The 72,089-nt window shown below is 44.5% G+C and overlaps 1 protein-coding gene across 4 annotated transcripts; it reads left to right on the top strand.

The window, feature by feature from the left end:
* The first annotated feature begins 22,050 nt into the window (after window positions 1-22,050).
* On the top strand, window positions 22,051-69,790 carry LOC140478772 (interleukin-1 receptor accessory protein-like). Of its 4 annotated transcripts, XM_072572130.1 has the most exons (12): window positions 22,054-22,885; window positions 33,363-33,553; window positions 37,252-37,334; window positions 44,850-45,135; window positions 46,596-46,827; window positions 50,985-51,153; window positions 51,263-51,334; window positions 51,831-51,957; window positions 58,607-58,755; window positions 59,887-60,030; window positions 63,343-63,486; window positions 66,425-69,790. In XM_072572130.1, the coding sequence occupies exons 3-12, from the start codon at window positions 37,253-37,255 to the stop codon at window positions 66,835-66,837; spliced, it is 1,818 nt and encodes a 605-aa protein (XP_072428231.1). In that variant the 5' UTR covers window positions 22,054-22,885; window positions 33,363-33,553; window position 37,252; the 3' UTR covers window positions 66,838-69,790. The 4 variants fall into 4 exon arrangements, with proteins under 4 accessions (XP_072428232.1, XP_072428231.1, XP_072428230.1 ...); XM_072572131.1 differs by lacking the exon at window positions 33,363-33,553 and having other exon boundaries at window positions 22,051-22,121; XM_072572129.1 differs by lacking the exon at window positions 33,363-33,553.
* The last annotated feature ends 2,299 nt before the right edge of the window (window positions 69,791-72,089 follow it).

Raw genomic sequence — 72,089 nt, 5'->3', positions numbered from 1 at the left:
CAACCTATCCTCGTACGACCTACTCTCCATTCCAGGCAACATCCTGGTAAATCTTCTCTGCACCCTCTCCAAAGCTTCCACATCTTTCCTAAAGTGAGGCGACCAGAACTGCACACAGTACTCCAAATGTGGCCTAACCAAAGTCCTGTACAGCTGCAACATCACTTCACGACTCTTGAATTCAATCCCTCTGCTAATGAACGATAATACTCCATAGGCCTTCTTACAAACTCTATCCACCTGAGTGGCAACCTTCAAAGATCTATGTACATAGACCCCAAGATCCCTCTGTTCCTCCACCTGACCAAGAACCCTACCATTAACCCTGTATTCCGCATTCTTATTTGTTCTTCCAAAATGGACAACCTCACACTTGGCAGGGTTGAACTCCATCTGCCACTCCTCAGCCCAGCTCTGCATCATATCTAAGTCCCTCTGCAGCCGACAACAGCCCTCCTCACTGTCCACAACTCCACCTATCTTTGTATCATCTGCAAATTTACTGACCCACCCTTCGACTCCCTCATCTAAGTCATTAATAAAAATTACAAACAGCAGAGGACCCAGAACTCTAACAAGAAAGAACATAACTATCATTTCTTGACATTCAAAGACATTACCATCATTGAATCTCCCACTATTAACATCATGAGGTGGGGTTAGCATTGATCAGACTCTGAAATGGACTAGCCAGATAAATAGTGTGGTTACAAGACCACATCAGAGTCTAGGAATCCTGCAACAAGTAACTCACCTTTATGTCCCCCAGGTCTTTTCACTAGCTACAAGGTATAAGTCAGGATTGTGATGGAACACTCCCCTCTTCTATACATAAAGAACAAAGAACGGAATAATACAGCAATGGGAACAGGATCCTTTCTAAATGAACACCCATTACTTCTACATGGTCTGTATCCCTCGAACCCTAACCCGATCCCTCATGTATCTCTCAAAATGCTTCTTTTTTTATAGATATTTATATTGAAAAGGAAATTTTTAAAGATTTTTTTACAAAATTACAAAAATAATACAAACTAGTGTATCTCACTTTACAATATGATAACAACACCAATATAAAATTAAATAACCTTTTTAAAAAAAAACACCAACTAACTACTAATCTATACAAACAGCCAAGACATAAAATAGGCTATCATATATTACTAACAGTAAACAGCAAAGTTATTAAATAACTAGATACATGATCAAAATAGATTTGCATCAAGTCATAGTAAAACCTGTATTTATACAGGATTCCTCCTCCCTGTGGTCTCTGAACCAGCCAGAACCATTACCACAGCTAGTCAAAAGCCATGGACAGTATGGATGAAATGTCTGTGTCGATGTAGTTCAAAAAGGGCTGCCATGTTTTATAAAATAATTCCATTTTTTGGTGCACCATATTTGTGAGAAAGTCAAGGGGGATATATTCCATGATTATCCTGCGCCAGTTTGAAAGTCCTGGGGGACCTTCGGATACCCAATTCACTAAAATATTTTTCCTCGCACAAAAGGAGAGTAAATAATTTCCTCCCATATACATCCAGGGAGGGAAAATTTGGAGAGCCCAAAAGTAGGGATGTTGGATCGGATCCAATCTCCATACCCAAAATCTTTGTCAAAGCATTCGCTCCTCTATCCCAATACCTACAGATTTTATGACATGTCCATAGACAATGCGTGAGAGTGCCAACTTCTATTTTACATTTAGGGCACATTGGGGATGCTCCTGCCTTGAACTTTGCGAGTCGTTCAGGTGCCACGTGAGCCCTGTGAAGTATTATTAATTGAGTAGCCTGAGTTCTGTTACAAATCGAGATCTTCCTGGCATTTTCCCAGATATCCTCCCAGATATTTCCCAGATATTCTAGAGAGGTTTCCAACCCTAATTCTTGATTCCAGGTTTTATATAATCGTTCCATGTCCTTCGAGACCTTATTGTCCAGTGAATGATAAAGAGTACTGACTGAGGGCGGCCCCATTGGCCATAGCACTCTCCTTTCCCTATCCGATTTGTAAGGATTGACTATCAGTGTGGTCTTCTTTTGTATAAAGTCCTCTATTTGAAAATACCAAAAGAGGCAGTCCAAACGTCTGGTGCAGCTGCTCAAAGGACATCATAACCTCCCCATCGAACAGGTCTCCCAAACAGGAGATACCTCTGGACTCCCAAGTTTTAAATGTAGCATCCGGCAGCCCTGGGTAAAATCCTATTGTTCCCACTATGTTGGTATAAGGGGAGGTTCCTTGCAGGTTACCCTCATCTTGTCACATTGTCCCCCAGGCTTTAATTGTATTTAGTACAATGGGCTTTTTACAATAGTCCATAATAACTCTCATCTTGTCTATAAATAATAGAATGATGAGAGGACATTTTGCTTGGGAGGTCTCAATATCAAACCAGATTGATTGTGGGTCACCCAATCAGCTACATAAGATAATAGGGAGCTCAGTTGGTACCTCCCGAAATCTGGAAACTCCAGTCCTCCCCTTGCTTGTGGAAACTGCAGCTTTTCTAATTTGATAAAGGGCCGTCTATGATTCCAAATAAAGGAGCCGAGCCAGCTGTAAAGCTTATGCAACATCTGTCTCGGCAGCATCAAGGGGAGCATTCTCATAGGATATAGAGGACGAGGTAGAATATTCATCTTAACTAAGGCTACTCTGCCTAACCAGGATATTGGGAGATCTCCCCAGCGTTGAAGGCCCTGCCTTATTTTCTCTAATAAGTGTACATCTTGGCTTTATATAGCTGACCAAATACTGGGGTGATAAAAATACCTCAGTACAGAAAACCTTCCAGTGACCACCGAGAGGGAAAACAGGATCCGTCCGGTAAATGGGATACACTGGCATGGCCTCCCAGTGGCATGGCCTCCACTTTCATAAAACTGATTTTCTAACCTGAGAACATTCTGAATAGATTGACCACTTGAATTAAGCAGGGCATGGATGTCAAAGGATCACTTAAGAAGAGGAGGACATCATCCTCATAGAGAGTAATTTTGTGTTTGCCCGAACCAATCCTCGGATCCGTTATGTTAGGGTCAATTTGTATAGCGTCTGCTAGTGGTTCAATCTCTAGCGTAAATAGTAATGGTGAGAGAGGACATCCTTGGCGACAGCTTCTGCCAACATTAAAGCTATCCGAACTTAGACCATTAGTGATCACCGTTGCTTTGGGATCATTATAGAGTACTGAAACCCATTTAGTAAAAACCTCTCCAACACAGAACCATTCCAGTGTATAAAAAAGATATGGCAATTCTACCCGATCAAATACCTTCTCTGGGCCTAGGGAGACAACTAATCCCGGTATTGTTCCCTGTTGGCAGGCTTATACCATACTTAAGACCCTTCCAATATTAATTGACCTGTGACCCTTTATAAACCCCGTCTGGTCCTCTTTTATAATGGATGGTAAAACCCTCTCCAGTTTTAATGTTAACATTTTTGAAAGAATTTTAAAATCCACATTTAACAAGGACATGGGTCTATATGAAGAGCAATCTTCTGAGGCCTTTCTCTCCTTAAGAATGAGAGAAATATTTGCTTCTCTCAACGAAGGCGGTAGGCAGCCCTGACTATGTGAGTAATTGTACATATTTATGAGTGGCCCGGCCAGTTCCCCTGTAAATTCTTTATAGAACTCAACCTGGAATCCGTCTGGCCCAGGTGCTTTGCCACTCTGAAGCTGCCTAACCACATTCTGTACTCCCTAGGTTGTCAACGGGGCTTTCAATGTCGACACCTCCTCCGAGGTTAGGCCTGGAAGGAACAAATCTTTAAAGAAAGACTCCATCTTCCCAGTTCTATCCTCAGTCCTGCGATTTATATAGTTCAAAATAGAACTTTCTCAAGGTTGTATTGATCTTTTTACAATCACAAGTCAGGGTACCAGCACTTTCTCTAATGGACGTAATGGCTTGAGGAGCCTTTTTCTTTCTAGCAAGGTACGCTAGGCATCTGCCAGGCATATCACCATATTCATGTAATCTCTGCTTTGCGAATAATATTTCCCTCTTTGCTGTTTGAGTAAGTGTGATATTCAAGGCTGCCCTAAGGGCTGTGATCCTTTGTAGCTTAGTAATGGAAGGCCTGTCAACATATGCTGTCCCAGCTACATTCAAGTGAGCCTCGAGCAGGCGCTGTTGCTCTCCTTTTGTCTTTATATGAGGTCGCAGAATATGAGATGATCAAGCCTCTCTCATAAGCTTTAGTAGTCTCCCACGTCATCGATGGGTTACTGGCCGTACCTGAGTTAATTTCCCAGAAGGTTTTGAATTCCTGCAAAAAATACTTTATGAATTTGGATCCCTTCTTATTGAAGGATAACATGCACCAATGTCGGGGGCCTATCCCATTGTCCCTAATCTTGACTTCCATATATACTGCGGCATAATCAGAAATAGCTATATTACCTATTCACAAGACAGTATGGAATTCAAAAGGGTCGAGGGGGCAAAAAACATATCAATTCTGGTATGACACTTGTGTGGGTTGGAATAGAAAGTAAAGTTTCTACCCTGAGGGTGAAGACACCTCCACACATTACTAGTCCTAGCTCCTTGTTCAGATCTGCTAGTTGCCTAGATCTCAGAGATATACCCGCAGTGCTCCTAGGTAACCTATCCGTCTCTGGGTCAATAATACAATTAAAATCTCCCCCTATAATTGTATGGCGGACCCTGAAAGCCATTGACTTAAAGAACGCTTCCATAACAAATGTTAAAGGGTGTGCCGGGGACAATAAAGATTCAAAATCCTGTATTCCTCTCCGTATATTAGGGCTTTAATCAATATATACCGTCCAGGCTCATCTTTTATCTGGCTTAACGTTTGGAAAGGAAGATTCTTCCGAATAGGAATGGCTACTCCCCTACTTTTTGAGCTGAAAGATGAAAAAAACACTTGGCCAAATCCACCCTGTTGTAGCTTCGAATGTTCCTTATCAAGTAGATGTGTCTCCTGTAAAAGAGCTACATCAACCTTTTTTTTTAGACTTGATAATATCTTTTTCCTTTTGATTGGTGAGTGGCACCCCTTGACATTCCATAGCTAGCCATGATCGTTCAGGTAGGCCCGAGACCCCCAGGAGGAGGAGCCCCACCCAAAAGACATTGACTAAAGACCATAGAAAATATAAAAAAACTCTTCAAAACAATTAAATCAACACAATTAAGAACTATTCCTAAGTAAAAATAACACAAAATGTATTTGAAAGGCGACTTTCCCCCTTGCTCCCAGGGGGCACTACTACCTACTAGTAACCCCACCATGACCTCTCCCAGCTAATTCCCTGCCCTCAGCCCAGGCATTACAAAATGGAGTAAATAAATTCAAGCGTTTTATAAAACAGGAGTTAAAAGTGAGTGACCCACCTCCCCCAACCCCACGCCATCACCTAGATACGTTTAATAAAACAATACAAAATAGACGTATATCAAGTCACAAAATTACAATCCCAGCAAGTATTAGGCAACTAAAAAAAACACTCAAAAAAACCTCCCCCACAAATCAGATATGCCGCACTAGCTATAAAAAGGAGACCAAAGAAAGAATAAAGCATCAAAGTTTTACCTGCACATCCACTAATATCATTTATTGTATCCGTTGCTCCCGATGTGGTCTCCTCTACATTGGGGAGACTGGACGCCTCCTAGCAGAGCACTTTAGGGAACATCTCTGGGACACCCGCACCAATCAAACACACTGCCCTGTGGCCCAACATTTCAACTCCCCCTCCCACTCTGCTGAGGACATGGAGGTCCTGGGCATCCTTCGCCGCTGCTCCCTCATCACCAGACACCTGGAGGAAGAACGCCTCATCTTCCGCCTCGGAACACTTCAACCCCAGGGCATCAATGTGGACTTCAACAGTTTCCTCATTTCCCCTTCCCCCATCTCACCCTAGTTCCTAACTTCCCGCTCAGCACTGTCCCCATGACTTGTCCTACCTGCCTATCTTCTTTTCCACCTATCCACTCCACCCTCCCCCACCCCCGGCCTATCACCTTCATCCCCACCCCCACTCACCTATTGTACTCTACAACACTTTCTCCCCACCCCCACCCTCCTCTCACTTATCTCTCCACACTTCAGGCTCTTTGCCTGTATTCCTGATGAAGGGCTTTTGCCCGAAACGTCTATTTTACTGCTCCTTGGATGCTGCCTGAACTGCTGTGCTCTTCCAGCACCACTAATCCAGAATCTGGTTTCCAGCATCTGCAGTCATGTTTTTACCTAGAATAAAGAACAAGCCCCACCCACCCCCCATCCCCAGGGAAAGATGGGTAAAAGAGAGATGGAGAAAGAAAGAAGGGTAAACAAAGGGGGCAAAATAAAGTCATTATCCATATAGTTCAAGTCCCGCAGTCTATTGGAGAGCATCCAAAAATTCTTTTACTTTCTCCAATGATCCAAAGTTATATATAGATCCTCCATGGCTGTAGCGCAGCGTTGCCGGATACCGTATAGAGTATTGAATATTTAAGTCTCTCAGGCGCTTCTTTGCGTCGTTGAATGCCCTCCTCTTATGGACTATGACTGGAGAGAAGTCCTGAAACAGCATTATCTTGGACCCATTGTACATCATGGCATGGGGATCTTTCCCTGGACTCTGGAGGCCTCTAGGAACGTTTGTTTTTCCTTATAACACTGAAGTCGGACTAAAACTGGGCGGGGACGCTCCATCCACACCTGGACTGGTCCCGACTCCAACTTTAATTTTTGTGGGAGCCATTGCTCCAAGAAATCCACAAGCTGGCCTTCCTCGTCCCATTCGAGAAGGCCCAGCAACCGAATATTTTTCCGACAACCTCTATTTTCATGTTTCCAGAGCCCAGACCTGACCTATGGATGACCCAGCAGCAGTGTCCGAGACTACAGCTCGTTGCTCCGCCCCTCCAAAATGCTGCCCGTGTTTTTCGATCTCTCGGTCATGCTTCTACAGCATGACTGAGATTGAATCCCACCTGGACAGGGCCTCCTTGATGGACGTGTCGATCTTCTCCTGGGGTTTGACGATCTCGGAGATCAGGCTCGCCTCTGCAGGTAGGTCCCCAGAGGCGGCCGTGGATGTCCCTGCTGCTGAGGGAGGGGGTGGGGGAGGAATCCCTGCCTGTTGCGAGCTGTGGGAATTTTTGCCCTTAGTATTTTTAAAAAAGCATCAAACTGTTAAAGCTTGATGCAAAATTACTAAGAGTGCTGGGCAAAAGCTACCTTGAATGATTTAACAGGTGAGGTGAAGGTGGGTGCCCCACTTTGCCTGAGTCTTAGGCAGAGCACTGCAGACTCAGACCTACTAGGTCACCACCATCTTGGATCTCGTCAAAATGCTTCTTAAGTATTGCTGTTACATCTGCTTCTGTCATCTCTGTTGACAGCACATTCTTACCATCCTCTGTGTTAAAAATTGACTTCCATATTTCCTTTAAACTTTCCCCCTTTTATCTTAAACCTATGTCTTCTATTAATCAACATATCTACTCTGGGTAAACGACTCCAGCTATCCATTCTATCAATGTCTCTCATAATTTTGCAAACTTCTATCAGGTTGCTCCTCAGCCTCTAATGTTCAAGTAGAAACAGACCAAGTTTGTCTAATCTCTCCTCGTAACTAATATCCTCCAAACCAAGCGACATTCTGGTAAACTGTTTCTGTACCCACTTCAAAGACTCCACATCCTTCTAGTAATGTGGCAACCAGAACTGTACACAATATTTCAAATGTGGCCTAACTAAAGTTCTATACAGCTGCAACATGACTTGTCAATTTTTATACTCTACACTCTGACAGATGAAGGCAAGCATGCTATATGCCCTCTTGAACACCTTATCCATTTGTGGAGCCACTTTCAGGGAACTGTGGAGATATAGGGATAGATCCTTGGGTATGTTCGTACTTCTAAGGTTCTGCCATTGATTGTATACTTCCCTATTAGACTTTCCAAGTGCATCATGTCACATTGTCCAGTTTGACTTCCATCTGTGGTATATATTACAAACAGTAGGGTCCTAGCACTAGTCCTTGTGGAACACCACTGGTCACAGGTCTCTCAGTCAGAAGGATACTCTACCACTGTTACTCTCTGTCTTCCATGACTAAGCCGGTTCTGTATCCATCTTACTAGCTCACCATGGATCCCATGTGACTTCAACTTTTGCAACAATCTGCCAAGAGGGTGCTGGTCAAAAGCCTTGCTAATGTCCATGTAGATAATATCCACCACCCTGCCCTCATTGATCATCTTTGTCATTACCTCAAAAAACTCAATCAAGTATGTGAGACATGACCTCCTCAGTATTAAAGCATGCTGCATGTTGCTGATAAGTCCATATTGTTACAAATGTGAGTAAATTCTGTCCTTAAGAAGCCTAAGAAATAGTGTTACTGGCTGGGTCAACACTTATTGCCCTTCCCTAATTGAGCCTGGGAAAGTTGATGGTAAGCTGCCTTCTTAAACTGTTGCAGTCCTTGCAGTGGAGATATAGCCATGGTGCTGTTAGACAGGAGGTTCCAGGATTTTGACCCAGCGATGCTGTAGGAACAACAATATATTTTCATGTGCTAAATCAGCCCGTGTCCTGACAAGGCCTGGGGTGTGGGGGTGTGTAAAAGACATGGAAGAAGTTGTTCAGGTTCTCATTCACCACTCCAATGTAGAGAGGACCACATTGGGAGCAGCCAATACTGTAGGCTAGCTAGAGTGAAGTGCAGGTAAATTACTGCTTCACCTGGAATGTGTGTTGAGGCCTTGGATAGTGAAGAGGAAGGAAGTAAACAGGCAGCTATTACACCTTCTGGGATTGCATGGGAAGGTGTTGGGAGTGGAGGAGTAGTAGACCAAGTTATCTCAGAGGTGAACCTTCTCTGCGGTATGCTGACAAGGGAGGGGAAGGGAATACATAGTTGGTGATAGCCAGTCTATTGTATTTGCTACTCACAGTGTGGACTCCTGTACACTAAGAAGAGAAAACACAGACTGGGAATCCATTTTGCAGAACACCTACCTTCTGTCCACAAAAAAGACCCTGGTTGTCTGCCACGGCAACACACCACCCTGTTCCCCGGGCATATCTCTGCCTCAGGTTTGCTGCAGTGCTCCAGTGAGGTTCAGCACAAGCTGGAAGAACAGCCCCTCATTTTCTGCTTGGGACACAATGTCGAGTTCAATAATCTGAATAATTCCTTGCTGAACTTCCCAACATTTCCTGTTTTTACATCCAGTTAAGAGCAAATTTTCCCGATGGCTTGCATGCTCAGTTAAATGAGACCCATGTGGAGAATTACTTTAAGGTTGATGTTAACAGTGGTACAGTTTGTTTTTACAGGTGTCTTCGTGCTGGCGGCAATGGTGGGGGTGGGGGGGGGGGGAGGGGAAGGGGCAGTGAGAGTTAAAATGGCAACAAAACACTCACTAGTAGACTCAATGCTCCCCGCTGGTATTCCCATTGGCTGTCAATGTGCCAACTAGGTTCTCACTCAGGTAGTTACATTTAAACAATCTCTAATAAGGTACATCTGGGACAGCTGGGCTTTGAACACAGACCTTCTAGTCTTGAGGTAAGGACTCGACCACTGCACCACAGGAGTCCAGTCCTTATTCAAGTAAACTGAGGGAGTCAGCATTTAAATAGTGGTAAAAACAATGACTGCAGATGCTGGAAGCCAGATTCTGGATTAGTGGTGCTGGAAGAGCACAGCAGTTCAGGCAGCATCCAAGTAGCTTCGAAATCGACGTTTCAGGCAAAAGCCCTTCATCAGGAATAAAGGCAGTGAGCCTGAAGCGTGGAGAGATAAGCGAGAGGAGGGTGGGGGTGGGGAGAAAGTAGCATAGAGTACAATGGGTGAGTGGGGAAGGGGGTGAAGGTGATAGGTCAAGGAGGAGAGGGTGGAGTGGATAGGATTGGAAAAGAAGATAGGCAGGTAGGACAAGTCTGGACAAGTTATGAGGACAGTTACTGAGCTGGAAGTTTAGAACTAGGGTGAGGTGGGGGAAGGGAAAATGAGGAAACTGTTGAAGTCCACATTGATGCCCTGGGGTTGAAGTATTCTGAGGCGGAAGATGAGGCGTTCTTCCTCCAGGCGTCTGGTGGTGAGGGAGCGACAGTGAAGGAGACCCAGGACCTCCATGTCCTCGGCAGAGTGGGAGGGGGAGTTGAAATGTTGGGCCACGGGGCGGTGTGGTTGATTGGTGTGGGTGTCCCGGAGATGTTCCCTAAAGCGCTCTGCTAGGAGGCGCCCAGTCTCCCCAATATAGAGGAGACCGCATCAGGAGCAACGGATACAATAAATGATATTAGTGGATGTGCAAATAAAACTTTGATGGATGTGGAAGGCTCCTTTAGGGCCTTGGATAGAGGTGAGGGAGGAGGTGTGGGCGCAGGTTTTACAGTTCCTGCGGTGGCAGGGGAAAGTGCCAGGATTGGAGGGTGGGTTTTAGGGGAGCGTGGACCTGACCAGGTAGTCACGGAGGGAACGGTTTTTGCGGAAGGTGGAAAGGGGTGGGGAGGGAAATATATCCCTGGTAGTGGGATCTGTTTGGAGGTGGTGGAAATGTCGGCGGATGATTTGGTTTATGCGAAGGTTGGTAGGGTGGAAGGTGACCACCAGGGGCGTTCTGTCCTTGTTACGGTTGGAGGGGTGGGGTCTGAGGGCGGAGGTGCGGGATGTAGACGAAATGCGTTGGAGGGCATCTTTAACCACGTGGGAAGGGAAATTGCGGTCTCTAAAGAAGGAGGCCATCTGGTGTGTTCTGTGGTGGAACTGGTCCTCCTAGAAGCAGATCCGGCGGAGGCGGAGGAATTGGGAATACGGGATGGCATTTTTGCAAGAGGTAGGGTGGGAAGAGGTGTAATCCAGGTAGCTATGGGAGTCGGTGGGTTTGTAAAAAATGTCAGTGTCAAGTCGGTCTCATTAATGGAGATGGAGAGGTCCAGGAAGGGGAGGGAGGTGTCAGAGATGGTCCAGGTAAATTTAAGGTCAGGGTGGAATGTGTTGGTGAAGTTGATGAATTGCTCAACCTCCTCGCGGGAGCACGAGGTGGCGCCAATGCAGTCATCAATGTAGCGGAGGAAGAGGTGGGGAGTGGTGCCGGTGTAATTACGGAGGATCGACTGCTCTATGTAGCCAACAAAAAGGCATAGCTGGGGCCCATACGTGTGCCCATGGCTACCCCTTTGGTCTGGAGGAAGTGGGAGGATTCAAAGGAGAAATTGTTAAGGGTGAGGACCAGTTCAGCCAAACGAATGAGACTGTGGTGTCTGCATTGCAAGTCAGTTAAACTGGTAAATGACACATAGTAGTCTGACTTGTCTTGTGCATCTCAAAATGGTGCTCCAGTATCACCCGTATATTCATTTCCAAATATCTATGTTTTATTTTCTAGTCTTACTTCTTGGTGCAATGGCATGCTTCCTACTTTGTACCAAGGAAGCTCTGGGCAGTTCCTGTTGTGACAGGGCTACCACAATTAATGTTCAACGGTTTACATGTGGGCTACTAGACACCTAACTCATCCCCATTCCTCACCACAAGAACACACATGACAAACCAACCCCTCTACAACCCCCTGTGCTGCCTAGTCTCCCACACCTACCAGCCTCTGCCCAATCTTTAACCCAGCAACAAGTAGCTATTCTATGGTGGAATAGGCCCGGATACCTGGATTCTCTAGAAGTGAGGAAACTGGACTTAGAATCGCTACATGTTGTTTCCACTACTATCGAGTATCTCCTGCCATCATCCATACACCTCGTTTATGACAGAGACTTCCTTCAAATAGTCTCATCTGCTGCCCATCTTTGTCAACGAGCCTCAATCTGAGAGTCAGAGGGCTGTTCATCTGAGGAAGGTATCAAGACAAGCCTGGTCCTGCAAACAGTTGCACACCCTGAGGAGATAAAGCTGGAACGCTGGCTGACCTTCCCCTCTCCTTGTGTCATTCAATGCACCATAACCTTGCTTCTGAGGTGGGAAGGGCATCAGTTCCAGCCCTCCTCTGGAGACTTCAATTTATCATCAAGATGCTGCACTGTTGGAGGATCCACCTTCCAAATGAAACAATAAGCCCCATCTGCTATTTGAGATGCATGTACCAGAAACCATAGGCCTCAGTTCTCCCTGATCTAGAACGATTTATCTCCCAAATAATATCACTGAAGTAGACTACCTGGCCATTATCTCATTGCTGTTGGGGGAGCCTACAAACTGGTTGTCATATTTCCTACATTGCAACACAATATTGGGGAAGACCAATGCCATTGTGTTCAGATCATACCCCAGCTCCATTTCTGAGCTTTTGACTCCATTATTCTCACTCACTGCCTGAACTATTTGCAACCTTGGCATCTCAACGTCGAAGATGTCCTCTACTCTGGAATCGCTCCCACAGCTGGTGAGACTCTTTTGAACTCCAAACAAGGATTCATTGAATCTGGACCTTATACATTTCTCTTTGATCAAAGGGTCCAACCAGAGTCCAAGGAGATGGTACTAACTTACCCCTTGTAACAACAGAACATTTTCCTCTTGTATCTGATATCACAAACTCTACCTCCCGTTGCTTCTATATTTTGGGTTTCACTAGTTCACGCTTACAAAATGCCTCCCTTGACTTTGTTTTCAGATGGCTGCAGACTTAGCACTCACCCTGATTGGGACACATCTTTCATTTCTTGACTTTATCGTAACCACTTCCTCTGCCTCTTGAAGCTCAAAAGCGTTTGCTGTTTAATCTCTCCCATCTTCAGCCCTTTCAATGAACTTATCTTTTATTCTTCCTTCCTCCTTTTACTTGTCCATATTTCTGTCTTGCTTCATCAAATGGAAATATTGGACTGGATTTTGTTCAAGTTGTCGGAGGTCTCACTTCCTGTCTGGAGAATGACTGGGACATGCTCCCATCACTAACCCCATTGGTTCAATGTGGGAAGTCTGACAGAATCAAGTGGCCCTTGAGGCTTTTCAATGGCCATCTTCAGGCCTCACCCTTAAGACTGTCAGGTAAAGGGACAGAACAAGGCCATTCAGTTCAGAAAGTCTGTTCCCCCACTTAAGAGAGATCTTCACTGATCAGACAACCCTCAGAAGGATGTTGGTAACTTCAAGCAACAGGAAAGCCAAATGGCTCCTGGTAAATCCCTGAGGTAGCACTAAATCTTACAAGAATAATTGTGGGGATGAGGAACTTCAGCTACATGGAAAGGTTAGAGTTTTCTCTTTGGAGAAGGGAAGGTTGAAGGGACATTTGATTGATGTGTCTGTACAAAGAAGATCAAGGGATACCGTTCCCCTTGGTTGGAAGGTTGAGAAGCAAGGGACAGTGATTTGCCATAAATACCAAAGGATCAAAGATGACATGAAGGAAAACATATTTTGCAGCAAATGATTAGGATCTGCAATGCACTGCCCAAGAGTGTGGTGAAGGCAGAGTCAGTCACAGCTTCTAAAAAGGAATTGGATTGTTACCTGAATGGACATTATTGCCATGGCTCGGAGGTGGTTGGGACTGGCTCCGTTGTTCTTGCAGCAGGCCAGCACAAACATTATACAGTGAATGGCCTCTTATGGAATGTGATCAGTCTGTGATTCTCTGAAAATCTTGACAGCATTTTAAGGAGGTAAAGAGGGAAATGCAAGCCATGCCTTTGTGTCAGGAATTGGAAGGAAATAACTAGTTTTTCATTAATTCTTGAGAGACAGTTGTCGCTGTCAATTTGTTGTCCATTTCCAGGATTCCATTAATTTAGATGTCTTCACTGGGTGGATAATAACTGGTCACATTAGTATAGTTTGGAGTCACATAGGAAACAAGCCAGTTACAGATCGGCTGATTTTTCTGCTTGGTCGAGTGGTTGGGTTTCCACCTTGGAAGTTTGGTTTCCACCTTGGTAGTTTGGTTATATGTTAACAATGAATTAATTGTAGTCCACATTGTGAGATACTATGGTCGGCCGATGCAGGTTCAAACCTGACTCCAGAGATTCAAGCTGTTTTCTTGTATTCCAACAGTAGCTACCATTCTAAAGTGTGCCATTGTCTGTAAAGTGCTGGGAGCACTATGTAAATGCTAGTCTCTTTTTACAACACATACCCTAAAATAATTCCCACAATTCTTCTCCCACCTGGGGTTACATGAGGCAGACGAAAGACATGCTTTCATCTTTTCTATAGTGAGTTTTCCTTGGAGCAGGTTTCTAGAGGTTGGAGTGTAAGTGGTACCATTTCATATCAAGCTTAGCTCAATTGTTAAAGGCATATTATAGGGATTAAAGTTTGGCCAGATTACAAACACACTTTCCATGACCGTTACATTCAAGTGAGACTGGATCCCAGATGCTTCTGGGTTAAAGATGTGGAAACTACCCACTACACAACAATACCTTCAACATTTACACGACTGGACCTGAATGTTTCACCATATACCATGCAAGTTATGGAGAATGGCAGTCACCTAAATATAGGGTGCAAATTGTAGTCATGTTCTGCTGATCTGGAGCTGCTCCCTACTCTGAAAAATGTTCGACCTTGTGGAGCGTTAGTGAACCGACAGTTAAGAATCCTCTTCTTAAAGGTCAGGAGTCACACGAAACCAGATTATATTCTAACAGGTCTGTTTGAAATCACAAGCTTTCGGAGCGTTGCTCCTTCTTCACCTGACGTAGGGGCCACGCTCCAAAAGCTTGTGATTTCAAATAAACCTGTTGGCATATAACTTGGTGTCATGTGATGTTGTCCATGCCAGTCCAACATGGGCACCTTCGCATCATAAATCAACATTAACAGGAAGGACTGAAGTATTCAGAGACAAGTGCATGACTCAGCTTCTGACACATCAAGTGCTTATGCATTGAAATACTTGGCATCAGTGATAATGTTAACCCATGAGGGATTAAAGTGTAAAATTCATGGATAGCATGGTATACACAGGGTGAGTAATTCATTCTCTACAGTGATAAAGATAACTGACAATAAATGTGCTTCAAAGGATGTTTGAGAGATTTAGATCAGGATGTTTAGGGAAATAGTTTTGGGGTAAAGAATGTCAACCATCTACATGAATAAAAGTAAAATACTGTCAGCAAAGGATTTCTGAAATAAAAACAGAAAGTTCTGGAGAAACTCAGTGGGTCTGGCAGCAGTTGTGGAGAGAGAAAAAGTCGACATTTCAAGTTTGGTATGAGTCTTCTACAGAATTCATGAACAGACTGTCTTCAAACACAATGGATATGCCACGAGATTTTATCAATGCTATATAACTGATGTGGGCAAAATGTGATGCATAAGGGAGCATGGTTTCCCATAGACAGGTTAAAAAATGGAATAGTCATTCTTTAATCTGCCTTTGAGTTGATGGTTGCCCTAGAAATCAATAAAATCGGTTCCTTATGCTAACACCATGATGCATCAATCACAATGCATTGTTTCAAGGAGAGTGAAGAAGGTTAAGTGTTTACATGTAACAAATCCCAACGCTTCCTTCATTGCCTGTGTCCCGATGGCTGGATCAAGGGAACACATCACCACGACTCACAAACCAAACCCAAAATGGAACCCACAATTATTGATCAGGCCATTATTGTAGCTGAAAATCCTGCACTTCAATACCACCTATCACATATAAGGTGCTTCACGGACAGTGCAATGTAGTTGCTGTTGTAATTTGAAAACGTTGGCAGCCAAATTGCACACAGCATTATACCCATGACCGTAATGCAATCTTGACCAGAAGCGTTGTTTTTCCAATGTCGCGTGTTGAATGTTAAGGGGGACAATAGGGAGACACTGCTGCTCTCCATTCAAATATTAGCCATGGGATCCTTATATTCAAGCAGAATGGCACTATTTGATCTGAATTTCAACTGAAAGGTGATATCTCCTAAGATTATATAATACCTGATTTACCTGGACTGGAATTCACTGCCTGAGGGGACAGGTTCAAGAACAGTAGATTAATCCAAAAGGGAAATACTTGAAGAGATTGACATTGGGGAAAGAGCAGATGATTGAGACTCATCTCATATAAACTCATGTAATAAAACTACATGTCACCAGTAAAACGTTGGCCAATTTCTTGCACTTAACACCAATTACTAATTATTGTAAATAAATAGATTTTAGCTACAGATAAACAACAATGAAGTGTCAGCATGTAACTCTACAGACTGAAAATACGAACCCTCTTCTAAACTAATACTCACAGTGATACACAGACAAATATAAAAACATTGGTGTTATGGATGGAGAAAAAAAATACTGGATAGATAGTTTAATAGTAAAAGCCATCAGGATTCGATTGGATGTTTCTTTTGTTTCCCAAGTCCTTAAATTATTTGATTTTTTTTCAGATTCTTTCATCAATTCACTGGAGGCACAGAATGACTTGTACACAAATTACAAAGTCTCTGACTTTATGGTTAATCACAATAGCTTGCACCAATTGAGGAGAGCATAATTGACTTTCTATAGCTTAGGGAAATAGTTTTGGGGTAAAGAATGTCAACCATCTACATGAATAAAAGTAAAATACTGTCAATGCTGGATTTCTGAAATAAAACAGAATGTTCTGGTGAGACACACAGAGAGAGAGAGAGAGAGAGACCACATCCTCATTCAGAAGGACTTCTCACTGTATAACTCACACTCACAGCCTGCTCTGATTTCCAGAAACCAATCCGACAATTGTCATCAAGCTGATGAGCTTTGTCATTAGTAGAAAGTGAGGGCTGCAGATGCTGGAGATCAGAGTCGAGAGTGTGGTGCTGGAAAAGCACAGCAGGTCAGGCAGCATCCGAGGAGCAGGAAAATCGACATTTCAGGCATAAGATCTTCATCAGGAATGGAGCTTGTAGGCCAAGAGGCTGAGAGATAAATGGGAGAGGGAGTGGGGCTGGGGGGAAGGTAGCTGAGAGTGCAATAAGTAGATGAAGGTGAGGGAGAAGGTGATAGATTGGAAAGGAGGGTGGAGTGGATAGATGGGAAAGACAATGGACAGGTCAAGAGGGTGGTGCCGAGTTGGAGGCTTGGGACGGCGATAATGTGGGGGGAAGGGGAAGTGAGAAAACTGTTGAAATCGACATTGATCCCGTGTGGTTGCGGGGTCCCAAGGTGGAATATGAGATGCTCTTTCCCCAGGCATCAGGTGGTAACGGTTTGGCGATGGAGGAGGCCCAGGACCTGCATGTCCTTGACAGAGTGGGAGGGGGAGTTGAAGAGTTCAGCCACAAGGCGGTGGGGTTGGTTGGTGTGGGTGTCCCAGAGATGTTCTCTGAAAGCATCCGCATGGAGGGGTCCTGTCTTTTCGATGTAGAGGAGACCACATCGGGTGCAACGAATGCTGTAGAGGACATTGGTGGAGGTGCAGGTAAATTTCTGTCAGATATGGGAGGATTTTTGGGGGCCTTGGGCAGAGGTGAGGGGAGAGGTGTGGGCACAGGTTTTACACTTCCTGCGGTGGCAGGGAAAGGTGCCGAGAGTCGGGTGTGGGCTGGTGGGGGGTTGATCTGAAGAGGGAGTCGTGGAGGTAATGATCTTTCTGGAAAACTGATGGGGGTGGGGATGGAAATACATCTCTGATGGTGGGGTCCATTTGTAGGGTGCAGAGGATGATGTGATGTATGCGGAGATTGGTGGGGTGGAAGGTGGTGAGGGGGGGGTTCTGTCCTTGTTGCATTGGGAGGAGTGGGGTTCAAGGGTGAAGGTGCGGTAAGTGGAGGTGACCTTAACAGGTCATAATTCTATAAACCAATCAGCAACCTTTCACCTGCCAAAACTCACTTTGTACAAATAACCTGGTGCTGTGCCTTTTCCCATTCCTTGCAAAGCACCAGTGTAAACACAATCTACAACAGGTTCCAATAACTTGCTTTGTAAGATTGCAGCGAGTCCTTCCTACGCGGTTTGTTGTGAAGCAGTCCTTTTCCTAATTTAGTCCACAATCAAAAATAAAGTAAAACAAAAGATGCCATAGTTTCAATATTAACAAACTAGATGAAGTTTTATGGCAAGTAGATAATTTCATAGTTACCATGAATGATACAGCTTCATACTCCACATTTACTCAATGAACTTAAGTTTCACAATCTCCACGGGAGGCTTTGAACCTCCATCCCAGAACAATGGCCTGACCTTTGAAGTACTCACCCATGAACACTACCATCAGACTTTAATTGAGTGGAGCAACATCTTTACCCAGAGAATAGTGGGATTGTGGAATGCTACCACAGGGTGTGGTGGTGACTAAAAGAAATATGTTCAAAGGGAACTGAATAGCAATTGAGATAAAACAAAAAATCAATTGTTGCTAGAATTAGATTTAATGCAGAGTCTCCTGTGGCACATGATCACTGGCATGGGCTGTGTATGTGATGACTATTCAATCTAATGGAATTGTGACTGAGAGACAAGATGGGCTGAACAGCCTCCTGTCGTCAAGAGCCTGAAAGGCAGAAACAAACAGAAAGTGAACTGAGAGAGAGACAGACAAACAGACAGATGGACAGTCAGATTGAGAGTGAATAGAGAGACAGACTGAGGAACTGAGGATGGGGGGGAGGGGTGGGGGGTGGGACAGAAAGAGAGACAGACACAGCAAAGGGAGACACCGACTGAGGGATAGATTAGATGAGGGGAGAGATAGAGTGAGGAACTAAGGGAGAAAGACAGAGGGGTAGAGAGAGTGAAGAGAATGACAGACTGAAGAACAGATGAAGAGAGAGGGAGACAGAGAGGATGAAGAGATAAAAAGACTGAGGGTGAGAGAGACAGAGCACAAAAAGAGAGATAGACAGGAACTGAGGCAGACAGAGACAGAGACAAATTGAAGAACCAAGGGAGAGATGGAGTCAGAGAGGGCTGAGAGAGAGAGAGACAGAGAACAAAGAGAGAGACAGACTGAGGAAATGAGGAAGAGAGAGACTGACTGAGGGATACAGAGAGGGAGAGAGACAGAGAGAGTAAAGAGAGAGACAGAGAGAGAGAGAAGTCCAACTGAAATTAATGAGGTAGTCTGGGAGTGACAGAAAGACTGAGGAAAAGATAGAGAGACAGACTGATAGATAGGAGACACAGACAGGCAGACTGAGATAATAAGAGGGGAAAGAGACAGATAGGGATAAGCACCATGTGTGTGAGAGAAGGAGGCAGACAGAGAAAAGGATCTATTGAATACTGTTAGGAGGGCTGAAATAGCTCACATTGGGAGAGTGAAGACTGAGGATCTAAAATCCCCGATTCAATCCTGGGTCCATAAAGGATGGGTACCTCAGTGCCTCACTCTACCACAAACCCACAGATAACCTCACGATGCTGCGTTTTTCTAGCTTCCACCCTAAACATATTAAAACAGCTGTCTCCCATGGCCAAGCCCTACACATACACAGGATCTGTTCAGATCAGGAGGAACGCGATGAACACCTGAAAGTGCTGAAGGATACCCTCAAAAGAACAGGGTACGATGCTCATCTCATCGATCACCCTTCGAGAATGGCACAGCGAGAAACCATAGCGACCTCCTCAGTGGACAGAAAGTGAGGACTACAGATGCTGGAGATCAGAGCTGAAAATGTGTTGGACAGACATGGAAAATGACCAATAGGATACCTTTTATCATTCAGCACTTCCCAGGAGCAGAGAAACGACGCCATGTTCTTCGCAGCCTGCAACACATTATCGATGGAGATGAACACCTAATCAAGACCTTCCTTACACTTCCACTTCTCACCTTTGTGGGATATAGGTAAATTAATGTTACTTCTGCAATTCTGCAATTCCATTTTACAAAGTAAAATGAACTCACACCAGTGTGTAATTGTTTTAGCCAAGAGCTGAGTCAACAAGAATGGAAACGATGTGGAGGAAATATATAATTGTTTTTGTATTAGCTAAAATTGTATGTCAGAATGAAATGTGACTGCAAAACAATGGTAGACCTTACGGGCAAATAGATAAGATGTTGTGAGGGGATGAAGTTAAGCTAGATACGCCTGTACAAACAGTAGGTATAAACATCTGTTTCCCACTTTTACAGAGACAGAGGAACAAACCCCAATTAAAAGGGTCATAGGGATCAGAACAGTCTCGGGAAAGGCACAGATAATGATGAAGAAAGAATATGCCTAACAATGACCTATAGCAGGATGAGGTCAAACGGCCTTGTGAGGCCAGAAATAAGCATTTTGGCACAGACAAGGCCGGATAAGGCAAGAGATAAATAGGAGTAATGGGGGCCGGTCTTAGGGAAGTGGAGGATGTAAACAGGGGAAGGAGCAATGTAAAACAAAAGAAACCATTATAAATATTGTGTATGAATTGAATTTGGTGTGTATGTCCTCTGCCTTATAGACACTGGACATCACACCCATTTGCAAGTGTAAAATAAATGACACTACTGATTCAGATCTAGTCTCGGACTGAAATTATTGAAGTGAGTGAGCTTTGTTTCTCACACCTTTAAATAACTGCCAAACCTCAAACAGATGATTGTTCGCAACGAACTGCCCAGCTTTTAGGACAACATCGACCACCACACTGTACAACCCTGTCACAGCGTGTCAGAGTGTCGACACAGATACCACCATTACACATGGGGACACCACCCACCATGTACCCGGCAAGTACTCATGTGACTTGGCCTACATTGTCTATCTGATATGCTGCAGGCAAGGATGCCCTTGACACATGTTATATTGGCGACACCAAGCAAACGCTATGACAACAGATGAATGAGCACTGCATAACAATCACTGGACAGGAGTGTTCCGTCTCAGACAGGGAACACTTCAGCGGTGAGTGGCATTCAGCCTCGGATCTTTGGGTGACCATCCTCCAAGGCAGACTTAGAGTTACACAACAATGCAGAGGCTGATAGCCAAGTTCAGTACCCATGGGAATGGCCTCAACTGGGACCTTGGGTGTATGTCACACTGCAGATGACCCTACTATACTACACTTTCTCATACACACAACACAGACCCTCTCTCATTCACATGCTCTCTCTCAGGCACACACACACACACACCCCACACTCACACCCATGTGCAGACCCTCTCACAGGCAGATACTCCATCAGACTCATGCACACACTCTATCAAACACACAAACACACACACTCCCTCTCTCCCTCTCTCCCACACACTCACGTGCATGCACACACACATGAAAGTCTATGGGGTAAATTTGCATTTGCAGAACTATATTTGCAGATACACTCTATTTTGTTCAAAAGCACACAGTCTATAGGCCGTCAATATTTTTTATAACCATTTTATAAATTCCTACTTTGGAAATAGAACCAGTCTGACTCAAGATTGGAATACATACAGACTCTACCCTCACACCTTTAATGCAGTCTCTGAGCTGTCACTTTTTTTAATAAAACCTTGTTATCTCATGAATGTGACTTGAAGGAAGTTCTAGGATTTACATTTAATGAATCTAAACCAGCAACTCATTCTAAAAGATGTAAGGCTTAACAGCAATCTAGGTTTGATCAATATATTGCATCAATTACAGCACTATGATCTTGTGCTATAAATTCTGTGTCCTATGATCCCACTCCACTAGCTACCTGATGAAGGAGCAGCGCTTTGAAAGCTTGTACTTCCAAATAAACCTGTTAGACTATAACCTGGTGTGATGTGATTTTAACTCAGCAGAGGAACGTTATTCCTTCCCCTCATGTGGCGCAGTGGTAGCGCCTCTACCTTCTACCGGCTTATAAAGCAAGAGTTCAAATCTCACTTGTTCCGGGGTGTGAATTAACAAAGAAGTAATTAGAAAAATTGTTTATTTGTTTTTTAAGTGAGGGCGAGAGACATAAACAAATTGAGACACTGACAGGAGAAGGAACGTGAGAGATAGACATTGAGGAAACAGACGATTATACTGTCAAATGAATCTCAGGTTTGTTGCCTATTTTTAAACAGCGAGTCCGGCAAAAAAAATATGGGTCAAATTGTTCTCTCCGGAAGACATGGCTCCTTTAAATAGGCGTGGTCCCAGCAGATCTGAGACTGCCTCCGAGAGGGAACTACCGGGATTCTAGGCTTTCGAAATGTAACTAGGTTCCTGTAATCCTCCCACATAGTCAGTCCATTTTTAGTGGCCCGGGGTAAACCAGGTCAGTTTCACAGAAGCGCGGCGGGGGGGGACGTTGGTCAATTTCCTGAGTATGGGGCATTTAGAAAGAGCGTGGGACTGAGGTAGACAGATCCTGAGGGAGAGTGAGTCACACACAGAGGGTGAACGTGACAGAAGAGACAGCGTGCGAGATACAGGAAGAGGCAGAGGAAAGGAGGAGGCAGCGTCAATGTATGAGAGAGACAAGCGACTTCCAAGGCAAAGCAGAGGAAAGGGAGAGAGTCATTGAGAGAGACAGTACGAGAGAGAGAGAGAGAGTCAGTAAGAGTGAAAGAGACAGACAGGGAGAAAGACAGACACAGAGGGGCGTTGAGAGAGAAACAGCGACAGACTGGGAGAAGTAGAGAGAGGGACAGTAACAGTTAAAGAGAGGTGGAGATAGACACAGCGACAAAGTAAGTTAGTGGGGGAGAGATAGACATAAAAACAACGGGCAAATAAAGGGTGGGGCGAGGGAGAGTTTGAAACAGGCAAACAGATAGACGAACCTTGGATGTAAAAAAGGGAGATAAATGTTGGGGAGGTAGGTGGGAAGAGGAGATTGCCCCTGCTTCACTTCTCAGTCCGGGACTGGGAGAGCAGGAGCCTGGGCTGGAGAAAGCCATGGACTGAGGGCGGAGTCGGGTTGGAAAGGGAGTGTTCTGGTGCAGAACCTGGGATGCAACATCAAACTGAGACTAGTCGGGTCGGTGTGGACTTATTGGGCTGAAGGGTCTGTTTCCACACTGTAGGGAATCTAATCAGGTATGTGACTACTCTTGTCAGTGACACTGCTCAAATCACAATCTCTCCAGTACCATCCTGAATCAACTGTCAGTCAATCCTGAGGAAGGTCATGTTATGGCTGTATAGGACATTGGTGTGGCCACTTTTGGAATATTGTGTGCAATTCTAGTCTCCCTCCCATAGGAAGGATGTTGTGAAACTCAAAAGAATTTGGAAATGATTTACAAGGATGTTGCCAGGGTTGGAGGATTTGAGCTTTAGGGAGAGGTTGAATAGGCGGGGGTTATTTTCTCTGGAGTGTCGGAGGCTGAGGGGTGACCTCGTGGAGGTTTGCAAAAGTATGAGGGGCATGGATAGGGTAAATAGATAAAGTCTTTTTCGAGGGTGGGGGGAGTTCAGAACTAGAGGGCATAGGTTTAGGGTGAGAGGGGAAAGATATAAAAGAGAACTAAGGGGCAACTTTTTCATGCAGAGTATGTATGGAATGAGCTGCCAGAGGATGTGGTGGAGGCTGGTACAATTAGAACATTTTAAAGGGCATATATGTCCCTTTTTTTATATAGAGCATGGAAACAGACCCCTTCAGTCCAACTTGTCCATGTTATATACACACACTGAAGGGGTCTGTTTCTGTGCTGTACATGTCTGAGTTGACCTAAAACACCCCTATCACCATTATGTTCTTCCCCACCCTGACCCACAATCCTGCACCTCCCCCTGGTACTTTCACCCCATCACTCTTCTTCCTCCAATCTCCTTTTATTACCTGCAAGCAGCCTTCAAGACCCACTTGACTTCCTCCTTTGTGCCTGTTCTGCTCACGTAGAGACTGATCTCTCCCTCTGAATACCCCACTAATCTACCTTGCAGCTGCTGCTCTATGCATGGCATATTCATGTAACAACCTATTTTAAATGCATCATCAGGAATCACAAGCCTCTCTCCACCTTCCACCAAATTGTTTCTCAACTTCATGCTGCTGGCTGGAAGTTGACATTTTGTCTCCTGAACAATTAAACCAGGAGGAACTGTATGTGGAATGCTGCGGAAGGCTGTGGAGTCCATGTCATTGGGTGTCTTTAAGGCAGAGCTAGGTATGCCCACATCCCATGGGTGAATTGTGGGGGGGGGGGGGGGGAATCAGAATGCTGCTTAAATGAGCCAGTATTCAAATGTTCTTTTTCCTCCCAATCCATAAGTTATCAGTTCATTTAAAACTATCTACATCCTAACTCACACCAAATCCCAATCACCCATCACCCTTGTGCTTACTGTGGCTACTGCCATGGCAATACCATTTTTGGTGTTTTTTTTCACAATCCTCCACGATTTCAAATCTCTCCCTGGCTTTACTCCTCCCTCCCTGGGTCACCTCTATCTACTCCATAAGATATCCCATTGAGATCTCTGCACTCCTCCCAGTCTGGGTTTAGGCACATCCTCTTTGGTAATCTCCTGTCTTCTCCTCAGTTCCCAAGGCCCAAAGCTAGGAAATATCCCACCCTATCTCAAAGAGAATGGATTATAAAAATAGGGAGCTCTTATTAAAATATGCAAGTCACTGGTCAGACACCACTGGAATACTCTGAATGGTTTTAGACTCCTGATCTGGAATGTGTGTGTGTGTGTGAGATTCTGAGTATGGAAAGACTGTCTTATGAGGAGTTGAGTAGGTTGGGTCTGCATTCATTAGAGTTTAGTTGATGAGAGGAGACTTGTTGAAACATACAAGATTCTTGGCGGTTGGCGGGGGGGGGAGTTGACAAGGTAGATGTGCAAACAAGTTTTGCATAAGACCAGAGAGCACAATCTCCTCTCCTAGTTAAGACAGCAATGATGAAGAGGATTTCTTTCGGTGTCCTGTCAAGCCAATGTTTTTTTTAACCACAGGCAGTTGAGGAGGCCAGATTGTTAAGTAAATTCAAGTGCACTTGAGGCAGGATTTTAATCAGTAAGGGAATCAAGGGCTGTGAGGATAAGACAGGAAAGTGAAGTTGAGGATTATCAGGTCAACAATGATCTCAATGAATGATGGAACAGTCTCAATGGATCAAAGGGGCGAAAGTGAGGACTGCAGATGCTGGAGATTAGAGTCACGAATGTGGTCAATGGATCAAATCACCTACTTCTGTTTCTACATCTTAAGGTTTTAAACCTCTCCAATTCTCTACCTCTCTCCTTTTTAAGAACCACTTAAATCTACTTCATCTAAACATTTTGTTAGCTCCTTTCATTCTGTATTAAATTTTGATTGGTCACCTTTCTGTGAAGCATGTTAAGCTGTTTTGTGTAAGGACTTCTGATGAAGAAAGTAGATGGTGGCATTGTGGTAATGACAGTGGATTAGTAATCCCCAGGGACCAGGCTAATGTTTTGGGATCACTGGTTTGAATCCCACCATTGCCGATCAGTAATAACAAACATTCTGGAATTGGAAGCTAGTCTAATGGCAATTACACAACCACTGTTGAAAGTTGTAAAAACCCATCTGGTTCACTAAGGACCTTCAGATCAGGAAATCTGCTGTCCTTACCTACATGTGACTCCAGACCCACGGCAATGTGGCTGACTCCTAATGTCCTCTGAAATGACTGAGCGTGTGCAATTGCTTAGAATGCAATAAACATTGGCCAGTCAATGACAACCACATCCCATGAACACATTCTTTTTAAAAAGTTGTAAATGACTTAATTCTATCTTTTTAACTTTTTCCTAAAGTGCTTCTGGAACTGAGAGAACAGGTCTTGTGTGGATTGGGACTGGGACTGGGCTGGAAGAGGAGATGTCTGGAGAGTGGTCTGTGAGTGGGAGAGGGCACAACGATTGACTGAGACTGGAGAGGAAGAAATCCTGAATGATGTTGGTGAAAGAGGTCCTACAAGTTGGGATTGGGTGAGAGTTTGAGGCCGGATATCTTGAGTTGGTTGAGAGACTTTGGGTGTTGGGATCTTAAATCTGTCCCTTGTGACACTCATACCAGTGGCAGTCAGTTTCTCCTTATTTACTTTTTCAAAATCCTTCAGGGTAATACAGCTCTCTTGCAAAGCATCTCCCAATCCTTTCTGCTCCAATGGGGATAGCCACAGCTTTTCCAGGCCAACTCGATAAATTAATTTTAAGTGAGTTTCTCATGAATAAAAAAAATTAATATCTTAAATTGTCAATGAAGGTTTCCTCAGGATTTCTTGCAATGCACTCTTCAGTGACTCTAGGAAATGTTGGTGCACCGTTGCTGATTGAGGACTTGTCACAGCTCCTGTGTCAGCAGCGCTAGGGATAATTCACTGCCTGTACAACTCGGGGCTAACTGAAGATTTTATTGAACCCACTAGCATGTCAATCCATATTGGGATTGTATTTATAGACCCCCTAATAGTCAGCAGGAAATTGAGAGAAACAAATTTGTAAGGAGATCTGTTATCTGTAAGAATAATAGGGTGATTATGGTAGGGGATTTTAAATTTACAAACATAGACTGGGACTGCCATAGTATTAAGGGTTTAGATGGAGAGGAATTTTAAGTGTGTACAAGAGAATTTTGAGTCAATATGTGGATATACCTACTGGAGGTCAAGTTTTGCACCTACTCTTGGGAAATAAGGCAGGCCAGGTGACTCAGGTGTCAGTGGGGGAGCACTTTGGGGCCAGCAGCCATAATTCTATTAGTTTTAAAAGTGATGGAAAATGATAGATAAGATCTGAAAGTTGAAGTTCTAAATTGGAGGAAGGCTAATTATGATGGTTTTAGGCAAAAACTTTCAAAAGCTGACAGAGGGCAGATGTTCACAGGTAAAGGGACGACTGGAAAATAGGAAACCTTCAGAAATGAGATAACGAGAGTCCAGAGACAGTATATTCCTGTTCGGATGAAAGGAAGCCTGGCAAGTGGTGGGAATGCTGTGCTGGATGACTAGAGAAATTGTTTGGTTAAGAAAAAGAAGAAATCATATGTCAGGTATAGACAGGATAGATCACGTGAATCCTTCAAAGAGTATAAAGGAAGTAGGAGTATACTTAAGAGGGAAATCAGGAGGGCAAAAAGGGGACATGAGATAGCTTTGGCAAATAGTGTTCAGGAGAATCCAAAGGGTTTTTACAAATTCATTAAGGACAAAAGGGTAACTAGGGAGAGAATAGGACACCACAGGTCAGCAAGGTGATCCAAGATGTGTCCAGGGTCCTACTGTTCCTCAAGTATTCCATTGCCTTGTTTCTCCTGTCCCAAGTGCATCACCTCACATCTTTTCAGGATGAGTTTCATTTGCCACTAATCAGCCCATCTGACCAACTCGCCGTATCCTCCTGTAATCTAAGGCTATCCTCCTCACTATTTACTGCCCCACCAATTTTTGTATCATCTGTGAACTGGCTGATCCAACCCTCTTACATTCAAGTCTAAACCTTTTTATATAAACCACGAACAGCATGATCCCCAAATCCAACTTCTGTGGGAACCCAGTGGACACAGATTTCCAATTGGGAAAAACATCCCACAACAATCAACGTCTCCTTCCTGTCACTCAGTCAATTGAGGATCCAATTTGCCAAATGTCCTTGGAATCCCAGGGCTTTTACCTTCACTATCAGTCTCCCAAGTGAAACCTTATCAAAAGCCTTGCTGAAGTCCATTGCCCTCATCGACACACCTGGTCACCCCTTTAAAAAATTCAATCAAGTTCGACAGACGTGACCTCCCTTAACAAAACCAATGCTGATTTGTTCTTGATCGATTCCAGCTCCTCTAAATAGAGTTTCATTCTGTTCCTCAGAATTGCTTCCAACACTTTCCCCACCAGTGAGATTTTAACTGACTGGCCTGTAGGTTCGCCGATTTATCCCTTGCTCCCTTCTGAATTAAGGTTCGACATTAGCTGTCTTCCAACCCTCAGGCACCTCACCTCTGGGGAGGGAGGAATTGAACATTTTTGCAAGCATCCCTGCTATTTCCTCCCTTGCCTAACCCAACAACCTGGGATACATTTCATTTGTCCTGGAGATTTAACATCTTTTAAGCCTGCCAGACCACCCCATCTCCTCTCTGTCTATGCCAATTTTAAAAATTGTATCATCGGCTTTCTTCCTGATTTTTACCCCAACATCATTCCTCTCACTCGGGAGCACTGAAAGTATTCAGTTAGAACACTAACTACATCCTCTGACTCACCGCTGTGGTCCTAAATTGGCTCTTCTCTTTCCCTTGTTATCCTTTTGCTCTTAATGTATCTTTAAAACAATTTGGGATTTTCCTTCATTTTACCTGCTACTTTTCTTTCATGTCCCCTTTTTTTAGCTCTCCTAATCTCCTTTTTAAACTCCCTCTTCCACATTCTACACGCCTGTAGGCATTTTGGTGTTTTGAATCTTCATTATCTGTCATAAGCTTCCCTCTCCTTTTCACCCAAAGCCCTATGTCCGTCAATATCTAGTGTTCACAGGATTGGATGGCCCAGCCTTTTTCTTTATTGGAAAACGTTTGTTCTACATTCTATCCATGCTCTTCTTGTATATATCCCACTGCTCCGAGACAGATTTACCTGAAAATATCTGCTTCCGGTCCATTCTGGCCAAATCATACCTGACCTTATTAACATCAGCCTATTCCCCCAGTTGAGAACTTTGATATCAGGCCCATCCTTGCCCTTTTTCATAACAATCCTTGAATCTAACAGAGTTATGATTGCTGCCTGCAAAATGCCCCCACGTTGATATTTCAACCATTTGTTCAGCTTTGTTATCTAAACTTAACTCCAGGACCACCCCCCTCTTGCAAGACCTTCTATGTACTGGTTTAAAAGGCTTTTCTGGGTACTTTTTTAAAAAGAATTCCGCTCCCTCTAGATCTTTCACACTATGACCAACCCAGTTGGAGGAGTTGAAATCCCTGACTATCACGACCTTATTACTTTGACACTTCCCTGAAATTTGCCTGCATATCTTTTCTTCTGTTTCTTTCAGACTGTTAGAGAGTCTATAGGACACTTCCAGCAATGTGATTGCTCTCTTTTGGTTTTTAGGTTCTACCCATATGGCTTTGTTTGTGAACCATTCTCAGAAGTCATCTCTCCTTCCTGCCAAGGCATACAAGGCTATGGGCCAAGAGCTGGAAAGTGGGATTAGAATAGTTGTTTTTGGCCAGTGCAGATGCAATGAACCGCAGGGCCTTTTTCTATGCTGTAGGTCTCTATGATTCTATGATCATATCTTATTGCTTTCCAAGCGAGTTCACAATCTACAAATTGGCTGCCACATTTTCTGTCTTACAACAGTTATTACATATTGCCAAGCCCTTAACTGGTTGTAAATTGCTGATGGTTATCCCAAACTTGCGAAAGTATTGCTACAGGCAGCCTCTGTTTGACTCCTTGTTTTGAAATAGCTCCACTGTTTGTGAGCTACGAAATTGATAATTGCTTAATCAGTTTTCCTGGCTCTCACTGAGAAGGATTACATGCTGGTGCCTGTTGGCTTTTCTCTTAAACTGTTTCCAGAGTGACTAACCTGGAAGTGCTTCATTTTCACACTTTGTTCAGAAACTGGAGAGTATGCAGCCCTCAGCATTGAGCTTCATCGGTTTGAGCTGAAAAGATTGAAAATTAAACTGATTCAGCTGAGTGGGGAGAAGGCTCTGCTTGTTCCTGAGCTATTAGTTGTTGATGCGTATCCTTGTTCCAATGTTGCATCCCTTTCAGATTTGGTTTAGTGTGAAAGGCATTAATCAAAGGAACAAATATGTCTTGTTTAAAATTGTTACAGTGTACATAAAATTAGCTTAGATCATTGTCACAGTCATACAGCATGGAAAAAGGCCCCTTGCTCTGAATAGTCCACGTAGACCATAATCCCAAACTAAACTAGTCCCACTTGTTTGTGCTTGGCCTTAGCCCTCCAAACATTTCTTATTTATGTACTTATTCCCAATGTCTTTTAAGTGTTGTAACTGTACCCACATCGACTACTTTCTCTGGAAGTTCATTTGGCACACAACCACTCTCTGTAAAGAAAAGTCGTCTCTCACGTCTTTTTTAATTTTTCTCCCCTCACCTTAAAAATATATACTCCTCGTCCTGAAACCCCTCACCTTAGAGACGAGGCCTTTGCTATTCACCTTATCTATGCCCCTCATGATTTTATAAATCTCTATAAGGTCATCCCTCAACTTCCTATGCTCTAGTGAAAAAAGTTCTAGTCAAGATTAGAATGGTGCTGGAAAAGCCCAGCAGGTCAGACAACATCCGAGGAGCAGGAAAATAGATGTTTTGGGCAAAAGCCCTTCATCAGGAGATTTCTGATGAAGGGCTTTTGCCTGTAACGTCGATTTTCCTTTTTTTTTCCCCCCTACTCCTTGGATGCTGCCTGACCTGCTGTGCTTTTCCAGCACCACTCTAATCTTGACTCTAATCTCCAGCATCTGCAGTCTTCACTTTTGCCTGAAAAATATCCTGGCCTATCCAGCCTTTCTCTATAGCTCAAGCCCTCCATTCCTAAAAATATCCTGGTAAATATTTTCCAAACTGTGTCCAGCTTAATGATATTCTTCCAACAACAGGGCAACCAGAATTGCACACAATACTCCAGAAGAGACCTCACCTACATCCTGGACAACTTCAATATAATGTCCCAACTCCTATATTCAAAGGTCTGAGCAATGAAGATGTAAAAATTAGAAACCTTGAATTGCAACAAAATTCAGGATAGTGTGTTCTCAAAGCTGACTGGAAATATCAGTCATGTCTTGATTTTGACAAGTGGCAGATGGAGTTTAATTCTGATAACTGTGAGGTGCTGCATTTTGGTAAAGCAAATCTTAGCAGAACTTATACACTTAATGGTAAGGTCCTAGGGAGTGTTGCTGAACAAAGAGACCTTGGAGTGCAGGTTCGTAGCTCCTTGAAAGTGGAGTTGCAAGTAGATAGGATAGTGAAGAAGGCGTTTGGCATGCTTTCCTTTATTGGCCAGAGAATTGAGTATAGGAGTTGGGAGGTCATGTTGCGGCTGTACAGGACATTGGTTAGGCCACGTTGGAATATTGCATGCAATTCTGGTCTCCTTCTTATCAGAAACATGTTGTGAAACTTCATTTAAGAAAGAATTGGATAGAGCTCTTAAAGATAGTGGAGTCAAGGGGTATGGAGATAAGGCTGGAACAGGATACTGATTAGGAATGATCAGCCATGATCATATTGAATGGCGGTGCAGGCTCGAAGGGCAGAATGGCCTACTCCTGCGTCTATTGTCTATTGTCTATTGTCTATTGTCTATTGTCTATTGTCTATTGTCTATTGTCTATTGTCTATTGTCTATTGTCTATTGTCTATTGTCTATTGTCTATTGTCTAAACTTGAAAGGGTTCAGAAAAGATTTACAAGGATGTGGACAGAGTTGGAGGATTTGAGCTATAGGGACAGGCTGAACAGGCTGGGGCTGTTTTCCCAGGAACGTCAGAGGCTGAGGGGTGACCTTATAGAGGTTTACAAAATTGAGGGGCATGGATAGGGTAAATAGGCAAAGTCTTTTCTCTGGGGTGGGCGAGTCTAGAAGTAGAGGGCATAGGTTTCGGGTGAGAGTGGAAAGATATGCAGAGGGTGGTAAGTGTGTGGAATGAGCTGCCAGAGGAAGTGGTGGAGGCTGGTACAATTGCAACATTTAAAAGGCATTTGGATGGGTATATGAATAGGAAGGGTTTGGAGGGATATGGGCCGGATGCTGGCAGGTGGGACTAGCTTGGGTTGGGATATCTGGTCGGCATGGACAGGTTGGACCGAAGGGTCTGTTTCCATGCTGTACGTTTCTATGACTCTATCTCAGGCAGAGATTCTATTTTAATGGAATTAAACTTGCTCGAGATGAGAAGAAGTCGATCATCTCTCTTCTGTCAGATTTGGACCTTACTGATTGAGACTTTAATTTAAACTGTCAATGTCCTCTTCATATTTAAAGATTTTGAATTTGTTTTGACAGCACTCATGGACAGGCTAAATCTCTCTGATATAGAATTGGAGAGAGTGAAAGTTTCCAAACATGTCTGGTGCAGAATAAGCATCAACACGTCAGTCATCCACATACTGCAGACCATGTATGACTAGAGTGGTTAGTTATTAGATTAGATTAGATTAGATTACTTACAGTGTGGAAACAGGCCCTTCGGCCCAACAAGTCCACACCGCCCCGCCGAAGCGTACCCACCCATACCCCTACATCTACATCTACATCTACATCAACCCCTTACTTAACACTACGGGCAATTTAGCATGGCCAATGCCCCTGACCTGCACATCTTTGGACTGTGGGAGGAAACCGGAGCACCCGGAGGAAACCCACGCAGACACGGGGAGAACGTGCAAACTCCACACAGTCAGTCGCCTGAGGCGGGAACTGAACCCGGGTCTCTGGCGCTGTGAGGCAGCAGTGCTAACCACTGTGCCACCGTGCCGCCCACGTTGGGACAGAGCCTCATATATCAACCCAACTTTGTCAGCTATTCCTCCTCCCATGTGTGTTTGGAGTGACTCACTAAGCACATCTCCCACATTGTCAGCCACATCTCTCAAAAAGCCACCATTGACAAGGAGATCCAACACTTGATCAGCTACACCAAGCCAACCTTGCACAAATGATGCCAGTGCATTTTTGACAGTGACCTCCACAAGTCAAGATAGGGACCAGGTTATTGTTGTCACCACACTCCTGAGCCTCACTGGGACCTGAATAATATATTAGTGGCAAATATTTTTAATCACCCTGTCCAGGGATGTTACCTCACATCTCTGGACTCAAACCCAGGCCTCTTGGTTCAGAGGTAGAGAGACTACCACTGTGACATGTGTGCTATGTATCAGTGCCATCTCAGAGGGCTAAAGGAATTCCATCTGCATTGCTTCTGCCACAACCTCCAGATTCAATGAGAGGACCATTTGAACAAACATAAGCCAGCTCTATTAGCATTCAGGCAAAGCTCCTGCCAAACCTACTTTGGACTGGAAATGGTGTCTGGACAGTGGGAAAATTACCGCCCCCTACCATCCACACCCCAACCCCTGCCATGCCCTGTTTTCTCAACTCTCAAATCATTGTCATTAAAGGGCGGGATAATGAAAATGCTTTAAAGACAGTCTGAAGCTCTCCTGAACCCATGGCCACATGGACATTAATGACTGGGAGGAACTTGTTACCAACTCTCAGAATATCACAGCTTGTTCATTAAGATGCATCATGTTTTCAAAATCTATATCATTGCAGTATTTGAACATAGCTGGCTAGATCAGCATTTGTTGTGTACTCCTGTTTTCCATTGGGAAGGTGGTGAGCTGCATTGTGAATCACTACAGTCCTGTATATAGTAATACTCACATTGCTGTTAGGATGGGAGATCCTGGATTTTGGATTCAGCAACACTGAAGGAATGGAAACATTTTCCCAAATTTGGATGATGTGTGGCTTGGAGAGGAATTTGCATGTGATGTTGTTCCCTGGATCTGATGGTCATGTCCTTTCTCAGTGGTAGAGTTTGCAGGTTTGGAAGGTACTGTTGAGGGAGCCTTGGTGAGTTGTAGGTGGTTGACTGCAAATGTGTATCATTGTTGGAGACAGTGAACGTTGAAAAGTAGTTGATGGGGTGTCAATGAAGCAGATTGCTTTGTCTTGATGGTTTCAACCTTCTTGAGTGCTGTTGGAGCTGCACCCATTCAGGTAAGTGGATAGTATTTTGTCATATGTCTGACTTGTGCCTTGTAGATGATAAACAGACTTTGGGGAAGCAAGAGGTGAGTTACTATCTGCGGGATTCCTAGCCTCTGATTCTGACCTACTCTTGCACTGCAGTATTTATATGGATGGTCCAGGTCAGTTTCTGGTCAATGGTAATGTCAATAATATTGATTGTGGAAGATTCAATTATGATAATGCCTCTAAATGTCAAAGGGTGATGGTTAGATTCTCTCACTGCAGTTGGTTATTGTATGGTGCAAATATTATCTCCTAGTTAACAGCCCAGGCTGGATATTGTCCAGGTTCTATTGCATTTTGAATCATCTCTATCTGGAGATTCAATATTGAACATTTTGCAATCATCAGTGAACTTGATGATCTTGTGATGGAGAAAAAAATCATTGGTGAAGGAACTGAAGGTAAATGGGCCTAGGACACCATTCTGAGAATTAGGGTTCTGGTGGCACAATGGTAGTGTTGCTATCTGAGTTTTCCAAAGGATTCTAGTCTTGCTCAGGCTCTTTGCCACTCTGTTTTGTTTTACTTTGTTGTTAAGGGCTATCACACTCACCTCTTCTCGTAGATGTAGATTTTTTTTTTATCTATGTTTGAACCCAGGCCATAATGGGATCAGGAGCTGAGTGGCCTTGGCGGAACCCAAACTGGGTGTCACTGAGCAAGTTATTGCTGATCAGGTACTGCTTAATAACACTGTTGATGACACCTCCCATCACTTTACTGACGATCAAGAGTAGGCAGGGTGGTAATTGGCTGGGTTGGATTTATCATGCTTTATATGTATAGGGCATACCTGGGCAAATTTCCACCTTGTCAGGTTGATGTCAGTGTTGTAGCTGAAATAAACAAATCAAATTATCCTAATACAACGAGCCAGCAGAAACTTATTGAGCTGAATGTCAACCTCCCAATGTTTAAAATTTGATGTAATCAGCACAATGGAATAATTATTTAATCAAAGTCAGGAATAATTTCTCTTCTTAGCTGTCCAATATCTACCATTGACTATTGAAATAATTGCAGAGGCTAGTATCCTGCCACCAAATCACCCTTTATGTGCACAGTAGATTGTCTTTGACCAGTCAGTCCCTAGAATGAAACTATTCTCTGAATCTCCTGTTTATTTTTTTCTTAATTTTCCTCCATGCTACCTTCCAACAGTGGTATTGCTTATTTTTTCTCCAGCACCCATGTCATGTGCATGAATCTCCTGTATATTTTAATTTTATTAAACAATACAGTTTACAAAACAGTTAACAGCTGTATACTGAGAAACAGCAATCTGTAAGGGAGAGGAGCAGCAAAGCCAGGCCCCAAACCCTACCTTCAACTAGTTTTCAGGGAAGTGAGGACCAGTCCCAACCCCCACTTTGTCATTGTCATTGTAAAGCAGCAACAAATACATACAAGAGTCCAATTAGATAACAGTGCATAGAATACAGACCACCAACTCCTCCCCCCCGCGCCCCCCCCCCCCCCCCCCCCCCAAGGCAAGCCAGCGGCCACTCTAAGACAGCCTGCCCCATGCCCCTTCCAGTTCTTGGTCTACCCTGGCACACCTTCCAATCACCTCTAGAACTGCCTGTCCTGTTTCCCCAACCCCACCCCCCCCATGATGACAGCCGTCAGCACGGCTGACCCAATTTCCTGCTTCCCTCACTGCCCTTCGCACCTTCCGGCCATCTCTAGGACAGCCCACCCTGGTACCTTCCCGGGGTGACAGTGCTGAGGACGGCCTACCTGGCTTCTGGTTCTTGGTCTGTCCCTATGTACCATCTGGCTCTCGTCCACCCCTTCCGGCCACCTCTAAGACAGCCCATCCCCTTCCCTGGGACGACGATGCACAGGGCAGCCCACAAGCACCCCGGATCTCGGCCTGCCCCTACACACCTTCTGGCTGTTGGACGCTATGACACCTTCCAACCACCTCTAGGACAGCTTGTCCAGATCACCCCTTCTCAGGATGACTGTACTCAGAACGGCCTACCCACCTTCTGGCTCTCAGGGAGACTGGCATTGGGGTGGCCTACCCACCTTGCAGCTCTCAAGGCCACCTACCCTTCTGGTGCACAGGATGACTTACCCACCCTCTGGCTCTTGGGGTGACAGCTTTCAGAATGACTGAGCCTCCAAGCTCATAGTAAGGCCTGCGCAGTCAATTACCAACAAGTGGAGTCCTTTCTGGTACAGAGTCCATTACCATAAACATTATCATTCTCTTCAAAATTTAGAGTCCATTCCCAGGAACAGAGTCGACTCCAGTATGCAGAATGCATTGTCAGAAATGGAGTCTACTCCAGTGTGCAGAGCCCACCCCTGAAGGCAGCAAGTACACACCCAACAGCGCACACACAGGTTTTCAGTCTCCATAGAGGCCTGACTTATCCACAGAGAACCAGTCCCACTCACAGGAACCGAGTACGTTGTGAAGGCGTAGTTAGCTCTCAGGGGGTTTGGTCCACTTCCAAAGGAAGGGTCCACTTCCAAACTCAAGGATGCAGCAATTGCTCACCTCCCAGCGTGCACACAAGTGTTCAGTCTTTAGAGGCCTAGTCCATTGACAAGGGCCAGGCCTACCCACAGGAACAGCCCATCTGGAAAGATGTACTTTGTTACAAGGGCTTAGTCCAAACACCAAAAAAGTGAAGATCCATTCAAAAGAGAGAAAACCAGAGTGCAAGGGCTAAGCTCTGCCACAAAATCAACATTATATTTTTCTCAAAGTAAAAAAGAGAGTAACACACTGGCTGGAAACAATGTTAATGAGAACTGAGTTTTACCAGAAAAACATTGTGTAGATCGGGCAGTTTAGAAATCAGTCCTCAATAAAAAAAGGAATACCAGAAACAAACTGGCTATATAACTCAGCCAGTTCAGGAATCCAGTTCCTCAAAAAGCAGAAACCAACGCTAGTGGGAACACACCTACTGTGGCCCAGCCAGAGCAGAGTCAATCACCTAAGCTGAGGAGATTCTAAATCTTTTTTTATCACAGTGAAAAACAATAAGTGTGTAAATCTTCATTTATATTCCACCCCCAGGAAGAAAGGAAATACCTGAGTGGCCAGTGACAATCAGTGCCCTCAAAGGGCAATGCTGCATGATCAAACAGTGAAGGGGAGGGCAGGGATTAAATCAAAATAGAGTTGGAGGGGGATACTCCTGTTCGTATCTGTCAGCTAGGGCTCCCTGATTGTTCCAGGTTAACAATCCCTTATAGTCAGTGAGATCCACCTTTCCCCTTGTTTCAATCAGTATAACTATCAAATGTGTTATAAGTAATCAAGATTCTTGATCTATCATGGTTATTTGGAAACTTGTATTCTAAATTTGAAGAACTATATCTAACTTTAAGTGTGATTTGAATTTGTAAATTGCGTGCTCAAGGGATATATTTTGGTGTTGAATAGTAGCCATATTTCTTTTGAAATTTGAGGCAACCTGTTCCTGATATTTTTAAAAAGTTAAGTTAAATCACTTTTTCTTATTTAAAAGGTGTTGTCTGCAATTAATTGAGAGGTTTTAAAATGGGGAACCATCCCAATCATTGTTACAGATGAGAAACAGTTCTGTATTAAACTACCTGAGCCTTGATAGGTGTGAAATTTGTCTTGCCATCATTCTTTTCTTAGAAAATTGAAGGTTATTTCTGCTTTGTTCTAGAATGCCTTGGTCCCATTCATTCTTTGCCCTGTATGTATTGACCTGCATTGATCCAACAGAAACCTATTGGCTCAATGCGTCTGGTGAGTATATAGTAGTTCTTTTAACTCCTGAATAAAGAAATGTGTTTACAGTATCCATCCTCTGTTTTCAATCAATTATTATGGAATGATATAATTATACAGAAAGAAGATCATTGAGCCCCATCACACACATCTGCCAGCTCTTTGAAAGAATTATCGCAATTAGGTTCACTCTGCTGCTTTTCCTTCTAAGTTGCTGTCTCACCCTTTTCTGTGAACCAATATCATGTAAGAAACTGCTCTGTTCCTGTCCATGGTTTGGAGTGCTGTTTGTTTGTTTAAACTGTATGTCATCAGCTTTTTTGCATCTGACAGTCTTGGGTTCAAACTTCACTCAGAGTTTTAAACAGATACTCCAAGCTGCCATTCCAATGCAGTGTTGAATAGGCACTGCGCTGTCTGAGATGGCTTTTTTTTTGAGTCAAACTTTAATCGAGTCCCTGTCCGCCTCATGTGTATAAAAAGATGTCAATTATCCTTCAACCAACATTCATTAAAATCAGTGATCTGGATATTCTGGCATTGTTTATAGGAGCTTACTGTTGCAATGTCGGTATGTGAATACATATTAGCATCATTTATTTTGTGGCTTAGAGTTTGAATTAGTGGCATGTGAGTTTTGGTTTAAGTGTATGAGGTGATTTAATAATTAATTTGTCAGTATTTCTGGAGCCCCAACTTCTTTTCAAACCAGTATGACCGAGTGATAATGGCTGTAGTGGTGAGGAATTAGTGGATTACTCTGCGCATGGGACAAATATAGGCAGCCTTTGTGTTGCTTGATTCTATGACACAAACAATGGATCGGATCAGACAGTAAGACGAATGGATAGCATTTAAGTGCACCTTGGACATTTATACAAAGCAAATTGAAATGAAAACCAATTTTTGCTTTTCCATGACCGCACTATAGAAGACAGCCCCTGCCTAATTAATAAACAGATTGTTGAAAGCGAGTCCAATATATTTCACAGTGCTGCATGATCATCCTGCAGGTGATTCCTTATCTCTTGTCTCTGCAACTGGCTAGTGATTGACAGACCACTGAAGTGTTACTAATTGCTAGTGCTAGGAGAAAGTGAGGACTGCGGATGCTGGAGATCAGAGTCGAGAGTGGCGTGCTGGAAAAGTATAGCAGGTCAGGCTGCTCCTCGGATGCTGCCTGATCTGTGCTTTTCCAGCACTACACTCTTGACTAATTGCTGATGCTGATGAAGGGCTTTTGCCCGAAACGTCGATTTCGCTACTCGTTGGATGCTGCCTGAACTGCTGTGCTCTTCCAGCACCACTAATCCAGTATTTGGTTTCCAGCATCTGCAGTTATTGTTTTTACCGAATTGCTAATGCTGTCCCTTTCATGATCTCAGCAATATCCCAAAGTCCTTTGCACCAAAAATAGTGCTGGACCCCCTCAATACTGTTTCAATGTCAATTCAAATGTTGAGCTGAGGTTTCTGGAGTGGGACTTGAACACAGGGCCTGCTGCTTCAGAGGCAATAGTCTGATTCACTGAGCCCTGTCTTGCCTCCTGGGTACAAATTGACTCTCGAGGCTAATCCAGTCCCAAGAGATTTAATTCTCAAAGTTATAGTTTTATGCCCAAGTCTAAAAGTTTGGGCTCGAGCCAGACTGGTTGAGAAGGCAAAGCCGAGGTCTTTAGGCTTGTTTTTCCTTGTAATGCTGTTTAGACATTGTTGTCATAGATATACCAGGCTTCAACCTTGTTGTTACATCATTAAAAGATGATTCCAACTTCAGGCTGCTGTGTCACTCTCCATGTGGATCCACGCGCTTTCTCCTGTTAACTTCACCTACACTGTGCTATTTAAGCCCAGTGATGAGCAGGTCTGTTACACCACACCAAATTTGCTTGAGGAACCTGAAGTCCTGTGCCAACTTAAATCAATGCTTTAATCCATTAGTGACCATTGTGCCAGATTTCAGAGTTGCCATCAAACAGCCAACAGAGAAAACTCCATCACGATGAATTTAATGCCTGGAAAATGCAATATTCCCACTGATTTGTGGGAATCATTTGTCTAAGATTGCCTAAATTAGAGGAAAAGTATCTGGATAGGTGCTAACCATCTCAAATACCCCTGACAGACCCAAGTGGAAGGAACATGCAAAAGCCTATGCATCCCCCCCCACTTGCCTATTTAGACACCACTTCCTTCAACTCTGCCAGGGTGTGTGGGCCAGCATTGAGCATCAGTTATCTCAGGATCCACACTCTGGAGTGGAGGCTCATCAATCATCCATGTTTTTGAGGGAGTGAAGAAGAGCTGGCAGAACCCAGAACATTGATACTTTTTAGCATTGTAATGGAAAGTAGAGGATAAAAGATTTTAAACTGCTTTAATGGTGTGAAGTCCCAAAGCAGATAACAGCAATGGACGGTAAACATCCAATCATTATCATCTAGAACTACTTATGAATTAGATAAGCCTAGGAACCCTCCAACCACAAGGGATGAACTCAGATTTCTCCAGTTTCCTCATTTCCCCTCCCCTCCACCTTGTCTCAGTCCCAACCCTCGAACTCAGCACCACCTTCCTAACCTGCAATCTTCTTCCTGACCTCTCTGCCCCCCACCCCCACTCAAGCCTATCACCCTCACCTTGACCTCCTTCCACCTATTGCATTGCCAACGCCCCTCCCCCAAGTCCCTCCTCCCTACCTTTTATCTTAGCCTGCTGGGCACAATTTCCTCATTCCTGAAGAAGGGCTGATGCCCGAAACGTCGATTCTCCTGTTCCTTGGATGCTGCCTGACCTGCTGCGCTTTTCCAGCAACACAAATTCAGCTAGGAATTAGATAAAACTTACATCACTGAAACAGGCCACTTGGGCCATCTGTTTCATGCTGATATTGATGCTTCATAACAGCCTCCTGTCAATCCATCTCCATTTCACTCCATCAACATATCCTTCTATTCCATTCTCCATTTAAGTTTGTATCTAGATTTCCCTTACATGTGTCTAACTACTCTCTTGAAAATAAGCCGTGCAGTGAGCAGGGCAGCAGTAGACATCCAGTTCATGGCCACTGCCATATGACACCTTAAAACGGCATTGCTCGGACCCGACATTGTGCACACCAGTTGGAGGACTTTCAGGTGTGCGGTGGAATCCCGTCTGCAGTTACCCCTGCCCGGACGGCATTTCACATTGGTCCCAAGATTCCTGATGGAGCCTGTGCCCTACAACCTGAGCCACCTCCAGAATTTTAGCTTTGTCCCCTCAGGAACGTAACACAGCGGGCCCTGTACAGACTGCTGCTGCACACTATCCACCTCTTCTCCCTCACCAACCACCTGGACACTCCTTGCCGTGCCCGTTTGCCAATGGTTGGTGGGGATCCCCAGTGGAGAGCACTCTACAATGGAGTCCTCCCCCTTTTCTCTCCAAAATCTGGGTGGAGGGTGTTGCACACGGCAGACCCCTGCAACCGCAGATTACGATGGTTCACGGACTCCCAGCCCCACTGCTTGTTCTGTGGTGCTGTGGACTCCGTGGACCATGTATATGTTGGGTGTGGGTGTATGCTCTCCCTTTTTAGTTTTCTAGAGAGCATTCTCCTCTGCTTTTGGTTGCACTTCAGTCCCACGCTCCTGATCTTTGGGCACCCGGTGCGGAGGGGGGGGGGAGGGTAGGTCAGAGGATCTCCTCGTGGGTCTGCTCCTGGGCCTGGCCAAACTGGCCATAAACAGGCCCAGGCAGTGGGCCATGGAAGGGGGTCGTTAGGGCCAATTGCCTGCTCCTCTTCCACGGCTACATCCAAACCCAGGCGTCTCTAGAGAAGGAGCACACTGTGTCCGCCACCACCCTTGAGCTGTTCAGGGAGAGGTGGGGGCCGCAGGGAGTGGAATGTTTAATTTACCTCTCCAACTCTATTTTTTGATATGATCCCTGCCTTCCCCTTCACTTTTTTGATCATGCAGCATTGCCCTTTGAGGAGGGCACTGCTTGTCACTGGCCACTCAGGTGTTTCCTTTCTTCCTGTTGGTTGATTACAAATAAAGATTTAAACACCTGTTGTTCTTCACTGTGTCAAAACTTAAAAAAAAAAACCCTCTAGTCTCACCCCTCTGGATCGAGATATTTTCCCCCAAATTCCCTGATAAACTTACTTGTGACTGTCTTATATTTTACGGACCATACTTCTGAAAACCCTTAAATGAGGGAAAATCTTTCCAAACTTAACCTGTCAAACACCTTTACAAATTTTATACCAGATCACCCCTTGGTCTGTCATTCTGAGAGAAAACAGGCACAGTCTAGTTTAGGTGAAGAATAAATGCCAAATTCCAGTGGCAATGATATGCTCACTGCACCATCTGTAACATTGCAACAAATTAGAATTTATGTACATGAAATAGGAATATTAAATCACACGGAATGTGTAAATATCATATTGTACCAAGGAACCATAGAGTGTAAGGAAACTCGATAACAGAACAGACTTAAAGAATTTGTAGCTGAATCCATGAAGTGTTCAGAATAAGGTAGATAAACCTCAAATCAAGGTCACAAGGACTTCAAATTTGTAAAGGGAGGGAAGCGACAGATTCAAACCACTACAAATGCCGGAGGAAAGATCACAGAAGCGCTTCACAGGAGGCTCCCAAGCACTGAGGATGTCACCTAGACAGGGGACGAAACGTCTGCAACACAAATTCCCAGCTCGGCAAACAGAACCACAACAACGAGCACCCGAGCTACAAATCTTCTCCCAAACTTTAAAGGGAGGGAGAGCTTAGTAAGGGTTATTAAAGTTTCCAGAACAAGTAAGAGGGCAGAGTATGGAAAGAGTCAGCAATCTAACGTCAGATAAATATGAGAAGGGGGTGGGGTGTGTGGTCAGTGCAGGAACTGAGGGTCTTGTACTTACATGTGTGCAGTTTATAAAACAAGGTAAATGAACTTTGAATATCAGATTGCAATTGGCAGGTATGATGTTGTTGAGATATGACTACAAGCGAATCAGGGCTGGGAACTAAATATCCAAGGATAAAGTCCTATGAAAAAGAGAGCCCAGGGGTGTCTTTTTAGTGAGAAATGAAATTAAATCAATGGCAAGAAGTGATATGGAAACAAAGGATTTGAATTATAAGGAGAGGCTGGATAATCTCCTGACTTTTATCAATGAAATGTAGGAAGTGAAGGGTGATCTTTTATAGAAATTTATAAAGCATGAGGCATACAGATAAGGCTAATGGCATGTGTCCTTTCCTTAGGATGGGGGATTTCAAGACTAGGGGACATACGTTTTAAGTAAGAGGAGAACGATTTGACAATGACACGAGGGGCAATTTTTTTACATAGTAGGTGGTTTGTGTGTGGAATGAACTTCCAGAGCAAGAGTGGAAGAAGATACAGTTACAACAATTCAAAGACATTTGGATAAGTACATGAATAAGAAATGTTTAGAGGGATATGGGCCAAACAGGTGAGACTAGTTTACTTTGGGATTATGGTCGGCATTGACTAGTTGGACCGAAGGGTCTGTTTCTGTGCTGTATGATTCTATGACTGTAGAATTTGTGTGGGTAGAGTTAAGAAACTACAAAGAAATAAAGACCCTGATGGGAATTGTGTGCAGGTCTCTTAGCTGTAGTCAGGATGTGAGGCAGAAAATAAATTAGGAGGTAGAAAAGGCACAATTACAATAATCGTGATGGACTTCAATATGCAGGTGGACTGGGAAAATCAGTTTGATGGAGCATTCCAAAATAGGGATTTGCGGAATGTCTACAAGTGTTTTTTTTAAGAGCAGCTTGTGATAGAACCACTAGGGAAATTTTAGACTTGCTGATGTGTTATGAGGCAGCTTAAGGTAAAGGAACCTTGAGGAGGCAGAGACCAAAATATGATAGTTTGAGAGGGAAAAGCTGGAATCGACATAACAGTAAGTACATTTGAGTAAGGGTGACTTCAAAGACTGGAGGGAGGAGCTGGCCAGAGTTGATTGGAAAGGAAGCAGCAATGGCAAGGGTTTCTGGGAATAATTCAGGAGGCACAGCAGCAATTCATCCCAAGGAGGAAGAAACATACTAAGGGGTATATGAGGCAACTGTGACTGACCAGGGAAGTCAGGGTCAGCACTACAAAAAAAAACGTACAACGTGGTAAAGATTAATGGGAAGCCAGAGGATTGGGAAGTCTTTAAAGACCAGCAGAGGATAACAAAAGAAGCAATAAGAGGGAGAAAATGAAATGTGAAAAAAAGCTTGTAATACAGAAGAAGATTGGCAGTATTTTCAGATATATAAAAGGTAAGAGAGAGGTCGAGTGGACATTGAACCACTGAAAAATGAGATTGTAGATGTTGTAATGGGGAGAAAGTGAGGACTGCAGATGCTGGAGATCAGAGCTGAAAATGTGTTGCTGGAAAAGCGCAGCAGGTCAGGCAGCATCCGAGGAGCAGGAGAATCGACGTTTCGGGCATCAGCCCTGAAGAAGGATGCTGCCTGAAACATCGATTCTCCTGCTCCTTGGATGCTGCCTGACCAGATGTAGAAATGGGGAACAAAGAAATGGCGGAAGAACTGAACAAGTACTTTGCATCAGTCTTCATGGTGGAAGATGCTAGTAGCGTACCAGAATGTCTGGAGAATCGGGGGGCAGAGGTTAGTGTAATGGCCATCACTAAGGAGAAGTTGCTGGGGAAGCTGAAAAGGTCTGAAGGAGAATAAATCATCCAAACCAGTGGGATTGCACCCGACAATTCTGAAAGAGTTGGCTGCCTTTTCAAACTACCCAACACCACGCCGGGACTCACCATCCACCCTGTCGTCCTCCTGTGTGAATACCGATACAAAGTATTTATTAAGGACCTCACCCACATCCTCCAGCTCCACATGTAAATTCCCTCCTTTGTCTTTGAATGGACCTACACTTTCCCTAGCTACCCTCCTTGTTCCTTTTTATATATGTATAAAATGCATTGGATTTTCCTGTTTATTTAAGACATTTCCGAGCCCCTTTTTAGCTCTCCCATCTCCTTGTCTGAGTTATACCGGGACTGCTCCTCCATTTTATGGTCTTTTTGCTTCTTCCTTACTACCATGAACACTTCCATTGCCTTTTGTTCTGGGCACCTTTTTCCATTTGTTCCACTTGCTCCCCCTCCTCCTCTCCACTTCTCAACAGCTGAAGAATGTCAGGGTTTGATCCCTTTTCCAATTCAAAGAAGAGTCATTCTGCCTCTGGCTGTCCATGTGTTTAAATCAATCACTGACCTTAATCCCTTCCTATATACATGTGCTCCTCCAGCACCATTATCCTCCCCTTCACACACCCATCCCTGAATTTAATGCATCAGGTGTATCTTCTCAAGACTAACTGTTTGTGGGTAAGCTTTTAGTCATCTCTCTCAGCATCTCCCATGACTTGGAATATTTTACCTACCTCATATCAGCGCCAGGTGCTGAAATCATCTGCCTTCTCTTCTATTAGCTTCTCAAATTAAAGACTATCCCCCTCTTCTCTCTCTCTCTTTTTTTCGCTTCAGGACAATGCATGGACTGGGACGTGAGCAATGTCCGTGAAGTGAGGGCCTACCACGGGGAGCCAGCAAGGGTTAGCTGCCCCCTCTTCTCGACCCACGTCAAGTTAAACAACAGCATGGCCCGTGGTTCAGGACTGACACTAACGTGGTATAAAACCAGACAAACTGAAGAGCTGCAAGAGCTGATTGACTTTGATCAAGCAGGAAATCGAATCACAAAGGAGCAGGAAGTGCTGTGGTTTTGGCCAGTGTTTGCTAATGATTCTGGGAACTACACCTGCATGGTCAGGTATTTCACTTAACTGTTTGATTTATAGGCTTTTGCCCCTTATCAAGATTTTTGCTTTGGAACTGATGGCTGTGACGTCACCGAAGTACACATAACAGAAGGATGGCTGTCAGTCATTCTGATTGTTACCTTTTTTTGTTGGAAAGAGAAATCTGTCTAGTCCCACACCCACTGGTTTTTTTTTGGGCACTGATCTAATTAATAACTTTTTGACAGTCACTCGTGCATTCACTTCCAGCACGAGACTGAGCAGCGTAACTCGTCATCTCATTTTGTAAAAGGAAACCTCTCTCGCTTCCTTTTTTACCAATTACATTAACAGTTTCCTCTGACAGAGGGAACCCGGTTTCTCTTTATTGATTCCTGTCTTGTTGAGCTTGGAGCTTGGAAAGGAAAGTGGGTCAGAATTTTGGGGAAATGTTGAAAAGGAGCTGGACTACTCTGGTCTTGTATTGTTTTGTTCACTTCCTGTGGGATTCTGTGGTCTGTTGGACAAAATCATGAGCTTGATCTATATTGTTAATCAGGAGGTGGAATCCTCTTCTTGAGGCCTGGGGCTAGCAACTTTCCCATTAATGGTAATCAGTTGGAATGTACCATCGGATTTATCTCCGTGCTGTGTATTAACCTGGTATTTGGATGGGGTAGAATCTCTCTGTCTCACACACATACAGACGTGCAGAGGCAGAGGCAGACACACACAGACACACTGACCTGTTTAGCTGGTAGCATGCTGCTCCACAGTTTACCATCAGGTAGTGTGTATCGAGAAACCTACATTAACAGTTGTCAACATGTTAGGCCTGAGTTTGTATCAATAAATGTACAACTCCTATAATCAAACAGTGGGGAAATCTTCAATCAGGGCTTCCTAAACTCTGGGTCACAACTCCCCCAGCAGTCAGCAGCCATAATTCTGAGGCTGTAATTTCCAAGATAACAAAGGTGGCAATGGAGCTCCATCTGAGTGCGAACAGATGCATGGTCCCTTTTAAACCTCGGTTACTTTTTGAAATAATAGGCATGGCCTAATTGGCTGAGCCTCGGAACCTGAATCCTGTCCTGAAAAGGTCAGCCTCATAGGAGGTGTATTCTACTTTAAAGCTCTGTAGACTGAACAGTCCCTTCCATTCTGTCTCACATCTCTCCCACCCGCTTTACTACACCCCCCCCCCCCCCCCCCCTCAAGTCCCTCACTATCACATGTTTACCTACCCAACTCTCACCACTGCCTTCTCAGACTGGGGCATGGCTATTTTCAAGTATAAAATAGGGGAAACGTCTGGGAGGCCATGTCTTAAAGAAAACTAGTAAATGCTGTAAGCATAGCGCATGGGTAAGAAGGATTTGACTATATGAGAAAGTAAAGCTCCTTGACAACAGAAAGGGGCACAGAGTACATTTGGCCTCAAACAGGGTTGCATTGTATTGAATCTTCTGTCTTATTAATTCCATACTAGGAACACTACTTATTGTCTCAAGGAGGCTGTACCCCTTCTGGTCATTCAGAAAGGACTGAATGATTGCAACAGCAGTAAGGAAATGATTTTCTCTGTGCAGTTCGCTCTCGGAGAAACAAAATACTTGAGCTGTCCAGACACTACTGAATTCTCCAAGTCTTCAACCAACTCAACAGTTGCCTGGTATACTTATAAGGCCCCTTTGGAGCACCACGCAAAGGATCAGTGTCAGGTATGGAACATTAAGGTGTATTGCAGTTCACTCAGGGATTTCAGGTTATCGTGGTTACTTGTACTTTTATGTGACACACAATGGAGTCTCGAGTTATAGATAGAGAGGGTAGAAGATCCAATCTGTATTCCACCGTATGACTGTCCAGGAATCTCTCCCACTCATATTGCCTGCCATTGTTTGTGTTGGAAAGATTTGTAGCTTGATTGTATTATGAACGTACATTCCTTGTCAACCAACATGGAGACCATGGTTCGGAGGCAGGGGCACTACTCACTCCTCCACAGAACCTCCATGGATTTTACTATTGGTCAGTTAGTTAAAGTGGAGGTGATGGCCATGTGGGCGGCACAGTGGTTAGCACTGCTGCCTCACAGCGCCAGGGTCCCAGGTTCGATTCCAGCCACGGGTGACTGTCTGTGTGGAGTTTGCACATTCTCCCCGTGCCTGCATGGGTTTCCTCTGGGTGCTCCGGTTTCCTCCCACATTCCAAAGATGTGCAGGTCAGGTGAATTGGCCATGCTAAATTGCCCATAGTGTTAGGTGGTTTACTCTTCAGAGGGTCAGTATGGACTTGTTGGGCTGAAGGGCCTGTTTCCACACTGTAGGAAATATAACCTAATCTAATCTTGCATTGAAAAGTGATCACGTCACTCTGTAAAGCTGATCATTGGCCAATATACTATTTGGCATAAAATTTACAACAACGTAATCCAAACATGGTCACTTCATTGATCTGTTAAATGCAGAACTGCTTTATGGTAGACGAGTACAGACAAACGTCCCCAGTCAACACTCACCAATGCTTCCAGGAGTGCAAGATGCATCACTCTGAAAAACAGCTAAGGTGAAAGAAGCCCATGACTGCATTCAGGTCATGAATTACCCAATCTGCCTATTGGACAAATGTTTGAATACATTATCCAACTGCTGGCAACTGGAATCCAGCAAAAATTTTCAGCATATGCCATCAGCCATAATGGTTTCACAACTGAATACTGAATGACATGACCGTATGATAAATCAGATGCATAATAAGAAACACATAGTAACAGTAATGCAACTAGAATATAATCCAAGATGCAGCACAAAAATAAAAGTGACCTTAGCCAGCATTCTGAAAACACAACAGCCTCCAGCAAATATCACTAAAGCTGGATAGATCAGCAAATAACAGATATGTTTCAGGAGCTTGTAAACTGTTGTATTGCTACCTGTCTAAAGTATATTCAGAAGCAGAGTTATTTTTGTTTGTTGTCATGTAAATGGCTTGATTCTTTAAGAGTAAATCTTTAGTTAGAATAAAAAAGGTATTTGTATGTACCTTTTTTAAGGGAGTAGAGTTAGACACAGTCGATTCTTCCTCAGTGACCACCCCAGTAGTGTATAGTATTTGCTACTTCCACCAGTATATGCTACTGGGTAACAGTTGTCTGAGACATTTTACTGCAACCAATCCTCTTTTATCTTTGCTTTGTCTTAGGCCTATTTCATGACTAGGGCTAGAGGATTCACCATGTAGAGTTTTTATAGCAGAGAAACTATTCTTAGGTGACAAGAAAGTGTCTTGCATGATAGCAATATGTACAATTTTATTAGGTCAGGCACGTTTACTAGGACCTTGGGGAACTAGTCCAGACATTCCTCCGAAAGCTACTGTAGAACTTCCTATGTCCACCCAGAAACTGTGCAACATTGGTAGAATGAGCTAATGTAGCAGGAATATTAATCCCTTCAGAGCTATTAGCTCATACAGCAACTACACACCTCAACAAGGGATGGTTTAGTCCTGTGATGTATCAGGCGATGTAAGTAGCTATGATAGAGATCAGGTGTAATGATTGATGATACTTTGACTTTAAGAAGAGTATTTTGACTTTTCTTTTGAGAGGTTAAGACTAGAGGTGATGAGTGCTCTCTTCCAAGCCAATAAACAGCTTGTGAGGCCTGGGTTTTTTTTTTAAACTTTACCAATAGAAGCAGCATGAATGGGTGGAGTCAGGCTCTCATAGAACTGGGTTTTAGCTTACCATTCAACAGTTATCAGGGTTTGAAAACTGTTTGTGGACATTGGTCTCTCACTTTGTTACAGCTAAAAGCTTGGGTTCTTTCTACTGCCAGAATCAGATGTGAGACTATCTGTCTTACTGAATTTGCCTTTGCCAAAGGTGTGTTTGTGGTGTGTTATTATATTGTGACAGTTGTTGTTGAGTAGTTATATAATCTATTATTCTGTTAAGCTTTCTAATAGAGATAAAGTTAGACCAATTCTTTTTTTTTTGTTTGTATTTTAATGAGAGGTAAGAGTAAGTGTGTTTTGGTTAAAACCAAGTAGCATGCCCAACCGAATTATAACTGGAACACTGAGGGTCTAGGCTATCTTCTTGATATATTTGAAGGGGTTTGGTCTGGTTCATAACATGATCAAGTGAATATTATCTGTATGTAGTCTTCAAACTAAGAATCCATGTTATTATTTCACCAATCCTCGTGCCTGATTGTTATGTTTACTTGTAAAGAGAGATGTAACTCATCTTTGACAGTTGTCTCGGGTTTGAATTTACTGTTGCATTAAGCATCTTGTGGGATGGTTAGTTGGGATGCCTCCTTCAGGCTGAAGTGTTCGAACTTTAGGAAGGCTCCTGCACTGGTATAAACCTGATTGCTCTCTACTGTGTTTTAACGTTTAAATGGTTAAACCTTCAATCATCACTGGTTCCACAGATATGCTACTTGACACCCTGTTCTGACTCATCACTGCCTTTCTCCGCCAGCTCTGCTATCTGTAATTGTTACATGAATCGTCTGTTTCCTCAAGGAGTAGAAATTTCCTGCTGCAAGATTAAAGCCCAATGTCTTCGTTGCCATCTACGAACCCTGTTTCTGAGACACTGACTCAGCCCCTCCTCTTGGCTGTTATTTGAGACCGATTCAATGCTATGCGCTACATTTCTTTTTTCATTCACTGGATGAGGGTGTTGCTGGCTAGGTAGCGCTTATTGCCCATCCCTAATTGCCCAGATGGCAGTTAAGAGTCAACCACGTTGCTGTGGGTCTGGAATCACAATGCAGGCCAGACCAGGTAAGGATGGCAGTTTCCTTCCTTAAAGCACATTAGTGAACTAAATGGATTTTTTGACAATCAACAATGGATTCATGGTCATCATTAGTTTCTTAATTCCAGGTATTTATTGAATTTGCATTCTACCCTGCTGTGGCAGGATTTGAACTTGGGTCTCCAGAACGTTATTGGGACCTCTGGATTATCAGTCCAGTGATAAGACCATGAGGCTGTTGCCTCCCAGTTAATGTGCTTATTCTTGAATGCAGCTTTGTGGGACCAGATTTCACTCCTGTCCTCAACCAACTTTATTCAGTTTATTTGGTGTTGAGTACTTGGGGTATTCCTTTAAACAATGTCGCTCATAATTTTTTTAAAATTAATTTTTGTGTGACATTTGGTGATGAGGCCATTGTTTTAGATTAGATTAGATTAGATTAGATTACTTATAGTGTGGAAACAGGCCCTTCGGCCCAACAAGTCCACACCGCCCCGCCGAAGCGCAACCCACCCATACCCCTATATTTACACCTTACCTAACACTACGGGCAACTTAGCATGGCCAATTCACCTGATCTGCACACCTTCGGACTGTGGGAGGAAACCGGAGCACCCGGAGGAAACCCACACAGACAAGGGGAGGACGTGCAAACTCCACACAGTTAGTCGCCTGAGGCGGGAATTGAACCCAGGTCTCTGGCGCTGTGAGGCAGCAATGCTAACCACTGTTGGGCATCCCTACTCACCCGTGTGAAGGTGGTCTTAAGTCACTGCAGTCTGTGAGGTACAGGTACATCCACAGTGCAGTTGGGAAAGGAGTTCTCGGATTATAACCCAGTTACAGGGAAGGTGCAAAGAATTCTAATTTTAAATCAAGACCTGACTTGGGGGTGATGGTGCTTCTTTGTCCCTGCTGCTTTTGCCTCACCAAATTGGCGAGGTTCCTTTTCAAGACTGATGAATTTGGGTCATTCAAAATGACTGAATTTGTGACCAGTATGTGATTAGATGGTTTCAGTTTTGTATTTTGAAAGGGGATAAGGGAAAACCAACCTAATGTTATTTGTTTTGGTTTCTTTCTCTCTTTTACGCTTAGGGGTGTTGTAGAGCTCAGGAAGTGGTGGAGATTGTGACAGAGATTGAAGGTAAATTGGTATTCCACGTTGTACGAGAATACCACAGAGGAGAATACACGTGTATCGTAACAATGAAACAAAGAGAACAGCCTTACACTCTGACCAGAACAGTCAGCATCTCGATTTGTGGTAAAAGTCTTTTTGACCTAGAGCACAATTTGTCTCTTCATCCCAGAGCCTCAGGGTAATTGATAGGCTGACAATTCTTGTTTTAATTTGCGATTTTGTTTGCCCACAGCTAGCCAACAGGAATTGAAGGCACCGGTTTTGGTTTTGCCAAAAGTCAATCAACAAGTTATAGTTGAACACGGTGAGTGCGATTTTGCCAATTTGTTTGGTTTTGCCAAATTTGGTAAAATGAGGAAATTTAAATAATGCATCTGTCAGTGAGATTGACCAAGTTGGTCAATGCAAGATCTTGTACGGAGATGACAAGTGGTTGTAAGAAAGAATTCAGCAACTTACTCCACATCTCCTCCCAGTAGTCAGTGTCTGTTGACCTTGTAAATTACTAGGTTGAACTGTGGTCAGAAAAGCACAAGCATGACTGTGTCAAAAGAAAGCTCATGTCTGCGTGTGGTCCATACAGGACCTTTAGTAACATTATCATCTTTTGATTAAAAAGTGCTGCAAGTAATTATGCTCAAATGTCACATTTTGGCCACAATATTGGCCTTCTCTTGCAAATAGAGATCACAGAATAAACATATGAAAGTAGCGTTACCTTTGTTTCGTTGGGAGAGATTGGTATGTTTAGCAGATTATGATATGGCAAGTATTAAATGTGATTTTCAATTTCTGTCTAGGTCAGGAAGTAAATTTAACCTGTAGGATGTATTTTCATTGTATCCAAAATTCACCCACAACTCTCTGGTGGACTGTCGCTGGGCAACATGCAGAGGACCTAGCTCCAGCAATAAAATTATTTCACAGGTACTTTTGAACCACCAGCTACCCTAAAGATGGCTTTCTACTTTTTAAAAATTAATGAGGTCAAACTTCTGGAAGTTATATTGATGCAACCTGGGTGGAATTGGACAAGGTCATGCCAGAGATTTGGGAATTTTTAAAATCCATGTTGCAACCGTATCCATTTGCTTTGATATTTACTCTGATTCAAAAGTCGGTTTGCCTGATCAGGCCTTACCAACAAAAGACGGCACTGCCCTGTGTTTGACACAATTGGAAATAGTGAGTTTCCAGAAATTTGTGTATGTGTTTGGTGAGGCATATATTTTGGGATGCATTGATTTTAAAATTGATCACTGCCCTTCAAAACTTGTATCCTGATTTTCATTGTTTGAAGTGAATGATTCTTCAATCTTTACAAAAGTTCAGGCCAGAATTCCAGGTGACCTTTGAACAACATTCATCTTCATCCAGGTATTCGACAAAGTTCAGTCTGGTAAACTGGTGAGCAAGGTTAGGTCACATGGAATCCAGGGTGGAATTGGCTTGAAGATAGAGACAGAGAGTGGTGATAGAGGGTTGATTTTTTTCAGACTGGAGGTCTTGACCAATGGTGTGTTGTAATAATTGGCACTGGGTCCACTGCTTTTGTTTTGTCATTTATATACATGATTTGGATGTGAATATAGGAACAATGGCTAGTAAGTTTGCAAATGACACCAACATTGGAGGTATAGTGGGCAGCGACGAAGATTACCTCAGTACAATGGGATTTTGATCCCACTGGACCAAGGAGTGGCAGATCAAATTTAATTTGGATAAATGGGAGATGTTGATTTTGGTAAGGCAAATTAGGACAGGACTTTTACAGTTAATGGTAGAGTCCTGGGCAGAGTTGCTGAACAAAAAAACCTTGGGGTTAAGGTTCATAGTTCCTTGAAGATGGTTTCACAGGTAGACAGGGTGTTGACGAAGCTTGCCTTTATTGGTCAGTGCATTGAGTATAGGAGTTGAGATGTTGTATTGAGGCTGTATAGGACATTGGTTAGGCCATTTTTGAAATTCTGCATTGAATTCTGGTCTCCCTGCGATAGGAAAGGGTGCAGAGAGGATTTGCAAGGATGTTGCAAAGGTAGGCGGGTTTGAGCTACAGTGAGAGGCTATTTTCCTTGAAGCGTTGGAGGCTGAGGGGTGACCTTAGAGATTTATAAAATCATAACGGGCATGGATAGGGTGAAGAGCCAAGGTCATTTTCCCAGTGTGGGGAGGTCCAAAGCTAGAGGCCATAGGTTTAAGGTGAGAGGCAGAAAAATCAAAAGGGACCTAAAGGGGGCAATGTTTTCACTCAGTGGGTGGTACATGTTTGGAATGATCTGCAAGAGGAAGTGATGGAGGCTGGTCCAATTACAACATTTAAAAGGCATCTGGATGGGTACATGAATAGGAAGAGTTTGGAGGGATTTAGGCCAAATGTTGGCAGATGAGACTCGATAAATTTAGAATATCTGATTAGCATGGGTGAGTTGGACCGAAGGGTCTGTATCTGTGCTGTACATCTCTATGACTCATAGGGATTGTATGTGATGGTAAGGCTACAAGACAGCAAGCTGTGAGCTGAACAGATTGCAATCTCCTAGCAGAGTATTAGCGCATGACTACTGAGATAACCATTATATCTCCCCTAATCTCAGAGGCTGATCTATGTGTGCGTTAAAACCTTTGCTGCAGTTATTAATTAGATCAACACCTCATCAAGCTGTAAGTGAGGTTAAGGGTTTTTTTTTCAGGTTGGTGGCCTTACCTGTAAACAGTAGCATTCCACTGGGATCAATAATGGGACTGCACCTGTGTACAATATATGTAATGTCTTGAAGGAAGGAAGCATTTATACTGCAGCCAAGTTTATAGACAAGACCAAAATAGATGGAAAGGCAAGATGTGAAAGGGATACAAACAGTTTACAGAGATAAAAATCACACAACACCAGATTATAGTCCAACAGGTTTAATTGGAAGCACACTAGCTTTCGGAGCGACGCTCCTTCATCAGGTGATAGTGGAGGCCTCAATCCTAACAGCAGAAAGCTGCAACACAGGGGTTTGTGTGTGTGATGTCTTAAGTCTGTGTGTGTCTGACAGTCAGTCTTTCTTTCTCCCCTCGCCCCTCTCCCCTCGTCCTCGCCTCACCCCCCTCCCATCGCCTCTCCCTCTCCCCCCTCCCTCTCCCCCCTCCCTCTCCCCCCTCCCTCTCGCCCCTCCCTCTCGCCCCTCCCTCTCGCCCCTCCCTCTCGCCCCTCCCCCTCCTCGCCCCTCCCCCTCCTCGCCCCTCCCCCTCCTCGCCCCTCCCTCTCGCCCCTCCCTCTCACCCCTCACCCCTCGTCCCTCCCATTCTCCCCTCGTCCCTCCCATTCTCCCCTCGTCCCTCCCATTCTCCCCTCGTCCCTCCCATTCTCCCCTCGTCCCTCCCATTCTCCCCTCGTCCCTCCCATTCTCCCCTCGTCCCTCCCATTCTCCCCTCGTCCCTCCCATTCTCCCCTCGTCCCTCCCATTCTCCCCTCGTCCCTCCCATTCTCCCCTCGCCCCTCCCATTCTCCCCTCCCCCCCTCGCCCCTCCCCCCTCGCCCCTCCCCCCTCGCCCCTCCCCCCTCGCCCCTCCCCCCTCGCCCCTCCCCCTCTCGCCCCTCGCCCCTCTCGCCCCTCGCCCCTCTCGCCCCTCGCCCCTCTCGCCCCTCGCCCCTCTCTCTCGCCCCTCGCCCCTCCCTCTCGCCCCCCTCGCCCCTCCCTCTCGCCCCCCTCGCCCCCCCCCTCGCTCCCCTCGCCCCCCCCCTCGCTCCCCTCGCCCCCCCCCTCGCTCCCCTCGCCCCCCCCCTCGCTCCCCTCGCCCCCCCCCTCGCTCCCCTCGCCCCCCCCCTCGCTCCCCTCGCCCCCCCCCTCGCTCCCCTCGCCCCCCCCCTCGCTCCCCTCGCCCCCCCCCTCGCTCCCCTCGCCCCCCCCCTCGCTCCCCTCGCCCCCCCCCTCGCTCCCCTCGCCCCCCCCCTCGCTCCCCTCGCCCCCCCCCTCGCCCCTCGCCCCCCCCTCGCTCCCCTCGCTCCCCTCCCTCTCTCCCCTCGCTCCCTCCCTCTCCCTCGCTCCCCTCACCCCTTGCCCCCTCCCTCTCTCCTCTCTCCCCTCGGCCCCTCCCCCTCTCCCCTCGCCCCCTCCCCCTCTCCCCTCGCCCCCTCCCTCTCTCCCCTCCCTCTCTCTCTGTCTGTCTCACTCACTCACCCAGACACACACACTCCCACACGCAGGAAAGAAATTATTTTGTTGAATACAGTTCAGAGAAGGTTCACTAAGATGACGCCTGGTGTGGCAGGATTGTCTTAAGTCCAAAGACTAAACAAGTTAAGATTCTACTCATAGGAATTTAGAAGAATGATAGGTGATCTCATTGGAACATATCCGATTCTAAAGGGGCTTGATGGGGTAAATGCTGAGAGAACATTTCCCCTCATGGAGGGTCCAAGACCAGAGGACATAGCTTTAGAATTAAAGAGCACCAATTTAAGACTGACATTTTTAGATTAGATTCCCTACAGTGTGGAAACAGGCCCTTTGGCCCAACCAGTCCACACCGACCCTCCGAAAAGTAACCCACCCAGACCCATTTCCCTCTGACTAATGCACTTAACACTGCGGGCAATTTAGCATGGCCAATTCACCTGATCTGCACATCTTTAGATTGTGGGAGGAAACCGGAGCACCCAGAAGAAACCCACGCAGACACTGGGAGAGTGAGGAGGAATTTAATCTGTCAAGAGAGATGAGTGTTTGGAACTCCTTGCCAGAGTGAGCTGTGGGGATGGAGCCTTTGTGTATATTTAAGGCAGGAAAATGGCTGCAGAGATGGTCAGATCAGCCATGATCCTATTGAACAGAAGAGCAGTCTGGAGGGGCTGAATGGCTTACTGCTGTTCTTATTTCTTATGGCTTTATATTGGGTACATGGCAGTAGTATATTTGTAGGGAGAGAGAAATTGTCCTGATTCTTTCAAGGAAAGACTCTGTCTATGGAATCCCTACAGTGTGGATACAAACCATTCAGCCCAACAAATCCACACCAACTCATCCAATCCAGACTCTCCTCCCACCACCCTATCCCTGTAACCCTGCATTTCCCATGGCTAATCCCTCTAACCTACACACCTTTTGGATTGTGAGAGGAAACAGGAGCACCTGGAAGAAACCCACGCAGACAGAGAAAAATGTACAAACTGCATATAGACAGTCACCCGAGGCTGGAATTGAACCCAGGTCCTTGGTGCTGTGAGGTAACAATGCTAACCACTGAGCCACCATGCTGCATCCATGTAGTGATTTTATTTATACACAAGACACCTCTTCAGATTCCTGGCTACTAAAGATTATTGACACCATTCTGCGCTGTCTAATTGGAAATATTTAGTTGAATCTTTATGCAAGTACATTTGGGTGGAAGTGTCAAAATTAGTCCAAAATGAAAAAGCAGCATCATTTTCAGCTTGAGAGTTTTGAATAAAAATGAGATTGATTTGATCACTGGCAATGAATACAAGATGGTGCGTGGTTTGTCAGAGAAATTTCAGCAACTTGCTCCACACCTCCTCCTAGTGGTCAGACTGGAACAGCCTTGTCTGCTGACACAGCAACTTATAGGAAAGCTTAAGCAAGACTACATCAGAAGAAAGTTTGTTTGTGGATGGAAGGTGCGTGGCCTATACTCTAATTGCACTGTGTTACCTTGTGATAAAAAGCCCTGCAAGTAACCTTTAGTGAGAGTGTGATTCACTGAAATGTCACGTTTGTGACCACAAATCCAAAAATTACCTTTGTTTACCTTTGGTGATCGTAGAATAAACATCACAAAGTATAGTTCTTTTTTCATAAAAATGTTGTTCTCCTCCTTATCAATGCAATTTCTAGTGAATTCTCTTGATGAATACAAGATGGAAGTCTTGGACAAAATGGGTCCTTTTTTCAGCAATACTTTGTTTTGTTCTACCAAAGACTGATATATGTGCAAAAGCCTGTGGTGTTGTGATTGCTTTCTAGTTAGGTTGCCCCAAAGTCAAATGTTTTTAGGGCTTTGATAGAACACGCTGTCTTAAAAAAACGTTCATAATCCTTGCAAAACAACAAAAACAAACAATTGTTTCAGTGTTCAAAGCAATTGGTGGTGATGTTGGTGAGGCCTCATCTGGAATACTGGGTACAGGGTTGGTCTCCCTGCTATAGGAAGGCTATTATTAAGGTGGAGAGAATTCAGAAGAGATTTGCCAGGAATGGAGGGTTTGATTGATAAGGAGAGGCTGGATAGGCTGGGACACTTTTCACTGGAGCCCGAGGAGGTTGAAAGGTGTCCTTAACTGGAGGTTTATAAAATCATGAGGGGACAAAGATAAGGTGAATGGCAGGTGTCTTTTCACTAGGGTGGGGGATTTCAAGACTAGGGGGCATATACGTTAGATGAGATGAGAAAGATTTTAAAAAGACAAGAGGGGCAATTTTTTTGAGTGGTGTATGTGTGGAATGAACTTCCAGATGAAGTGGTTGATGCAGGTACAGTTACAATGTTTAAAAGACATTTAAACAAGCAATGAATAAAACATGTTTAGAGGAATATGAGCCAAGCACAAGCAAGTGGGACTAATTTAGTTTGGGATTATGGTTGGCATGGACTGGTTGGATCAAAGGGTCTGTTTCCGTGCTGTGTGTCTGTATTACTCAAAGCACATGTTCTATAAAAAGTCTGCAAGGAGAATGCTGTTTATTTGGTAGCTGTGTTTTCTGTGTCAGAATATCATGGGTCAATGTTTTATTTCAGGCCTTAAATAGATAATAAAAGTAGCTACATCAATGCAGGAATGTAACGCTGAGAGGTACTTGTTTCAATGAGACGTTAAATTGAAGCAGCATCGTCTTGTTCAGGTGGATGTAAAGGATCTGTGTTTGTCTGAGCTTAATTCTATTTGTAAAATTTCATTCACAAATTCACTACCTATGTAATGGTGACTTAAGGAAGTTAACTGGATATAAAATACATCTACAAGATATCTCAAAGTAACATGAGGCTTATCAAAAATTATTATAAAGAAAGAAGTAACTTATTAACTCTAACTTTTATGTAATTACCTTGCTACCAACATTACCAGAAACCCATTATCTGGTTATTTATCTTCTCATCTCTCCAACTATACTTTGCTATGATCCCAGCTGATGGTTATTACTGAACAAATCCGATCGCAGACTGAAATCTGGCCTTAACAATTGTGTGTTTTTTTATTTCACAAGACGCTCTTTCCCTGAAACGTATACACAGATTTGGTTTTAACAATAAAAGCGAATTTTATTACACAAAAGAAATGCAGCTAAAATTAGATTAAAATAAAGATAAATTTGCATAATCACTCTGGGAGGGCTTCCATCATTTGTGTTCTTTGACACATACTGATTTTAAAATTGTAGCCCCAGTAATACTGACAAGTTAGTGACTAAACCTTCTCGTGTTCACAAATCAAAACACACATGCCACTTGTTCAAAATCCAAAATGCATCATGAGTTGTTTATAGTTTACATGATGCAGAGGAAAAAGAAGCAGGTTTGAAGCCTTGACTTGGTAAATACCAGGAAACTCAATTCTCACTTTTTGTTGCAGTGAAGAGTTGTTGCAACTCAAGGACAAAATCATTACAAACACAATAAGCTTCAAACCTGTGACCTCAAGTGACCTCCAGAGGAACTACACCTGCTTTGGGCAAAACCGCAAAGGCCTGACCAGTGTACAAGTGACTTTAGCCTGGAAAGGTATTCAAACTTTATTCAAGCGTGCGAGGGATCTTAGCCCTCTACTGGATTTAGTCTGATTCATTGCCTGAAATATTTCTAGTGAAGTCTTCTTAGGCTCTTGCCACATGAGAAAAGATCATGGTTCAAGTTCCATTCCAAGGACATAAGCACATCTTTAAAATCATAGAATTCTTACAGTGCGGAAAGAGGTCATTTGGCCCATTGAGTCTGTGAGACCCTCCAAAGAGCATTCCAACCACTTATCCCTGTAACCTTGCAGTTCCCATGGTTAGTCTACCTAGCCTGCATGTCCCTAGACACTGTGGGCAATTTAGCACGACCAATCCACCTAATCTGCGCATCTTTAGACTGTGGGGGGCGGGGGGGGAAGAACCAGAGCACCTGGAGGAAACCCATGCAGACAGAGAACATTTACCTTAGGCTGGAATCGAACCCAGGTCCCTGGGACTCTGAGTGCTAACCACTGAGCCACCATATTGTCCACAGATCAGCAGGGATGGAGTGCCGCACTGTCATCTTTCAGGCAGAAAGCTAAACTGTCATCCTGTCTGCCCCCTCCGGTCGAGGTAAAAGGTCCCACAGCTCTCTGGCAGCACCCGGGGAGAGGAAACCGAGATAACATTTCCGTTTGAGGAATGATCAATCTAAACACAATGAGAAGCTTTGGGAGGATTGAGTGGAGGCTGGAGGACTGTGAGATAAAGGACAGAGTTTGAAGTTTGGAGGATTGATGAGAGATGAAGGTCCTAGACAATGAGATCTGATATGTGCAGCACCATTTGTAAAATTTATTCAGAGATCCGTTAAGAAGGTAGAAGGGAAAATGATGTTGTCTGTACCTGGTCTGGCTTACATGTGAGTCCAGGCACACAACAATATGGTTAACCCTTAACTGCCCCCTGGACCATTAGGGAAAGGCAATAATTTTTTACTGAGAGAGCCAAGACCGCATAGTGAATGAATAAAAGCTTGGACTAATCTTTTTACTGCTTTTGGCATTAGGTTTAGTTGAATTGTATGAGTTTCAAAGATATTTTGGATGTTCTGGGGATATTAAAGGTGCTATGTTTGTAGTTTTGTTTTCCTTCTAACAAGATTTTTCTTCCATCGTTTTTCACCTGCTCCCAGCTCCTAGTTATACAATTGAACTTGGATGCGCCTTTGGAGTTGCACTATCGATCCTGGTCGCTTCCATCATTGTCTACCACTTCTGGTGGATTGAGATCGTGTTGCTCTACCGACTGTACTTTGGCGCCGACGAGACGGTGGGAGGTGAGGGAAGCCGGCGGTAGGAGAATTGTTGAGCTGTGTGTGTGGCATGGTGAACCCGTGAGTCGAGCTCAGAATTCTCATAGTGAATTCAGGAAACTGGGGAGTGTGCAAGCTTTATTCCCACTGACATCCAACACTCTCCCCAAAAGTGATGGCTGTTCAGCTGACATTTGGCAGACCAAAGTGACCCAGAGCCTGTCCCCGAGTGTGGGTACTTTAACCAGTATGTTCGCTCTTTCCTCATCCTAGTATAGGGCTGTTAATGTCCATCATGTTCCCTGCTGTCTAACCTCTGTGCAGTAATAAGGGCAAAATACTGTGGATGCTGGAAACCTGAAACAAACCCACAGTGTTGGAGGAACTCAGCAGGTCTGGCAGTATCTATGGAGAGAGAAATAGAGTTAATGTTTCGAGTCTGGAATGACTCCTCTTCAGAACTGTATGGGCTGCTGTATTTTAGATTAGAGTGGTGCTGGAAAAGTACAGCAGGTCAGGCAGCATCCGAGGAGCAGGAAAATCGACATATTGAGCAAAAGCCCTTCATCAGGAATAGAGGCAGGGAGCCTCCAGGGTGGAGAGATAAAGGGGGGGTGGGGGGAAGGTAGCAAAGAGTACAATAGGTGAATGGGGGTGGGGATGGAGATGGAGGTGATCGGTCGGAGGGGAGGGAGGAGCGGATAGATGGGAAGGGAGATTGACAGGTAGGACAGTGCTGAGCTGGCAGGTTGGAACTGGGGTGAGGCAGAGGGAGGGGAAATGAGGAAACTGTTGAAGTCCACATTGATGCCCTGGGGTTGAAGTGTTCTGAGGTGGAAGTTGAGGCGTTCTTCCTCCAGGCATCTGGTGGTGAGGGAGCGGCGGTGAAGGAGGCCCAGGACCTCCATGTCCTTGGCGGAACAGGAGGGGGAGTTGAAATGTTGGGCCACAGGGCAGTGTGGTTGATTGATGCGGGTGTCCCGGAGATGTTTCCTAAAGCGCTCTGCTAGGAGGCGCCCAGTCTCCCCAATGTAGAGGAGACCGCATCGGGAGCAACGGATACAATAAATGATATTGGTGGATGTGCAGGTGAAACTTTGGATGTGGAAGACTGCTTTTGGGGCCTTGGATGGAGGTGAGGGAGGAGGTGTGGGCGCAGGGGACAGTTCCTGCGGTGGCAGGGGAAGGTGCCAGGATGGGAGGGTGGGTTTTTGGGGGGCGTGGACCTGACCAGGTAGTCACAGAGGGAACGGGCTTTGCGGGACGCGGAAAGGGATGGGGAGGGAAATATATCCCTGGTGGTGGGGTCCATTTGGAGGTGGTAGAAATGTCGGTGGATGATTTAGTTTATGTGAAGGTTGGTAGGGTGGAAGGTGAGCACCAGGGGCGTTCTGTCCTTGTTACGGTTGGAGGGGTGGGGTCTGAGGGCGGAGGTGCAGGATGTGGATGAGATGCGTTGGAGGGCATCTTCAACCACATGGGAAGGGAAATTGCGATCTCTAAAGAAGGAGGCCATCTGGTATGTTCTGTGGTGGAACTGGTCCTCTTGGGAGCAGATATGGCGGAGGTGGAGGAATTGGGAATATGGGATGCCATTTTTGCAGGAGATAGGTGGGAAGAGGTGTAATCCAGGTAGCTGTGGGAGTCGGTGGGTTTGTAAAAAATGTCGATGTCAAGTCGGTCGTCACTAATGGAGATGGAGAGGTCCAGGAAGGGGAGGGAGGTGTAAGAGATGGTCCAGGTGAATTTAAGGTCAGGGTGGAATGTGTTGAAGTTGATGAACTGCTCAACCTCCTCGCGGGAGCACGAGGTGACTCCAATGCAGTCATCAATGTAGCAGAGGAAGAGGTGGGGAGTGGTGCCGGTGTAATTATGGAAGATGGACTGTTCTATGTAGCCAACAAAGAGACAGGCATAGCTGGGGCCCATACGTGTGCCCATGGCTACCCCTTTGATCTGGAGGAAGTGGGAGGATTCAAAGGAGAAATTGTTGAGGGTGAGGACGAGTTCAGTCAAACGAATGAGTGTGTCAGTGGAAGGGTACTGTTGGGAATGTCGGGAGAGCGGGAGAGGAAGAAACGGAAGGCTTGGACGCCCTGGTCATAGCAGATGGAGGTGTAGAGGAATTGGATATCCATGGTGAAGATGAGGTGTTGGGGACCAGGGAAATGAAAATCTTGGAGGAGGTGGAGGGCGTGGGTGGTGTGTTGAACATATGTGGGGAGTTCCTAGACTTGGGGGGGGGGGGGGTGGATAGGACAGTAGTGAGGTTGGTTGAGATGAGTTTGGTGGGGCAGGAGCAGGCTTAGACAATGGGTTGGCCAAGGTGGTCAGGCTTGTGGATCTTGGGAAGGAGGTAGAATCGGAAGATGCGGGGTTCCCAGACTGAGGTTGGAAGCTGTGGATGGGAGATCTCCTGAGGTGATGAGGTTCTGTATGGTCTGGGAGATGATGGTTTGATGATGGGGGGGTGGGGTCATGATTGAGGGGGCGGTAGGAGGTGGTGTCTTAGAGTTGATGTCTGGCTTCAGCGGTGTAGAGGTGAGTGCGCCAAACTACCACTGCACCTCATTGTCCACTGGTTTGATGGTGAGGTCGGGATTGGAGCAGAGGGATTGGAGGGATGCACATTGTGAGGGTGCGAGATTGGAGAAGGGAAGGGGGTAGACAGGTTGAGGCGGCAATTGGTAATGAAGAAATCGAGGGCAGGTCATAGGCCAGCGCGGGGTGTCCAGGTGGATGGGGTGTGTTGGAGGCGAGTAAGGGGTCCTCAGAAGATGGGCGGGAGTCCTGATTGTGAAAGTAAAATTGGAGGCGGCGGAAGAAGTGTTCGATGTCACGGTGTGGAGGGATTGGATATCCATGGTGAAGATGAGGCATTGGGGGCCAGAGAAACGGAAGTCTTGGAGGAGGTGGAGGGCACAGGTGGTGTCTCGAATGTATGTGGGGAGTTCCTGGATTGGGGGGGATAGGGCAGTCCCTCATCACGATGTTGATTTTCCTGCTCCTTGGATGCTGCCTGACCTGCTGTGCTTTTCCAGCACCACTCTAATCTCGACTCTGGTTTCCAGCATCTGCAGTCCTCCCTTTTGCCTGGGCTGCTGTATTCCCTCCGTTAACCTTTTACAATATTAAAACCTCAGGGGGTCCTTGTTCTTCGATCTCCTCGGGATTAATGCTCCGTGGCTGTGGCTGTGGATTACTAGATTCAGTGACCCACCCAGTCTGTTGTTTATACACTGTGCATGTAACTGACTGGGAGATGGAAGTGAGGCTGTCACAAGACATTCACATTGAAGTGTTTCTCTCTGCCTCTTTTCTCTTGTGCTATTCCAGACGGGAAGGAGTTCGATGTCTACATGTCATACGCGAGGAATTCCAAAGAGGAGGAATTTGTCCTCACCACACTGCAATCCGTTTTGGAAAACGAATACGGATACAAAATCTGCATCTATGACCGGGATAGTTTACCCGGTGGGAGTATGTATAGAATCTTTCGATGTCACCTGGTATTTTTACCGGAGCTCCTATACTCCTCTAGCCTTTTCCCTCTATTCTCCACATCTCAAAGGTGACTAGAATTAGAGTTGTACAGCACAGAAACAGACCTTTCAGTCCAACTCGTCCATGCCGACCAGATATCTCAAACTGATCTACTCCTGTATGCCAGCATTTGGCCCATATCCCTCTAAGCCCTTCCTATGCATATACCCATCCAGATGCCTTTTAAATGCTGTGTTTGTACCAGCCTCTACTATTTTCTCTATCGGCTTGTTCCATACATACACCACCCTCTGCATGACAGTTGCCCCTTAGGTCCCTTTTAAATCTTTTCCCTCTCACCTTAAACCTGTGCCCTCTAGTTTTCCACTCCCTGACTTGAGGAAAAATGTCCTGGTTACTCACCCAATCTATGCCCCTCATGATTTTATAAACTTCTATAAGGTCACCCCTCAGCCCCTGATGCTCCAGGGAAAATAGCCCCAGCATATTCAGCCTGTGGTCTATCGCTCAAAAACTTCAAACCCAGCAACATCTTCGAAAATCCTTTCTGCACCCTTTCAAGTTAGTAACATCTTTACTACCGCAGGGAGACCAGAATTGCATGCAGTATTCCAAAAGTGGTCTAACCAATATCCTATACAGCCACTAGCTGACCTTCCAACTCCTTTACTCAATACACTGACCAATAAAGGCAAGCGTACCAAACATGTTGACTTCTGCCCAGAAAACTCCAGTGGTTGTGACTGGCAGCTTCTAGTCATGATACAAAGAGGCCTGTTGAATGTCTGTTCCATTTCCCTAACCACTCAATGTGTTGCCATCTAAACCATTCACACACTTCCAGAAAACACAGAATTGTTCCCTTGTCTGTGCTGTTTTACTCATGTGGGCTGCAACTATATCAGTTCAGGGTAAACATCAGCTTCCAACATTAACCTGGTAAACATTCAGCTGGTAAATGATGGAACGGTCGCAGTTCTGAGGAAAGGCCACTGGATCCGAAACGTTAACTCTGTTTTCTCTTCACAGACACTGCCAGAGCTGCTGAGCTTTTCCAGCAACTTCTGATGATAAGCCCAATTGTATGTGAGTCAGTCTGTATCAATTTTGATACAGGAAACAGTTCCTAGACGGGTATCTTTGGTCAGCAAAGAAAAATGAGTTCATTTCGTATAAAGCTTACTCCAACAAATAAGCAAAGATCTGAAATGAAAGCAGAAATTGCTAGAGAAACTCAGCAAGTCTGGCAGCGTCTGTGGGAAGAAAGCAGATTAGTTCTGATAAAAGAGCCACTGGATTCAAAACAATAACTCTGCTTTCTTCCCAGAGATGCTGCCAGACCTGCTGAGTTTTGCCTGCAATTTCTGTTTTTGTTTCAGATCTCTGGCATCTTTAGTTGTGTTTTTTTTTCAGATTAGATTCCCTACAGTGTGGAAACAGGCCCTTCAGCCCAACCAGTCCACACTCACCCTCCGAAGAGTAACCCACCCAGACCCATTTCCCTCTGACTAATGCACCTAACACTGCGGGCAATTTAGCCAGACCAATTCGCCTGAGCTGATCTTTGGATTGTGGGAGGAAACCGGAGCGCACTCACGCAGACACAGGGAAAATGTGCAAACTCCACACACGCAGTCACCCAAGGCTGGAATCGAACCTGGGACCCTGGTGCAGTGAGGCAGCAGTGCTAACCACCACCCCATTATTTTATTGTTTAACAATGCAGAGATTATCATCAAAAAGGTTTAAATTGTACAAAGGTAGGTATGACTTACATTCCATTTGACACTTGGCATTTCTAACATTGTCAGAGTTTGGTATGTTAGAATGTATGTTGGTAGACAGCGAGTGCCTTTTCCCTCAAATGGCTAGCATGAGGAGACATAGCTTTAAATTAAGGGGGTAATAGATATGGGACAGATGTCAGAGGTAGCTTCTTTACTCCGAGAGTAGTAGGGGTGCTCAATGCACTGCCTGCAACAGTGGTAGACTCGCCCAACTTGAAGGGCATTTAAATGGTCATTGGATAGACATATGGATGAGAATGGAATAGTGTAGGTTAGATGGGCTTCAGATTGGTTTCACAGGTTGACGCAACATCGAGGGCTGAAGGGCCTGTACTGTACTGTTCAATGTTTTACTTCAAGGGTGGATATAAAGTTGGCGGAGTGATAGGAAACAGAGAGTGATTGATATGATACAGGCTGGAGACTTGTGGAGGAGTTTTTGGGACTCATGTTTTTCTTAATGTATACATGATCAAGATCTTGGTGTGCAGAGAATGATTTCAAAGATTACAGATGACACAGAACTTAGAATTGTAAACTGTCAGTTGGGCTGTTTGGATCTCCAGCAGGTCATTGGAAAGGTTCATTGCAGATGAATGTGAGGTGACGCACTTTAGTTGGAAGAACATTATGAAGGAGTGGAGGGAGTTGGGTGTTTATGGGCACAGATCATTGAAGATGACAGAGCAGTAAGTAAACCATGCAGTGTACTCACCTGGGTAGTGCAGTGAAGGTAGGGAAAGAGGGAGGGGATTAAATCAAAATGGAGTTGGTTCAGTTAGTATCATCCGCTCTTAAATCAGGCCCTCCTGGCACACGGGAAAATAGGATTGAACATAGGCTGCTCAGTCCCTCTAGGCCATTCCACCACTCTCCTCAAACTTTCCTATTTTCCTTTTACATTACGGAGACCAGAACCATGCAGAGAGTTCAAGGTGATTTAGCATAAGTTACCGATAACTCTATCATAACGTTGAAACACCGGGCCAAATGCTAGAAAGTAGGATAAGTGTAGATAGCTTGGCACAGATTCTGTGGGCCAAGGAGCATAGTGTTGATCTGTTGTGAATGTTGACTATTATTCTTCATTTCTTTCTCCTGACAATGCCTTTTGCTTTGTATTTTAGTCATTACAGATGAGACATTGGCTTGTATTTGGAAAAGCAGGAGGCTGTTGGTGGTATTGAGCCCGAATTACCTAGTGAACGGGACACAGGCTCTTTTAGAGTTGAAGGCTGGCACTGAACGCATGGCCAGCACTGGGCAGATCCGAGTTATACTGGTGGAGTTCAGCCCAGTGAAGAAAGTCCACCATGTGCCAGAGCTGAGGAGGCTGAAGGCGGTGACGGCAACCATCAAGTGGGAAGGGGAGAAGTCCCAAGATCCCAGGAGCCGATTCTGGAAGCAGCTCCGGGTCGCCCTTCCTACAAAAAGCAAAACACAGAGGTCCGAGAGAGAGAGCAGGAGGTTAGTGTCTGACAATTGTGACTCACTCCTACAAGATGGAAAATTGCCCAGATATTCTGTTTCTGAGAACTGATGATTGCAATTGCCAACAGATGTCTTCATGATTAAAGAGCAAACTATGACTTAACAGTTGTTGAATACTCTACAAAGGAAGAAGTCATATCCTCAATATGTTGAATATTAACTTAATATTTAACAATAAAATTCTTCCTGTTGACCATGCTCCTTTTCAGAGATTCTGAAAAGGTACAAATCAGGGGAGCAGTAAAAGGACTCAAGTTGCAGATCAAATCTTCAAACTGTCATCATACCCTTTGTGATGTACAACGTATTGGTGGCAGTGGAGTGAGGAGGTGGAAATGTCCAGTGCATATTTCATTCCAATCTTCTCCTGTCTCAGTGAAACTGTGTCTTACCAATCACTGCCAAGACAACTGCCCCTTTGCAGCATTATCGAAGAAGTTTAACTTCTAAAGGGCATTTGGTCTCATGCTCCCTGAATTTTCAATTCTATGTCCTCACTTCACAACCTTCGCCAGTCTCTAGGTAGACCAGTAACCCTGCTGGCATTTGTTTTCTGTCCAATCACAGGTGGCTGGTAGAAATTCAACGAGCCAGTTTGATTTCAGAACTATGCCTCTTCACATTGACTATTAAATTAATTCAATTCAGGAACCATCTCAGACGGAAATGACCTTCACATTCCACCAAAATGTGGCTATCATGAGTGTTCTTCCCTTTACCTGACTTGACAGCGTGGAGCTCTAGTGCAGACTTGAGGGATGCATCAGAGAAACCCTCCCCTTCTTGCGTTCCAGTTGATGTTCCTGATCTATCTGCTGTGGCTTCCAGGCCAGTTCAGGCATGACCTGAAGAACAGCAAAAGAACAAAGGCAGAGGGATGCAAATGATGCTTTCCCATCATGAGCCATTGACCTGTTTCCCCCGTAATTGTCCCTCAGTTTGTGTGTGTCTGTCTCTGTGGACAATTCACTGTATTTTGGTATTGGCTGCTGAAAGAGGTCAGAATCAATATGTGCCGTTTCTTCATGGATGCCGAGAAGGACGAATGGCAATAGTTGGATTCGTTAATCAAAGGTCAGTTATGGTTATATTCCTGAATCTCTAACTTGACACATGGAGTGGACAAAGTCAGAAGTCACATGACAACAGGTTATTGTCCAAACAACAGGTTTATTTGAAATCACAAACTTCTGACTTCAATACATCACAGTGTAATTATTTTTTTTAAATGGTTGGAGATTCAGAATTTCTGACTGAATTGCCAGTCCACTGAAGATTTTTAACATTTTCTAATATCAAGCAGCTTCTATGAGTTCTAAAGTTCAAGAAGTGGTCTTCATCACCTTGGTTGGGGGTGGGTGAGACTATATCTGGGAAATGTGTATTAGAGGCAGCTGAGCCAATTGCTTCAAATCGAAATGGTGGAACAGACATTAAACTTCTTGACGACTTTAAATGAGCCGCAAAGTAAGAATCTTTCCACTTTATGGCAGAAAACCGGTGACGGTGTTGAAGGAACCCAAAAAAAAAACAAAGAGTAGTGGCTGGTTGAATTGGCAGCTTTCTTGGGGAACTGCTAGAGATCAAACTGATGGCTTTACATTGATTGAATAATCAAAAAGACAGGTGAACACATTGTCTGCCAGAAATAGGCAAAATCTAATCTGCTGGTGGGACTAAGTAGGGCTACTTTATCATTGAGCTGCTCAAGATCAAATTCAAATTATTGATGAATAAGATTAATATTTACAGTAGTAACTGGGACAGGGTGGCATACAGTCAAGATAGAGGAGTACAGTTGCTATAGTCTCACTCCTGTTTGGGTCACAGTATGAAGTAAAAATACTTTTCCGTATTATAAAAATGGACAATTAAAATGATTAGTTGGCAGATAAGATATTTATTAAAAAGACACAATTGGTTATACTACCAAAGCCAATGTTATGGAGAGATGACTGGTGGTGGTTTAACCTGAGGGTCGTCATGCCTCAAGTGAGAGAAGAGATTGGAGTGGAGAGTCTTTCATAGTAACCTCAGCTATTACAGGAATTGAACCCATGCCTTTGCATCACTCTGCATCATAAACAGCCACCTGAGCTAACCGATTTCCCCCACAGCTATTCAATAAAGGTGCAATAATCGATTACCATACTGAGTCAGTAATGTAGAAGTACGTATCCCTTTAAATATCCCCAAAATACAAACTCTTCATGAAAGGAAGGAAAACAAAGATGCCTTTCTCTGCAGAGATTGACTGCTGGAAAGAAAAGTGATTTGGCCCATGGATTATTCTTGAAAGAGAATAGATAAAACGTAGTGTCACAAAATCTATTGCTGTGCTGTTCTTGTTGTTGCAGCCAAGTCATTAATCATATACACAGCTATCTCTGCAGTCCCTCAGATAAAGCCTGCTCAGAAAATACTGAATGGAAAAATCCTTCCAATTACTCTTTCTGAACAGCAAATAGGTCTCACCCTGAACTCAACGGGAAGTTTTACTTTTCAGAAATGGGAACAATCAGCAAGCAGTCCTTCCTCACTGTCTTCGCTATCCCAGGTCATTCCAACACCAAGGCCCTCTGCATCCAGTCACTGTTCAAACAGCAGCAACAGCAAGGTTTATAGGAAAGCGAGCTATTCTCATCAGCCATGTGAACTTGAGGAAGCCTTGTTTTTACAAACAAATCTAATGTTCACAGTGAACTTTCCATAACCTCTTTTAAAAATGCCACAAAAATGGTTTCACTCTGCGTATTGTCACAAAACTTAATGAATTCATTTTTACTCAATCCTTCACAAAATTAAATACTGCGCGAAATATTAAACAAGGAGCAGCCTGATAATGTGGGTTATTATTTTACTTGTTATAAGATGTGATGTTGAATTTGAGACTTGCTGTAAATATTTCACTACTTGTTCACTTCACAATTGTAAAATAAACCAATTAATTGATTTTTACGTTTCACCACAGAGCATTAATAAACTATCGGCGAATTGGCTAACACTGTGTAAGCTTAGTGTTAATTTAAGCAATAAAATTATCAGGACCGAGTGAGAATGGCAGAGTTCCTTCCTGAAAGGACATTAATGAACCAGATGAGTTTTGTGATAGTTGACAGTAGTTATTGCTGAGATGAGATTTATATTCCATGTTTATGCATCAAACTTGAACATCTCCAGCTGTTGGTGTTATTTGAACTGACATCCCAAGAGTGTTAACCTTTATTTCTGGGTCACTAGTCAAGTGACATTACTGCTGTGCCCCATCTCCCATAATGCTGTGCGTATGAGAGTAAGATGACAGATCCTTTCCCTATACTTCCAATTGTTTTGGTGTACGAGCCAAAAATGCATTGTGACCAACATTTTGAACAAGACTGTGAAATACCGTATATAAAAGTAAAATACTGCAGATGTTGAAAGCCTGGGATCCTCACCCATTTCCCACAAGTCTGCACTCGCTCCTTCCCAGAACAACAATAAGATTGTCTGTGTTCTCACTCCCCACCCTACTAGTCTCTACATTCAAAGGATCATCCTCCGCGATTTCTGCCACCACCTGAGAGATGCCGTGACCAAACACATCTTTCCCTCCCTGCCTCATTCCAACAGGGACCATTTCCTCCAAATCATCTTGTTCCACTCCTCCGTCATTCTGACCGGCTCTTCATTTTCCCACGCCCCTTCCCATGCAACTGCAGAAGGTGTAACAGTTGTCTGTTTGCCTCCTACCTCCCTCATTGTCCAAGGCCCCATCACACCTTCCAGGGGAAGCAGCATTTCACTTGCACTTCTTTCCATCTAACCTATTGCAAACATTGCTTACAATACCGTCACCTTTACACCGGGGAAGATCAAGCGCAGACTGGGGTGGCCACTTTCAGAATACCTGTGCTCCACCTGTAAGAATGATTCCCGGCCTTCCAGCTTCTTGCCAGTTCAGTAAACCATCTTGTTCTCGTGCTAACATTTCTGTCGTGAGCCTGCTACAGTGTTCCAAAAAAAAAAGCACAATGTGGGCTGGAGGATCAACAACATGTTTTCAACATTAGTACTTTACGGCCTCCAGGGCTCAATACAGGACTGAACAACTTGAGAGCCTGAATGCTGCCCTCCGTTTTGATTAGAGGACCCCCAATACCTCTCCCTCCCCTGGCTGTATTTTCATTATGTCTTGAAAACATTGGGGGAGCCTCAGTGGGTCTGGCATTATACGTGGAGAGAGAAACAGTTAATGTTTCAAGTCCAGTAACTCCTATAAGAGTCATAGAGTTGTACAGCATGGAAACAGACACTTGGGTCCAACTCATCCACACCATCCAAGTTTCCTACACTGATCCTGTCCCATTGGCCAGCATTTGGCTTATGTTCCTCTAAACCCTTCCTATTCAAGCATCCCTTCTTAAGATGTTTTCTCTTCTCTCCTGAAGAACCAGACTCGAAACGTGAACGCTGATTCTTTCTCCACAGATGCTGCCAAATTCAAGAGCGTAAGAACTAGGAGCAGGAGTCAGCCATCTGGCCCCTCCAGCCTGCTGCGCCATTCAAGAAGATCACGGCTGATCTTTTGGTGGACTCAGCACCACTTACCCACCTTCTCAACATAACCCTTAACTCCTTCACTGTTCAAAAATCTGTCTTTAACTTAAAAACACTCAATGAGGTAGCACGGTGACTCAGTGGGTAGCACCGCTGCCTCACAGCTCTCGGGACCCGGGTTCAATTCCTGACTCCGGTGGCTGTCTGTGTGGAGTCAGCACATTCTCTCCGTGTCTGCGTGGGTTTCCTCCGGGTGCTCCAATTTCCTCCCACAGTCCGAAGACGTGCAGGTTAGGTGACTTGGTCATGCTAAATTGCCCATAGGGTTCAGGGATGTGTAGGTTAGATGTGGAATAAATATAGGATATTAGGATAGGGGAATGGATCTGGGTGGGTTACTCTTCGGAGGGTTGGTGTGGACTTGTTGGGCCAAATTACCTGTTTCCATACTATAGGGATTCTATGATATCCTTAATTGCTTCCCTGGGCAGGGCATTCCACAGATTCACAACCCTTTGGGAGAAGATGTTCCTTCTCAGCTCAGTCTGAAATCTGCTCCCCTTTAGGTTTGGGGTTATGCCTCAAAATTTGCTGAGTTCCCCCACATTCTCTGTTTTTGTTGTTGTGAGTCACACATCACCAACACCGCACTAATATTCATTGGGATGTGCTTCAAATGCGGTGAGCTTCTGCCTAATTGACAATTCTTTTCTCCATCTATCGAGTTCAGTTCACAACCCACAGCAGTTTGATTTACAGTAG

This window comes from Chiloscyllium punctatum, chromosome 6, assembly GCF_047496795.1.
Source record: "Chiloscyllium punctatum isolate Juve2018m chromosome 6, sChiPun1.3, whole genome shotgun sequence".
Classification (NCBI taxonomy): Eukaryota; Metazoa; Chordata; class Chondrichthyes; order Orectolobiformes; family Hemiscylliidae; genus Chiloscyllium; species Chiloscyllium punctatum.
Note: the sequence above shows the minus strand (reverse complement) of the source record. Positions and strands in the feature narration are given on the sequence as shown.

Bases quoted from the DNA above. Each gene is read 5' to 3' on its own strand.
- LOC140478772 (XM_072572128.1), top strand. From the start codon at position 24,883: ATGATCTCAATGAATGATGGAACAGTCTCAATGGATCAAAGGGGCGAA. The intron at 37,335-44,849 runs GTGAGTATATAG...TTTTCGCTTCAG, and splicing joins CTATTGGCTCAATGCGTCTG to GACAATGCATGGACTGGGAC. The intron at 58,756-59,886 runs GTATTCAAACTT...ACCTGCTCCCAG, and splicing joins AGTGACTTTAGCCTGGAAAG to CTCCTAGTTATACAATTGAA.